General features: G+C 34.2%; 3 protein-coding genes across 4 annotated transcripts; all 3 read left to right on the top strand.

Annotated features, from left to right (window-relative positions):
• Positions 1–6,901: 6,901 nt before the first annotated feature.
• LOC128551688 (M-phase inducer phosphatase 1-like) lies at positions 6,902–13,477 on the top strand. Its single transcript, XM_053532596.1, has 5 exons — positions 6,902–7,518; positions 7,731–7,855; positions 8,152–8,259; positions 9,141–9,165; positions 12,946–13,477. The coding sequence occupies exons 1-5, from the start codon at positions 7,048–7,050 to the stop codon at positions 13,096–13,098; spliced, it is 882 nt and encodes a 293-aa protein (XP_053388571.1). The 5' UTR covers positions 6,902–7,047; the 3' UTR covers positions 13,099–13,477.
• A 12,224-nt stretch (positions 13,478–25,701) lies between these two features.
• Positions 25,702–34,457, top strand: LOC128551687 (E3 ubiquitin-protein ligase TRIM9-like). Its single transcript, XM_053532595.1, has 5 exons — positions 25,702–25,800; positions 28,295–28,611; positions 29,040–29,988; positions 31,254–31,344; positions 34,280–34,457. The coding sequence occupies exons 2-4, from the start codon at positions 28,301–28,303 to the stop codon at positions 31,332–31,334; spliced, it is 1,341 nt and encodes a 446-aa protein (XP_053388570.1). The 5' UTR covers positions 25,702–25,800; positions 28,295–28,300; the 3' UTR covers positions 31,335–31,344; positions 34,280–34,457.
• A 12,066-nt stretch (positions 34,458–46,523) lies between these two features.
• LOC128551686 (M-phase inducer phosphatase 1-like) lies at positions 46,524–49,440 on the top strand. 2 transcript variants are annotated; one of them, XM_053532594.1, is made up of 4 exons: positions 46,524–47,721; positions 47,956–48,080; positions 48,390–48,492; positions 49,037–49,440. In XM_053532594.1, exons 1-4 carry the CDS (start codon positions 47,401–47,403, stop codon positions 49,187–49,189), a joined length of 702 nt encoding a protein of 233 aa, XP_053388569.1. In that variant the 5' UTR covers positions 46,524–47,400; the 3' UTR covers positions 49,190–49,440. The 2 variants fall into 2 exon arrangements, with proteins under 2 accessions (XP_053388569.1, XP_053388568.1); XM_053532593.1 differs by having other exon boundaries at positions 48,375–48,492; positions 49,037–49,436.
• The last annotated feature ends 2,793 nt before the right edge of the window (positions 49,441–52,233 follow it).

The raw sequence follows: 52,233 nt of genomic DNA, 5'->3' as shown, positions 1-52,233 counted from the left end.
AATTTCACCAACGGTGGTGTAGTAAGAAATAATCCCTATCACCGGGCGACAAAGCGACAATGCGACAATGCGAGATTTTACTAATTCTCGCAACTATGTCTATTGGATTTCAATTTCACGATGCGAGAATTAAGAAAGACAAGCGACAATTAAGACGATAATTGTCGCCCTCTTAACCTCGCGAGGATTGTTAAATCTCGCATGTAAGTATGTTTTCGGACAAGGCGACAACGCGATAATTATCACGTTGTCGCGTGTTGGCGAGGCGACAATTTAAGTGGCACGAACAGGATTCCGTAATTTTGCGTAAAAAATCTACCAATCCACTTTCTTACTCCTCTGTACGTGACTTGTTTAAAGACAGGATTGCAAAGTTAGGTCTTGATCCTTCTCGGTATAGTTTACATAGCTTTCGTTCTAGTGCTGCTAGTGTTTCAGCTAACAACAATACCTCAGAGAGATTGTGGCAGAGACATGAGAGATGGAAATCTGTTTCATCTAGGGATGGATATGTAAAAGACACTCTTAAAGACCGTCTCTCAGTCTCTTTGAACTTAGACTTATAAACATGTACTTATCTTGTGTGTGATAAGTGATTGCTATGTAGAATTAACATTGTATTTGTATTAGAGAGAATGTGTTTTTAAAATACAGATCAGCTCACGCGGAAAACCCATTCTACTCGATCCTCGGAGGATGGCCAAAACGAGTACCAAGGCTCCGACTCGAAGTTTCTTCGAGTTAGCCATTTTCCGTCAAGGAATTTCGCTATCTGACTCCGAGGATTTATGCGAAGTCACTCGAAGGAAATCCTCGAAGTGACTCGAGATAAAATCCAATTAGCGGAATACACACTTATATTGCTTTCTTTTGTTTCCGAGTCACCTGACGGAATTCCTTCGAGTGACTCAGAGACGAATAAATAATTACCTATACAAATTTAAATGGGCCTTCGAGTAACTTCGAGGACAGATTTCAGATTACTCGGAGCAGGGTGATTATATTTTACATAGTGATACGCGAAATAACACAGTATTTGTAAATAAAAATAATACTGTAGTATTTTTATCTTACTTTAAAATAAACCAAATTTTTCTGTTAACTTATGATATTTTATCACTTTTTGAGTGGATACGACAGTAGTATTTCTTATCCTATTTATAATTCCTTCAAAATGATTAAAATGAATCATTTCTCCTATATTTTTTATTAATTTATAAAAGTCATTTTTCTTCAACGGCCATTATCTTAACGTTTATCTAGTTTTATATAGTTTCTAATTTTGTCCATTTTACATCAGTTTATTTCTAAATTTAATTTGCACTGTCAGAAACTATTTCAACATAATATTTAACAAATCACTATTCTTTAACGGCAGTTATTTGAAAGTTTGTTTAGTTTTATATAATTCATAATACTTTACAATTTACTTTTCTAACTGGTGTATTTTTAAAGTTTTTCTAGTTATAAAATATTCATAATTAAGTAATTTAGTGCATTTTTCATGACTTTATTTCTAAATTAAATTCGCAAAATCAGAAATTATTCCTACATCAAAATTTAACAAAACAGTTTCCTTTAACGGCGGTCATTTGGAAGTTTGTTTAATTATATATGATTAATAATTAGTCCGTTCTACATACATTTACTTCTAAATCTAATTCGCATGTATTTCAATACTATACTAAACAATTTACTTTTAGCGGGTGTTATTTCAAAGTTTATCTAGTTATAAATTATTCTTAATTTAGTGCATAAATTATTACACGACTTTTTTCCTAAATTTATTTCGCAAAGTCAGAAATTATTTAAATATCAAAATTTAACAAATCACTTTCCTTTAACGGCGGTGATATGAAAGTTTGTTTAATTTCGTATGATTTATAATTTAGTTTATTATACATAAATATACTTCTTAATCTAATTTGCATGGTCAGAAACTATTTCAATATCAAAATTCACACCAATTTCATACAATTAAAAGAACAAGCTAAATATATAAAAAAAATCCGTCCAAGTAAGGAAATACTGCCTCGAAGTTTCGTCAAATCATCTCGCGGCACTCGAAATGACCGATTTATTGTTTATTACAGACTAGGAGTCGCGCGGAGTGGCCATAAAATACCGGAAATCATTATAGTGTTACCTGTATAATTTGGACTCGGAGTTCCGTCAAGTAATTTCTCGGAGTTACTCGACGAAATTCCGCTAAAGTAATAAAACTATAACAGTCGGTCCTCCGAGTCAGAATTAGGCAGTACTCGGAGGAATTCCTCGCTATACAAGATTTTTCCTTCGAGGAAAAACGGAAAGTGGGTTTTCCGCGTGAGCTGATCTGTAGATCAATGATATTTTCAAATAATTAATATTTTCATTATTTCTATTAGAATATAAAGAACTAAAAGCTATTTCTTGTTTCATGATTCATTTGATTCGACGTAATAGATTCAGTTTCATAGTTTTTTTGTGCGTGTTTGCAAGAGGCAGTTGTTACATGACGACTAAATGTTGTCATTACTTATGCTCTGCAAGTAACGGAAAAACACTTTGTATGTGCTCTGGCGGAATGTCACCTATTTATTTTTCTTTTTAGTGCTGTGCTAATGGCGGAATGCCACATGGCGGCGAATGTTACCACTTTGTGTTCTGTATGTGTCTGAATGCTACCTTTAATTTATGTGCTCTGCGAGTGGCAGTATGCCACGTGGTGATGGATTGTCACCATTTTTTGTGCCCTGCAAGTGGCGGAATGCTACTCATTTTTTATGTGCTCTGCAGTGGCGGAATGCCACGTGGTGATGGAATGTCACCAATTTGTGCTCTGCAAGTGGCGGAATGCTACTTATTTTTTATGTGCTCTGCAAGTGGCGGAATGCCACGTGGTGACGGAATGTCACCAAATTGTGCTCTGCAAGTGGTGGATGGTCGCAGCTGCTTTGTGCCCAGCAATTAGTGGTATGCTTAAATATTCACTTTTTACGTTTTTCAGTATACATAACAATTTTCATCATATGCATTGAAAAATATTTAACCAACAGTACAATTTAGTGTACAATATTAAAGAGGTGCCTTTTTAAATCATGTAATTATTCATATTCTGCAAAGAGAATGATTCTTTATCTGTTACAGATAAAATTAAAAGCATTTAAAATGATTCTTTGATCAAGTTTTGACAATTGATTTTTTGAACTTGTATACGGCATCATTTCATTGTCAATGTATTAAAATGCTTAGTCGATCATTTTGTTTCAATGGTGTTTCACAGTCTATTTCAGACGAAACTAATTTCATAAACAGTAAAGATACAGCGTTTGTGCTGGAAGTCTTCATTTTCTGTCGATTGAAGTCTATATGGGAACAAAATTATCATCTAGACGAAAGTTGATACTTAAAGGAGACAACATGGAATGGTTATGGTAATTGTATCCGTATAAGTATATTTTAAATATAAATTTTATTACTCTCTTTGTTTGCTCGATATTTGCTGCCAAATATATACCTTAAACCTATTCATGTTTTGGTTTTATGTTATTAGTTAACTGAGATAAGAGAATAATTAATTTACTCACAGCTTTAGCGTGAGTAAAGTTCTTTTTACTGTCTATGTGGTGCATTCAATCGTATATGTGGTGCTTTCAACTGCATATGCTGTGCTTATAACTTTGTATCGGAATTACTTTATGTGTGGTGTTTTCAACTTTCATCTGTATATGAGGTACCTGCTTTTCATTTAACTTTACATGCGGTGATTTTAAATTTGTATGTGGCGCATTGTATTGTATATGTAGTGCTTTCAACTGTATATACGGTTCGTTTAATTGTATATGCTGTACCTTTATATCTATATCCAGTGCGTTCAACTTTATACGCGGTGCAAATAACATTATGTGCAAACTACATTAGGAGATCCGAATATTACGAAAGTTAACGAATATTGCCGAAAACATCCGACATTGGATATTATTCGAGGGCATTCTGCCTCTTCTACATCGGTTCACGGGGTATGACTAGATACCGGAAAGGGCCCTTTCCGTGGTATTTGATCGGAAAGGGCCTAACTTCTTCCTGGTAACTTCATCCCTCATATTGAGTATTGTCGAAGATTTAAGTGAGTATTTACAACTTGATCGGAAAGGGCCTGCCATATGTTTATTATTAGAAATTAAGGAATTATTTTTTCATATGTCATTTTGGCATTAATTTAAAAGAAAGTAAATTGTGAAAAAAATATCAATTTTCGATTTTTTTTTTAAATGAATTGTGGACAAAAATACGAGTCAGTGCATAAACCGCGCTGGTTGGAAAGGGCCTAACATGATCGAAAAGGGCCTGTCATATGTTTATTATTGGAAATTATTGAATTATTTCTTCATATTTCATTTAACAAATAAAAAAGAAAATAATTTTGAAGAATATTGTTCTAAAACATTTTTCTCCAAGATACAAATAATGTCCATTTCTGATATGTATCGGTGTAACGTTAAGAAAAGCACCCTTATATGAAATCCTATGTCAGATGTTTTCGGCGATGCTCTTTGTTTTTTAAGTTTCATGTTTATTTTTCACATCAGGGCATATAATATGCATGTGATGACAACACTGATACACATATTGAACCAGTATAAAGACAATGCTAGGTGTACAAATCAACAATGCAGCATACTGTATATCTAAAAATAGAACTATATATTATGTTACTGTTTCTAGAAGTTACACATGTGCATCCAACTATGAGATCGATCAGTGTATTTTATGGAGAATGAAATTATTTAAACTGAGACAAAATGATCTTACAAAATAATAACTTGATAAGTTTTGCCTTAATTTTGCAATTCATAAGAGCATCTAGTTTGAATGAACTAGGATGGTTAAAATACTATTTTAGAATGAACTTTTTTCTACTGACACTAAAATAGTCACATAAAAATAGATAGTGAAATTCTCTCCTATTAATTTTTTGTCACAACGTGTACATTTTCTTTTACAACGTTCAATGTTATAATGTCTCCCTTTCTCAATAGGTAAAGAATGCTTCATAGTTCTTGCAAAGAGTTTGGTAATGAACTGGATCTCATAATGTTGTTTAACCATAAAGAAGTTTGCACCGCATATACACTTGAAATCACTGCAAATAGAGGTGAAAGTATCGAAATTCAATATGAAAATCGAACCACTACACATGATAAAAAGAGGACCAACGAAAGGTGAAACAACCGCGTATACCGTTAAAAGCACCGCATACACATTAGAAAGCACAAAATATAAAAGCTGAAATCACTGCATGTGCAGCTGAAACCACCGCATGAAAATGTAAAACCAATCCATATACAGTTGCAAGTACCACGTATACAGTAGAAAGCATATCATAGAAAGTTAAAAGCACAACATATATAGTTTAAAGCATCGCATATAAAGTCAAAAGCACAACATAATAATTATAAAGTGAAAATCATTGTATATACAGATAAGTGCACCCCGTATACAGTTAAATCCGCATATAGTTTAAAGTACAATGTACATAGTTTAATGCACAGCATATACAGATAAAGGCGACACATATAAAGTTGAAAGCACCACATAAACAGTTGAAACGATCGCGTACAAAGTTAAATATACTGCACAATCAGATGAAAGCATTGCATATACATCTGAAAGGACCGCATATAAAGTTAAAAACACCGTACGTACTGATGAAAGCACCCCATATACAGTGTTAAGCGCATCATATACATGTATAGGCACTGCACATACATGTAGAGGCACTTTATATACTGATATATGTGCAGCATAAAGTGCTATATCAACATCAGAAGACAGCTATGGCTTTCCATATCCATGGAAGCCTACAACATTCATAATTACTCCTAAAACTCCTCAAATGATAACACTATCTGTTGCACTAAAATACATAAAATAAATTGAAAAGACCACCTGTATGCAGACACCATCCTGCATTATAACCCAGAACATTTTTTAATTAAAGTTTTATATTGTATTTTGAAACGCGAATGAATGTCACCTGCACTAAAAGACCATATTTTTGCGCTTAAAAGTAATGGGCTTAATATATAGATTGATTGAAATTTTCCACAATTATTCCAGATAAAGTAACCACTAAAAGTTACATACTATTTCTAAATAATGTGAGAAAGGCGAGACAACGCAATAATAAATGAGGCATATTTGCAATAAAAACCCTAATTTCCCAACAATGATTCAGTGTAGAACTGATAATTTTTATGCATCTCTTTTCTCAATTACATCATATAAATATTTTAGCTATCTTACTGAACGAAAGATCAGATTCTTTTCATAAAAATGCCGATTATTTGTTTAATTGTCTGAACTATCGATCCGTGATACAAACAAACAATATTGATCTGTAATCATCGATCATAACAATAGATACTAATAATGATTTGATGACGAGTTAATTATGCCGCTCTGATGTTTTTAACGCGGGTCAAGGGGATGGCTGCGGAGACTTTATTAGCTCATTGTTATCATCATCTATCAAACAATCTCGTCATATTTCATTGACTTCCTGAGCTGTTTTCAAAACTGTTTGAAGTTTGATTTCTGTATTGGTATAAATAATGAAATTCTGCAGCTTCACGCCATTCTATTTTCATCTCTGTTTCAATATCTTACTTCGATAAAAAATATCATTAAAATGCCTCCTTTGCCTTCGGATTTTACTGACTTGCCAGTGACAAGAAAATCTAGGTAAGAAGACCATCATCATCTCATTGTAATGTTTAATTCTAAATTAAATTTAAATAGAATTTATCTTTTTAATACTTGTTTCTTTATCAGTAAAACAGCCATGCACTAGATAGGCCTTTAGGAACATTGTGGATTCAGCTTAGATTTATCAAAGAGCTATAAAAATAAAACTTCTTTGGATTTATATATCTGGAATATTGACCTTAAAGAATTATTCAGCAATTATAAATACTATGGATACCTAATTTAATAGTGCTCTTTTTTTATACAAACTTATCCATATAGATCTACATCTGTATTTATACTTTCTTGTGTTTCAGAATGAGGTTGAATTTTGGACAGCCTGCAACATGTGAAACTAGCCACACGGCACCCTTGAAATCATATGATCTTAATATTTTTCAAAACGAGGCGAATAAAGTCGGAAATGATGTAAAGAAATCATTGAAGCGACGTACGGAACCTCTCGACTTGATACCTACGATGAAGAAGAGACGATTCCAGCACTTCACCACTAAACTGAAATCAAACTCAAACTCAGTAGCGGCAACTTTAAGTCCACTGTCCAGCATCATTCAAGCTGTTGAAAAACTGTCTACGGGATCTGACCTCGTCGCAGACGGATCACGTGTCAATATTCTACCAACGATTTCAGGAAAGCACAGCGATCTAAGCACCATCTCACCGGAAACCACGTCTGATGTCTTGAACGGGGTTTATAACAACCGTTTAGACAGAGCGACCATAATAGATTGCAGATATCCATACGAATTTGAAGGCGGACATACTAAGGTAATTCTGACTTGTTTACCAGTCTTTTTTTTGTGTACATAATAGACTAAATAACAAATGAATAAGAAAAAAAATATATGTAAGTATATACCTACTTACTCTGTCTTTGTGTCCTAGAATGCGTCTTATTATAAAAATAGCACGATTTTCTTTAATATAATTTGCTTCTTGTTTTCTTTTATTAATAATATACTTTTTAATTTTTATAACAGGGAGCCATCAACCTTTACACCAAGGATGCAGTCCAGAAATTTCTTCAAGAAACTGTTACATCATCAACGACAAATCACGTGCTTATCTTCCATTGTGAATTCTCGACTGAAAGGGGGCCGAAAATGTAAGGGTTATTTCTTTTTCTTTGAAAAGATAAGACTCTTTCTAAAAACATTGTAAATGGTTAAATAGATTATCATTGAACTTTAACTGGCTAATTTAATTCTCTTCAACTTTAAATTACTATTTCTTTTGTTAAAACTACATTGTATACTAGTAAAGCTATGGACTTAGTTAAACAAATTAATTTTCTTTAATAAACAGCTGTGGAATTATGAATTATTATGTTGAAGCTTCAGTAAATATACAAGTTTTTATGTTTTACTTGTTTTCATCTCTTAATGAATTCTAAATTTGTAGGTATCGCTTCCTAAGATCTTTGGATCGTGAAATTAACAAAGATAATTACCCCCGCCTCAATTTCCCCGAGATCTATCTCCTAGAAGGAGGATACATAGAGAATATTAGGTTACTGTCTTATAAATTTAAATTTATTAAGTGAGTCGGAGAAAATATAAAAGTCGAGGCTCTGCCGAGACTTTTATTTTTTCGTAGACGAACTTAATAAATTTAAATTTATAAGACAGTAACCTAATGTTCTATTTATCCTACCTTCTGATCTAAAATCATTCTTTAATTAAAATTCAAAATTTACCACCAACTAGATCTGAGTCTGTCTTGCACAGAAATTAATACGCCCCACCATTACATAAACAGGTCTTTAAAATAAAAATATTATAAAATTAGAGCCGAAAAAAACAAAGGCTAACCTTGTTCTGCTTTGTGTCTGACTTCTCTGTTCTGCTGAACATTAAAGAATAATTTTAATTTGCTGCCAAGTGAAGTTTTGTCCGAAGATCAGTTGAATGTCGGATTGCCCATCCTCACCAAGCAAACGATTGACGAGACTTATATACACGCCATATCGCCGCTTGACAAAACGAATAGGCAAACCGTTTCCTCGATGATTTTATTCAATAACACTCCATTACAGATGCAATATATTCCTAGATTGACGAGTAGAAAGCTAAAATTCTGAACAAACGCTATACATGAGTCACTTTCTGTTTCTCCGAGCGTTTCCGTTATAAAAACTTTTTGTAGTAATTGCAAGTACGGTATGCATACACTATACATTTGTGATGGTCTCACATACCTAATAAAAGCGCGTTTATGAAAATAATTGCATAAATATGTCTTTTAGCAGTTATTCTCAAAAACAAGATGGCGTCGTTTTAAAAAAAAAATCCAAAAAGTAGTCCGCCAAGCTTTATTTAGTCACTGACCAGATAAAGCAAAATTTATCTGACCCCTTGATTTTTGCCTTTACTTTGCATGAAGGTAGGATAAAAAGCGTTCTTCTACACGTGCAAAGTAAGTACAGTTCTATATTAGATATCATTAGAAATATATTTTATGTCTTCATCTTATTTCATGAAAATAACAAAATTTTGACGTGAAACTTATCTTCAAAGAAAGTGCAGTTTTTTTTTTTAAAGAGACTCATTTCCAACTTTTAGTAACATCGCTAAACCGATAAAGCGGGACAGCTTTACCTATCATAAAAGTCAATAAAACCAATAATCCGATATCACTGCTATCGGACGCTTTCGTGGATTTCCGTGCTAATTGTTGTTGTTGTTGTATGATTACATATCTATTGTATCAGTATTTTCTTTTTTCTGTTCATTAGCCAAAGGCAAGTTCTTGTCGATGTTTGCTAATAAAATGTTGTTGTTGTTGTTGTTGTTGTTGTTGTAGTAAAACCGGCGATCGATAATTAACAGCTGCATTTACAGAAAAAAGTTTTAATTGATATTAAAGTAAAATGCGGAACAAGTCGAAAATGTACATAATACTTTATCAATTGTCAAATAAAAGTAATATCTAAGAATATGAATACGTTATCTATATACGTTACATATTATACATCAAACCAAAGAGCCATAAAAATAAATGTATTTTATAGTTCTTTATTCAAACACAAAAAAAATACTTTCTTGTTAATACATGAAACATAATGCTAAACATATATCTATGTACTCACAACAAATAACTGTCTGTAAATAAACATTAATCACAGGAATTACATATACTTTGTATTATACTAAATCACTATCTTTTATACAGTACTACTGTCTTCTACATCTGAACGATGACATTTATCAAGGTTTTAAGTTTCTCTTTCTTACTTAGTACAGTTTTAAAATAATAGACTTAAATAAGTAATTACTTAAGTTCTTTTCGTGAAGTTTGGGCAAGGATCTTCACTCAGTGCATTGTACATATTTACGGAAAAACTCTTATGACATTTAATGGTACAATCTAAATTCGTAGATTGACAAGTCAATAACGATAATTTATTACTTTTAACTCTAAAGGTGGGTAATAGTTTGTACTGATTCTTTCTGTTGTCATAAGATTAATAAAATAATTGTAAAAAATACAAAAAATCTCAATCCCCGAAAGAAAGTAAAAAGAAGATATATAGACAGAAGAAAGTGATACATATTACAACACACTAAAACCATAAAACCATAAAAATACCTGTTGGGTAACATATTTTTTATGACCTAGCTTGAAACAACACTGACCGGATATTGCTTACCCCTAGGCAATATTGTAATACACAATGAAATTTAAAGGGTTATTAAACATTTGACACAATTAAATTATTTTATGTTTAATGTAATTGTGTGCAATCTCGGGACTAAATTACATAAGTTAATTTTCAAACGAATGATTAAAAATGTACCAAAAACAGGCATTAAAGGCACCGGCCTCCAGATCGTTCGACACCAAAAAAAAAAATAAATAAATAAATAAAATAAAAAAAAAATAAAAAAATGATAATTATATTTTTTTTTTTAAACTTCTGGAAATTAATGCTATATTTCTTAAGAATCCTTTGAAACTTAATTACTGAGAATCTTAAACGTTACGGAAACAGACGAGAATTACTTGTTTTAACTACTTTTAACGATTAAAATTAAAAAGCGTTTTGCATATTCAAGCTCATTGAACATTAAGCCAACCAGAGCGTTATTGGTAACGACAGCGGAAAACTATTTTAGCCGCGGCGGTCCAGGTTCGAGTTCCAGCGCGGTCATCTTATTTCTTTATCTGGCATTTTTAAATAGTTTAGAAACAAAACTTTATATTCTAATGTTCATAATATGAACAAACTTCAATTTAAAAAATAGCCTTGATGAACTGATAATTCTGTTGTTGTTGTTGTTGTTATACCCCCACCAAACATGTTTGAGGGGGGTATATAGGAGTCAGTTTTGTCGCGTCCCGTCCCGTCGCGTCCCGAAATCTATTATCTCAGTTATTACCAAATGGATTTGATTCAAACTTAAAATACATGTTCCACCTTATCACCCACATCATGTGACACAAGGTGCATAACTCTTGACACCAAGTTTTCATGAATTATGTCCCCTTTTACTTAGAATTTAAGGTTAATTTTGTTGTATTTTCACTATATCTCAGTTATTACTAAATGGATTTGATTCAAACTTAAAATAGATGTTCCACCTCATCACCCACATGTGACATAAGGTGCATAACTCTGACACCATTTTTTTATGAATTATGCCCTTTTTACTTAGAATTTAAGGTTGATTTTGATGTATTTTCACTTTATCTCAGTTACTACTGAATGGATTTGATTCAAACTTAAAATAGATGTTCCTCCTCATCACCCACATCATGTGCCCACATCATGTGACACAAGGTGCATAACTCTGACACCAAGTTTTCATGAATTATGTCCCCTTTTACTTAGAATTTAAGGTCAATTTTGTTGTATTTTCACTATATCTCAGTTATTACTAAATGGATTTGATTCAAACTTAAAATAGTTGTTCCACTCATCACCAGATGATGTGACATAAGGTGCTTAACTCTGACATAAATTTTTTATGAATTATGTCCCTTTTACTTTAAATTTAAGGTTGATTTTGATGTATTTTCACTATATCTCAATTATTACAAAATGGATTTGATTCAAACTTAAAATAGATGTTCCACCTCATCACCCACATCATGTGACACAAGGTGCATAACTCTGACACCAATTTTCATGAATTATGCCCCTTTTTACTTAGAATTTAAGGTTAATTTTGATGTATTTTCACTATATCTCAATTACTACTGAATGGATTTGATTCAGACTTAAAATAGATGTTCCACCTCATCACCCACATCATGTGACACAAGGTGCATAACTCTGACACTATTTTTCTTGAATTGTGTCCCCTTTTACCTAGAATTTAAGGTTAATTTTGATGTATTTTCACTATATCTCATTCTGATTGGCTTAGAGCCAAAGGGAAGTAACCTTTTTTTAACCTTTGTACTGAGTTTCTTCCCTTAAATTCCAGGAATTAGTCTATTTTTTAGAAATCCTATTTTTAGATTTTCAATATTTTAGGTATTTTTCTAACTTTTGTATTATAAGTCCTATGTAAAAAGTAAAAACATTTTTCCGTGGTAACATGGGTCGGTAAGACACTTTTTTGTATTCATTTTTAGTGTATCTCTAATATTAGAGATTTAAAATATTTACTAGTATTACTATACTAGTATTATACTAGTATTACTTATATGTGGAAGCCCAGGATGAAGTACTCCAAAGTATTTTTAAGATTCCTTATGGTTGCCATTCTTCTGTGACAAGACCGTATTGTGGGGGTATGAGTCACTCCTGTGACAGTTCTAGTTTCTTTAACCTCCTTTAATATTTTATTCTGTATTTTTAAATTAAAGCAGCCATTTGTCGATTTTTATTAAAGATATAAGTATTTCCTGTGTACTTATTTGTTTCTGAATACAACAAAAAATTCATTGAATTGGTCTAATTACAATCTCATTTTTTTGCATTATAATCCATAAGCAATTTGTATCGACAAAGCCCCTGCGAAGCCCCAGGGTTATCCGGAATAAATTAAACTTTAATTTGTGGGGTATCGAATTTTTGATTTCCAAATAGAACTTTTTCTATTTAAGTTTAAGTAAATTTTTCCTTCTTTGTTTATATAGGGAAATTTATCGATTTTCCGATAGATCGATGTTACTAAAAGTTGGTAATGATTCAATTTTTCTGCTTTTTTCTTCGTCTTAATTTATTTATTGTCTCCTTGATTTCAGGAACAATGTTTTCCGCAGACGTACAAACCAATGCTACACAAGGAACACAAAGACGAATTACGTCACTTCCGTGTAAAATCAAAGTCATGGTCAGCAGGCGACATACCTCGTCAAAGTGTAATTACTGGCACCGGAATGAGACTGCGATTTTGATTGGATAAATGGACATGGGAAGGGAGATGAACAAAATTACGACTGACTGTGTCGGTAGTGCTTGTAAAGATCTAATATTGAAAGAAAATTTGCTGTTGAATGTCATTTATAAAAAAAATTGCCTCTCTTTGGCAGTTAATGACGAATATCCAGCGAATGTTTTTCAAGACTTAATAAACCTGTCCTATGGAGGCTTTCTCTCTTTCCTGTAATATTTCTTGCTTTACTTTCTGTCTTTAATTTACCACGGGTTTCTCGTGCTATTGAGGGCTGAACCTGTTATGCATTATCTGTTCTGAATCCTTACTTGTTATATTTATATTTTCGATGTTACAAACTTTTATGTACATATTGTTAATGATGATTATGCTTTTGACAAATAAACAAGAAACTGAATATTGCTCTGGGTTTTTTTTCTCATTACGAAAGGCATATTGATATGTAGTATTGTAATCATTACTGGGGTATCAGTGATTGCATTACATGTAGCGCTTTGATTTAAAGGACACAATACTAAAATTATTACTTGGAATTAAGTATTGGTTGTATGACTTTTATAGCCCTAACGGGAGAGTAGACACACTGCAACATGTACTGACTCCAAGAAATCTTCAATACAATGCAATAAACTTCTTACAGCAACAAGTACAATACAATAATTTTGGGATAACGCATGTTTTTCGTGTTATATCATCTGCAGAATCCCGAGGGATTAATTGGTACCCGAGCCCGGTAGGGCGAGGGTACTAACGTATCCCGAGGGATTTAGAAGATGCTATAACACGAGATAAACATGCGCTAACGCTATTCTAGCATAAAATTTAATAAATGAATAAATTGTCCCTCGACGTCATAAAATTTCCATGAAATGCACGGGAATGTCTGAGTTTTTTTCCACATTGCCGTCATTTCCTTTTATATCATCCGTTTTGGGGCCGTAATACGTTTATGCTTTGCAACGGAACAAACATATATAAAAAAGGTGATTTAACAGCATGTGAGCGCAAGAATCTCTCCGTGAACATACGTTTTCTCGCCTGTTAAAATACCCGCAAAATGTGACAAGAACAGAAGTTTTATGCTAGAATGATGTGTGATGGAGACTTCAGTCACAAACAATAAGATAAAATTTTATACTGCCAGGAGTATTTTAAATATTATTTTTATTATACAATAAAATATTTTCTTTATTTCCTTTAAGTATACAAATGTTTACAATAATTTGATTTTTCATAGGCCGCGTTGCAGATATGTTCTCTAATCAGAAATAATTGAACTATCGAACGGTGATTGAACTAAATTGAACTACAATCATCGCTAATCGTCATAACAAAGGATGCCAATGATGACTTGACGAGGATTCATCATGTTGCGCTGATTTATTGAAGATAGAAATCATATCGCTAAATGCTGCTGTTGTTGTCGATGATGATGATAATGATGTTCGTGTTGTTGTTGGTGATGATGATGTTGTTGATTATGATGATTAATATGATGATGACACAGAACGAAAGATGCGTGCAACCGGACAGGAACTCCAAGACTACTGCACACATGGGCGAGTCCTCCAAAAGAATGATCATTTCAGGTTTTCGAGGGTTCATTTCAGAAGTCACATCCAAAAAATGTTAGTGTTTCTATATGACCGTAGACCTTCCGCATTTAAACAGTTGCACTTTTTTTTAAAGTCAGACCTGTAATCGAATCCATTCCTATTGTTAAAAGTATGGTGGCTGATTTCTGCCATTTCGCGTTTTCGCCCCGCGACCCCGTCGAGCGAAAACACGAGAATTAACAAGTGAAAATGGCGGGGGCACGGGGCGAAAACTCGCTATTTAGCGTGGGCGCGGAGCGAAAACTCGCTGTTTAGCGGGGTCGCGGGGCGAGATTTAGTAACTGGTATGTCGGGGGCGCGAGACGAAAACACGATAATAAGCGCTGCTTAAACGTCGAGTTTTCGCACCGCGCCCCGACATCCAGTTACTAAATCTCGCCCCGCGCCCCCGCTAATTATCGTGTTTTCGCTTCGCGCCCCCGCTAAATAGCGACTTTTCGCCTGGCGCCCCCGCCATTTTATCTTGTTAATTTTCGTGTTTTCGCTCGGCGGGGTCGCGGGGCGAAAACTCGCTATTTAGTAGGGGCGCGAAGCGAAAACACGATAATTAGCGGTGTCGAGAGGCGAGATTTAGGAACTGGAATGTCGGGGATGCGGTGCGAAAACTCGGCGTTTAAGCAGCGCTAATTATCGTGTTTTCGCCACGCGCCCCCGACATACCAGTAACTAACTCTCGCTCCGCGACCCCGCTAATTATCGTGTTTTCACTCCGCGTTCCCCGCTAAATAGCGAGTTTTCGCCCCGCGCCCCCGCCATTTTAACTTGTAAATTCTCGTGTTTTCGCTTGGCGGGGTCGCGGGGCGAAAACGCGAAATGGCAGAAATCAGTCACCATAGTGTCGAGAGGCGAGATTTAGGAACTGGAATGTCGGGGATGCGGTGCGAAAACTCGGCGTTTAAGCAGCGCTAATTATCGTGTTTTCGCCACGCGCCCCCGACATACCAGTTACTAACTCTCGCTCCGCGACCCCGCTAATTATCGTGTTTTCACTCCGCGTTCCCGCTAAATAGCGAGTTTTCGCCCCGCGCCCCCGCCATTTTAACTTGTAAATTCTCGTGTTTTCGCTTGGCGGGGTCGCAGGGCGAAAACGCGAAATGGCAGAAATCAGCCACCATATAAAAGCCTTTGAAACCATGGACCTACCATATTGTATATTGTATAGAGGACTTTCACCTTATAACGTGTATGCATTATTTTTTTATTACATAACCTTTTGTACCATATTTTTCATTATCTTCGTATTTTCGTTACTTCTAATTAGCACACGTAGTCAAACCGAGTCTGCTGCTTATGTGCATTTTTGTATTATAGTCTTCAAAAAGAACTTATATATTTGATTTGTTCTTGCAGAACTAGATTGAACTTTGGACAGCCTACAACATGTGAATCGTTGGAACCGAAAACCTTAAAATCACGTGATTCCAACAGTTTCGAAATTGTGGAAAATGACGTGAAAAAAGCTTTATCTGTAAGTCAACCTTCGGCATCTTAAATAAAGATCTGTCAAACACCAGCCAATCATACCTGGTCTCTATAAACTCGTATTCAAATCAACAGCTTCATTACATTTTAAAGAAATTGTTAACTGGCTGTCTGTGTTTTCTTTGCTCTTGAATCTTACCATAGTAACTCTGTTATTTGTGTTGAGATTGTGCTGAAAATTGGATATAATGTATATGAATGTACTTTGCATCTGTGTGTGCTTCTATGTTGCAGTAGCTTTAGTGATTCTGTGGATTGCATCCAGTGAAATTTTTGATAATTTTCTTCATGAATTTACATCAGACATTACCTGTCGTTCACCTGTAAAGTATGCCTATACTAGAGATCAATTATTGGATACTGGATCTACGGTTTCGAACATTAGCGGATTAGGAAAACTATATATATAGACACTGCGGCATATAGGATTATAAATTTACACAATTTATCCTGTAAAAAGAAAACGCATAGAAGTAAACGAGGTAGTAAAAGTAAAATAATTCCTAAGCAAAATGGTGTCAACTTTAAAAATTTGATATACCCTAAGAAATACAATCAGTATAAAAATATACGCGAACATGTATCTTGCCGTTACGCTGAACTGTAGATCTGTTGTGAACAAAGATGATATTGTGGGCCAAAACCTCAGAGATGAGAGAATAGATTTCGTTCTTTTGACTGAAACTTGGTACTCAGACGAGAAACAGCATCAGTTTGAAACTTCAGACTTGAACCAGAATGGATATAAATTAAGCATAACTAATAGAAAAAATCAAAAAGGCGGTGGTGTTGCCATCACATGTAGAAACACGATCAATATGCGAAGGGTAACGCACGGCACTGATCGAAGCTTTGAATATGGTATTTGGAAGCTCGTTTTCAAAAATTTAAACGTACACGTAGTGGGTGTGTATAAACCCTCGGCTCTATCGACTGGTTCGTTGTTGAATGTTTTGATTTCATCGAAAATATTTTATCGCATTACGACAATTTACTTATAATGGGAGATTTCAACTTGCATATAAATGATGACAACAGAACTATTACAAACTTCAAGGACTCCCTAGTAGCGATGGGCCTGGAGCAACACGTTGATTTCAGTACACATACAGGAGGACCTAGCTTGGATCTAGTCATAACTGAGTCACTTAATGGTGTTCATGTAGAGAAATTCGAGCCTGGACCATTTTTATCCGATCACTGTGTTGTTAAGGTTCTCTTAGATGTTAAAAAGAGACAATTACTAGTAGGAGCGTGACATTTAGAAACTTTAAAAATTTGAACGAATTAGAATTTTCCAACGACCTAAGTGCAATAAACGTTGATTCACAGAATATAGACAAGTTTGTGAAAGAGTTTGAATCGGAAATAGAGAATGTCCTGAATAAGCACGCTCTCCTAAAAGAAAATAACTATAATTCAGAGAGCACCCAAACCTTGGTTCAATAAAAAATTGCAATATCTAAAGCAACAAGTTAGAAAGTCTGAGCGTACATGGAGGCGTTATGGTAGAGACAGATCAGTTTGAGTCGTATAAACAAGTAAAAAATAAATACAATTTTGAAATCAAACGTCAAAAGAGAAACACACTCGGCGAAAAGATAGAGGACGCTAAAGGTGATCCCAAGACTCTGCATGGATTGGTATCTGAGCTAACTGGTACCAATTCTGAAAACCCACTGCCTCAAGGAGAGTCTAATAATTCATTAGCCGAAAAATTTGCTGATGTTTTCATGGCAAAAATCTCAAAAATACGTCAATCCCTAAGTGAATACCAAAACTTTGAGCCTCAAGTAAAAGATATACAAAATTTAAACAAATTTACTGAATTGACTCAAGATGAAGTGAAAAATCTCCTCAATGAATTGAATACTACGTCTTCAGAGTTAGATATTTTGCCAACAGGTATTCTAAAATCACTTGTAGATGAACTTCTCTCTAGTATCACTAAATTGGTGATTCTCTCATTACAACAAGGTGTTTTCCCTTTGAAATACAAACAAGGAGTTGTTAGACCTCTGCTAAAAAAGCTGGTCTTAAACTAGAGCTTTCCAATTATTGTCCTGTGAGTAATTTATCATTTCTATCAAAACTTATTGAGAAAGCTGTTCTTTACAGATTAAACAAACATGTAAATCAAAACAGTCTTTTGCCTAAGAACCAGTCTGCATACAGGAAATACCATTCCTGTGAATCTGCGCTACTTCGGTTAGTCAATGATCTTCTAAGTGGTATGAAGGAAAAGGAAGTTACGGCCCTTATTGCGATTAACTTAAGTGCGGCATTTGACACTGTCGACCACTTGAACTTTAAAGATCATGTAAATCGAAAATGTCGTACAGCCATGTTGAATTACCTACGAATTAAGAACATCCGAAAATACTTAACAAAAGCAGCCACTGAAATTTTAGTTATGTCTCTAGTTATTTCACATCTGGATTATTGCAGTGTCATACTGTATGGTGTAGCTAACTGTGAGGTGCGTAAGATGCAACGTATTCAAAACATGTGCGCAAAACTTGCCCTTAACAGGAGGAAATTTGACAGTTCTAAACAAGCATTGTACCACTTACATTGGTTGCCGGTGAAAACAATAATTGATCTCAAGATACTTTCTTTCATGTATAGCTGTCACACTGGTAGAGCACCTCTGTACTTAACAGAATTGCTTACAGAGTATATTCCTAGTAGACAAGGTTTGAGGTCGTCTGAAAATTCTGAATGTCTTTATGTTGTTCCGTACAACAAGTGCAAAACATTCAATGATAGAAGTTTCTGTACTATTGGTCCAAAACTTTGGAATGAACTGCCGTTAGAACTACGCAAAAGTAAATCACATGACAAATTCAAAAAATAATCTTAAGACACTGTATTTCAGAGATTTCGCGGCATTGTTTTTAATTTTTGATAACTGTTTATCATGCGAAAATAGCAGGTAATAGTTCTTAATTTTTTGTGAAAGGTTTTACGTTTCAACATTTATATCTCCAAGGTTTGTTTAATAAACGCACTTGTTGGTAAGGCTTTATGGGTAGGGTAGTGTGTAGTATTTCTTTCTTAAATAGTACATGATGGCACCATTAACCGGGGGGTGGGGGTTGGGGAGGGGGGGGGGGGGTGGGGGTGAACCTCTATATGCAGCTCGTCTGGGCGTACCAGATGCTTTAAGCACTGGTATTGGCAATAGGGGTAAAATGTCCTCAAGGGGTGGGGTGCGGTCATGACTGTTTATTACAATAAGGCTGTTATTATTATTATTATTATTATTATTATTTATTATTATTATTATTATGTACAACGCCATTGAATATACCATTGTATAAAAATAGGCGTTTAATCAAATTTTTCAGTTTCAGTTTCAGTTTTTCAGTAAACATTTTTTTCTTATCAACAATCTATATGAGATATTAACCACACCGCTCTTTTTAAATGTAGTCATAAAATAAATTTTAAATAATACACTTATTGTATGATAATACCGGTGAATATCACCTTGGTCAGGCTCATAAAGTTGGATATTCACCTATCATCATATAATAACTATTTACCATTTTTTGAAGTCCAAAAGTCAATAGACAAAACTATTGCTCGAGGTCCGAAGGGCCGAGGGCTTAAGGTTTTGTTTATTGACCGGCAAGCTACTCAATAAATTGGAATGTTTCTTAAAGTTTTGACTTAAGCCCGGCAAAATTGAATTGACCAGTGACCAGTCAATAAAGCAAACTATAGACCTGCGATTTATAAAAGGAGTACGGTAATAATGTCAGATACTGAGCAGGCTCGAAAATATATACCGATTTAATATTTTAACATTGGTTATGACTTTGATCTAAGTTCGATTTAACCGGAAGGTATTGTCTGCAACTGGCTGTTGAAAACTCAACTGTTCTGTAAAGGTATCCGTCTGTACCTTAAATTACGCACGAAAGTCCATTATGTGGTATGAATGACTGTGACGTTAAACCATAAACAATCTTTATCAAAAATACACCCAACAAAATTCCTAATCGGTCAGTTTATATTTGTATTACTATTTTGTTAATAAAGCATGTATTTACACGAAATTTCACGTGCTGACATTTGAATCGGTACTGCAGCTAATTATTAATTTATTTTTGGCGACTCACGGCCAAAGTAACCGCATTAGGCGTTCTGACTAATTTTGCATATTTGGCACGTGCAGGGCATGACCACCAACAGGCACGTGTTCGTTTACATTTTTGACATTACTGACGAAAGTCCTACTAGAAAAACACATATCATGTTGAAATTGACACAAGAGCAACGCGATCGAGCTGTCGGAATGTTGCTAGCCGAGACAGATTTACGACACGTTTGTAATTATTTTTGCAATTTCAAAAGACTTTTGATATAATTTGTGTGTAGCTGTTACTTTGATGGTTATTTCTATTTTTAACCTTATTTTCGTTTAGAAGAACCTTCAGTCGTTGGTTATATACCATCCGCGCTCTTTTGTCGAAATTTAACCAAAGTACAATTCATTCAAGTGACCGATTTTGAATTTTGTTGTAATATTCTAACAGCCCAGGCGCGTTGCTCTTGTGTCAATTTCACGATAATATGTGTTTTTCTAGTAGGACTTCCGTCAATAATGCCAAATATGTTCATTTATACGTGCATATTGGTGCACATGCCCTGCACGTGCAAAATATGCTTTACTGGTCAAAACGCCTAATGCGGTTACTTTGGCCGTAAGTCGGTAAAAAATAAATCAATAATTAGCTGCAGTACCTATTCAAATGTCGGTATGTGAAATTTCGTGTAAATACATGCATTATTAACAGAATAGTAATACAATATAAACTGACCGATTAGGAATTTTGTTTAGTGTAGTTTAGGTTGATTCAGATATGGAGTACACATAATGTGGAGAATTGTGAGCAAATAGATAATAACCTAGGTAATTTTTTGTCACTTAAGGGCGAAGTATGTGACCCATTATTTAGACAAGAGATTAAATCTGCCCCATCTCAAAATGTATCTGGTTTTAACAATGCTAACAAATGGTTCGATGAAGAATGTATGTTAAAGAGGAATATTTTTTACCATTGCTTAAATGAATATCGATTAAATAAGTCGAATGAATACAGGCAGAATATGTGTAATGCACGATCTGTGTATAAACGCACTATTAGAAATAAGCGTTACAAGATAATGCAAGGGCTTATTGGAAAATGTTAAAAGATGCAGCTTATGTTAAAACACATACATTGTCGGCTAATGAATTTACCAGGTACTTTAAAGCTATTAATAATCCTGAAGATGCTTTTTATCAACCAGACGAAGATATTTTATATTTTACTGATAGATTTCTGAATGGTGAAATGCAGGTTATGTTTGAAGAGCTAGATGTAAGAATAGAGGATAAGGAGATAATTTTTGCTGTTAAACAATTAAAAAATAATTTTAGTGCAGGTGTAGATTATTTGATAAATGAATTTTTCAAACATGGTATTTCTTCTTTATTACCTTAATTATCATGTCTATATAATAGTTGTATCGAACACGGGCATTTCCCGGAGTCTTGGAGTGAAGGGCTTATAGTACCTATTTTTAAGAATGGAAGTCCTAATGACCCAAACAATTATCGAGGTATTACTATTATTAGATTTGGACGGGGTAAAACTATGAGTATTACTTTACGCCGATGACATAATCCTGTTTTCTAAAACTGAAGAGGGACTCCATCAGTCTCTAGATATTTTACATAATTATTGCAGCAAATGGAAACAACTAACGGTAAATATACAAAATACAAAAGTTGTTGTTTTTAGAAGAGGTGGTAGACTTCCAGAAAATATAAATTTTTATTATTATATAACGGTCTGCGTTTGGAAATAGTCAGCAAGTTTAAATACTTAGGGGTTATTTTTACTCCTGGTGGAGCATATAATAAAACAGATAAAATGTTATCTGGTCAAGCACTGAAAGCTATTTTTATGTTGAATAAGTATATGTATAAGTTTACTAAAATACCGTTAATTCATATTTTTGACTTATTTGATAAACTAATTATGCTAATACTTAATTATTCGTTTGAGATATGGGGTTTTAACAAAGGTACTGCTGTTGAGAGAATTCATTTAAATTTTTGCAAACGACAACTTGGTGTTAAAATTAGCACTCAAAACAGTTTTGTGTATGGTGACTAAGGTAGATTACCCTTATCTGTTAAAAGACAAATAGATATAGTAAAATATTGGATAACGATATGCAACACTTCTCATAACAAATATGTAAAGGTTATTTATAAATTATTGAAAAGAGAGTCAGATTTAGGAAAAGTAAACTGGGTTTCCAATGTTAAGACACTATTGTCTACTTCTGGGTTTTATGATATATGGCTAAGCCAAGGTGATTGTAATCAAAAACTGTTTTTTATATAATTTCGAGCAAAGAATAAAGGACATATACATACAGAATTGGAATACAAAATTAGAAGAGTCCTCAAGGGCATTGTTTTATCGCAATATTGCTAGTTTTGAGTTCAAATCTTACCTAAATATTGTTAATGTTTATAAACACAGAGTTGCTTTAACCAAACTTCGATTATCTTCACATAGGTTAGAAGTGGAACGACTGGACGTTGGAAAAGACCTAGTACAGTTTTCAATGAACGTAAATGCAATATATGTAATACTCTTGAAGATGAATATCATTTCGTATGTGAATGTGAACTTTACAAAGATCTTAGAAAACAATACATTAAACCTTATTTTAGAATTCGTCCAAATTTTGTTAAATTCATAGAACTTATAACAAGTGAAAACACAGCATATCTAAGATCGCTAGCAGCTTATGTTTATAAAGCATTTGAAAGAAGAAGACAACTATTGAATACTTTTATATAATGTTAAATAGCTCATTATTGTCTCTCCCTGTAAATGTTGTATATAATGTTCTGATGCTTAGCAGCATTTTGTATGTGTTTCTGTTCGCCATCTGACTTGCATGTCATACTAGTATTTATTGTACATGTTAACATGTTTTGTAAATGTTCATAGGCCAGAAATGGCTTATTACGGAAATAAAATGTTCAATGTTCAATGTTCACAATAATTTGCCAATTTAGTCTACTATATAATTTTGGTCATGACCTTGACACGCAGCCATGTTAGCCGCCATTGTGGGGCATTCGCAGTTGACTTTTTAATAGCTGATACTATATTTTCACTGTTTACATATGATATATAAAACATTTTAACTACTGCTGTGCACGGTTTTCAGAAAAAGACACAATTAACTCGTACTTGTACATGCCAAGTAGACACCATCGTTTATCTTTTGCTGCATAACGTTATGAAATTCGCATTAAATAAAATAATTTGAATCGAGAAATATGTTATAATAAACAAAGTGCGACTACAATTTTCATCCTGTTTTGGGCAAATAATTTAGAATTTATACATGATGTACAAGTAGATCGGCATTTACAGTGAGTGATATGTAGTGAGTGATATAGATTATATCTCACTGATAAAACACAGTATTTCATCAGTTAGCATAAGATAAAATCCATTATCTGTAATATGTAAATATAGACTTTAATATTCAATGATAAATATGAATGTATAATTTATGTTTTACAGTTCTCAGATGTAATGGCGATTGTCTATTATCAATAGCCAATCGGCGTAAACCAAAGACCTGTAACTAATTTACATAATAATAGAGGACAGGTAAAGAGCGTAAACAGGGGATGTATTAGTAAATAATTATGCTACGGCTTACGTCTGACTAGTGTTTACTGGTATTTAAATCTGCAATCATTTGCAAATACTCATTTATAGGAAATGCTTTATATATAGGACTTTCTGTGAGTATATATATATAGGGATTTTATAAGGCAACAACAATATTGGAATCTTTTCTTTTATAAAATGTAACACATGTTACATGTGCGCGGAGGAAAGATGGACTAATCCATTTTTTTTTAATTTTACGTTTTCGGATGGTTTCACTTCATGAAATAGAAACAGATTAATCCATCTTTTATCAATATTAGCACTTACATGTACCAGTTTTGAAAACATGTACAATTAACGGATGGATTAATCCATGTCTTACATTTAAGACAGTCTTTTGAATTATTCCTTACCCAATATCTTTTGTAATGCTTGTTTCACTGCATAAAATAGGAATGGATTAATCAATCGTTTTCTATAATCAATATTAGCAATATTTTGTAAGTTTCGAAAACTTGCAAAATGAATGCATGGATAAATCCATTTTTTTTGTTTTTACATATTATAATATACCAAATCTATATTATTATTTACGTTTTAAGTAGAATATGTATTAACTAAATCCACCGCCGGCCTGGACAGTGTGAAAGCATCGACAATCCTTCAAAAATCCAAATTATTCTAATGAAATAGAATTGCTGGAAGCCGCTCGACCAACGTCAATGTACACCTTCGTCTGTCGTTAATTTCAACATATTGCGATGATCACATGTAACAATAGTGTAAAGCGCACTAAATGATTTAGCTTCTGTACTCTGAAATAATGATATCATTACGGTTCCTTTGATGTTTACGAAATTTAAAACAAATCCGTATGGCGTCTATTTTTGACTAAAACGGATCTTAATATTGGCCGATTGAGCTTAATAAGTCAGAAGTTATTTCGGTTGACTTGATAAACCAGTCATATTAAAGGAATCTTATTTTGCCTGAAAACTCCTGTATTAGCCGACAGGAAGCAAACTATTGTTAGCTATTACCTCGTATACCTTCGGCAGTTAGTGTTGTTATCCGGCACTATATTGTTTGGTGGGGTGTATGTGTGTGAGGGGTGAGGGGGTGGGTGGAGCTCAACGTCACAACGACACAGGTATAGGTCATATGGTGACGTTCCAACTTTCCATGGTGGAAAAAGACCCCGGTTGCCCCCCACCCCCCTCCCCGCCCCCTTCCTACGACACCGAACATTTTTTCAGACTTGGTGACAAATGTCATCAATTATCATATAGTTAATCAAAATAATATAATATATTTTATATGCCAATATTAGTCGGGCAGGATATCCGAAAAGTTTTCATTTTAATGTAATTTTATAGAATAGATTTGGAATCTACGAATTTGAATATTTCTGATAATGTACTTTTAACTCCTATTGAATTGTAGTGTGATATTTTTAATTCAAAAGTAGTCAGTGAACAACTGGTCGCCTGTTTGAACTGTTGATAAAATTCCATTACCGAGTTTCCTTTAAGGTCAATTCAATATACCGCTTAATTTGACGTTGGAATCCTTGTTATCTGTTATTTCTATTTCTATAGAAAACAACCCTGAATTATTTCAACCTTTCTTCTTCGAAAAGAATATACATGTACATGTACTAGCAAGCTCTAATATAGAAAGTAATGTTTTAATGATTTTTTTCTCGTATCTGAACTTTACCTAAAAGCACGGATATATCTAATCAATGTAACACTCAGTGTGGTTAATGCATGTATAGCGAAAGTATATCATATTGTAACATGTGACACATGCCTATCAGTTTTAATATAATTATACAATTGATTTATATCTAAATAGACAGCAAAGTCCAGTGATTAGTACAGTGATCCATATACGAAGGTAAGGATATCGTATTCTTTTATTTAGTTTTTAAATTATGTAAATTTGTTGACATCAATTCTTATGTCTGGAAATGTTTTATGCGTAAATGTGGGTGGAAACGATTTCACTAGTATTTACCTTTTTCGTATGCAGTAAAATGAATGAAGATGTTGACTATTTAATAATGTCCTTATGTATACGGAGTCCCGCTCTATCACATAAAACTAATTTTCATGGGCGTGGTTCATATTAATTCAAGGTTTTAGAATTAACCTTGTTTTCAAGAAGTGAAAGAAAGCTTTTCAGAATTCCATCTCTACCTGTTAGTTACAAGTGATAAACTGATCTTCTTATGCGATTTCGTGGTAACGGATCGAGCAAAGTGAGCGCCGTAATTTTATTCATTGGAAAGTCAACAAAGGATCTATATAGATCTACTATTTGTAGTTTAGATATGACCAGTATAAATCAGTAACCCCTGTATTGGCCAACTATGTGATCTACTTAATGAATTCACTTACCAGGTATAGTGCGACCTGGTAAAATATACAAATAAATGGGTTGGTACTTTGAAAATCTCTGGATGTTGATTGGATGTTTAGACTAGTTAAAACTATAAACAGCTTTTCTAAATCGACACTGTGTTTTATTCTGTTATCTCAGAGGAAATACTGGTATATTTCAATGACGACTGGAATTTTGCGGCCAGCCTTACACTCGTTGGCAAGAGCCAGAGTGCGCCCTTATTCAGACATGAGATTCTATTCCGCATGTGTACATTAGGAGATTACCGGATTTGTATCGCCAAATTTGCACGAGTTTCTTAGGGGAAAAATAGCACGACTATAGAAAGAACAAGTGCATACATGTATTTCACGATAAGAGACCACAATTTCCAGTCGATTTTAATACTTATATTGGAATAATATCTCCGCCAGATCCCATCATAGGTTCTAAGTTATGGCCTCTTAAAGGTCCAAAATTTGCTATTTATGGTTTTATTTGATACAAACTTGCAAATTATCTTTAACAACAATTGATCTTGGATTCCATAATGAATCGGTCAGATCCAATAATTGACCCCTGAAAGAGTTAAAATTTGTTAATTATTTTTACTTTGTGAAAACGATAGAAGTGACATTTTACATTTGATTTTAATCACGCTTTCACACAACTTAAGTCACAATAAGATCTCAGTTCCTTTTGAAAACCAGCTAGATTCCATAATGGGTTCTAGAGATACTGCTCCTGAAAGGGACAAATGTTTCTATTTTGCCCCTTTAAGCCATATAGAGGTTTTATTTATGCATTGATTTGATTTACAAACTTGCACATAATGTTTATCTTGATGATATCTAGGCCAAGTTAGAAACTTGGTCATATGGGGGTAAAAACCTAGGTCAACCGGTCAAATCAAAGGAAAAGCTTGTTAACACTCTTGAGGCCAAATTTATGATCTTATCTTCATGAAACTTTGTCAGAATGCTTATCTTGAACTGGATCTTGTGGGGCCGAAAACTAGGTCACCCGCTCGAATCAAAGAAAAGCTTGTCAACACTCTAGAGGCCAGATTTATGACTCTATCTTCATGAAACGTGGTAAAAATGTTTATCTTGGTAATTCTTATGCCAAGTTTTAAACTGGGTCATGTAGGGTTAAAAACTAGGTCACCCGCTCATATCAAAGGAAAATCTTGTTTACACTGTAGAGGCCACATTTATGACCTTATCTTCATGAAACTTCGTCAGAATGTTTACCTTGATGATTTCAAGGCCAAGATTAACAGGTGAATGATATAGGGTCATCATGGCCCGCTTGTATAGGATACATAAAAATGTAGGGATACTACAATTTTTTTGTTTATTAACGTCTTCAGAAGCCCACTGGCATGTTCGGTCTCGGTCACAAACATACCCCGATGGCATCTGCAGACGTTAATACACATAACGAACGTGTATTGTATTTCTAGTACGTACATTGTTTGGAGTGGTGCGTTTGGGGATGGTAACTGACATAGCAAAACATACTGTGGATTAGATTACAACTACAAAAAGAGGTTATTATGAAAGAAACAGATACCAGATGATAGTTTGCGCAGCAATACATATACGTCGCTGGCAAAGCATTTAAAAATAAACATCATGTTTTACCAGCACGTGAATCGCCTTGTTTGTACACGATTTTTTACCCGTTAATACATGGGCTGGTCCAGTGAAAAAAAAAGAAGCTTTTATGCAAAAGTGTAATGCAATACGAATTGCAATTTGTCAAATAAAAAACCCTATGCAGCTGGCATTATTTTTGTGGTGAAAGATATTACAATTCTTAAAGTTAAAACAGGAAAACACATGTTCTTTTAGCTTTAAGTACCATTACAGTTAGTTTTTCCCCTTTAATTGACGGGGATAGTGTACATATTAACAATACCAATTTAGTTCTAGTCGTAGTTAAACGCAGCTTGTCATTCATCTTTTCTAACAGAACCCTTTAAATCGTGTAAGTTTATTTTCAGAATAAAATGGCATCTGCGAGTAAAGCTTTGAACATTATTGTGGAAGACAGTAAACACTGTACTCCCTGTAAGACGAAGGATAAGAAGATAGAATCCAAGTATTACTGCACAGACTGTGAGGCATACTACTGTGAAGAATGTTTCGAGCTGCATCCACGAGTGCCTTATTTGGCAAAACATATTGTTCTGAAACATGATGATATTGCAGTCTGGTCAAATCTTCAATACAAATGTACTACACATGACAAGAATCTGGAATTCTTCTGTGGGATGCATAAGGTGTTGTGTTGTCATGTATGTGTGTCGTTAGAGCACAGGTAATACTATCTTTTCAGTTGTTATTGGCTTTTACTGGTGGCATTATCTGCATGTAAAACAAACGATACAATCTGCCTGTTCATGTTAACTTAACGCAAACGTTTATTAATTAACGCAGCTTTTTAAACACAGATTGTTCAGATGTATTAATAACAGATCTCAGCCACAACTCACACTTAACAATTTTATAACTATAATTGCCAGCTTTAATATTGTTTCATTTATTGCCAACCTAAAAGAATGATTTGTTGAAAAGATTTAGACCAGAAAAGATTCAGATAAAACGCGTGAGGACTTTTTTGATATGGTAGGGTCTTCAGGCTGTAATCGAATAATCGCTTAAGCGATGGCTCTAGCATAGCGAAACAGACAGAACTGATATGCCATGTGAATTATTTGAGAGTTTGTTTTCATAACTTTTTTCCAGGTCATGCGCCGACATGGAATACATTTTAGAATCAGCGAAGAACATTTGTAAAAGTGATGAAATAAAAACGATGATTCAGGGTACACAAGAAAAATTGGACAAGATAGAGTCATACGCTAATAAAATTAAACAAAAAACCGAAGTTAATGAACAATCAAAGGAAGAATACATAAAGGAATTGGAGGAGTATAGAACTAAACTGAACAAAATGTTTGACGATTTAATGAAAAATGCATTAGTAGAGATGAATGAAAGAGTCGATAGAAATGCAAAATACTCCGAGGAAATGACACAAGAACTGAAAAACTTTGAACAAGAGCTACAGGAGCTTAAGCACCAGCTAACAACAGCGACTGCCGGAAAGGAAGTTCTTATCTACATCAGTCTGAAAAGAGGAGAAAATATTATCGAGGAAATTACAAGGAAGTTATCTGAAATCGATATTACTACTGACAAGGACAACTTCAAACCCGTTCTGGATAATACAATTCAAGAGTACATCGGCAATATAAAGCAAATAGTGTACCTGGAAGATGAACAAATGAGAAAAGAAGCAGTATCCAGGGAAAAATGTCTAGTACAATCAGCAGTTTCAAGTGAAGAATATCAAGAACTAACATCCGTATCATATGAAGGAGATAAAATGACAAATTCAGTACAATGTGAACATTATGAAGGGCAAATGTCATGTGAAGAAATTTATGACATCGTACAAATAAATGTACCATGTAAAGATACCGTAGCCTTCGCACCAGAAAATAGTGCTACAGATATAGAAGTGGAAGAAATCGTACTGCTTACTACTGAAAAGGGACGAGAGCCTAAATTCGTACCGATTGGAAAACATAAAGCGCATGCATCATTATGTAAAAATTATCAATATAAACATAATAAACCAATCGCTAATAAATGCTTCGACACATGCCTAGATAAATGGGACCTATACAGAGTAAGTCAAATAAAAATGTTTTATAGGAATAAAGCCATTCTTACACATGTTAAACTGTAAATGTAAACCGTAAAGAGAAACAAAATTTATTATTAAAACCAATTGTCAAAACCAGTCTTATCGGCTTTGCAATGTTTCCTTTCACAAACATAAAACACTGTTAGGGCTCTTTACTGTCGTATTGTTCTAAGTGTGTTGTTTCCATCGTAGCCATTATATTACGCCATCTACTCTTAACAAAACGGCCGATCAATGTTCTTGAATATTTGATAGAATTTACATCTGTAAGAGAAAGATGCAATTACCGCCATTTTTTTTAATTCTCAGATTTGTAAAAAATGCATGTGTTATTTTGAAATACCCAATACATGCTCAGTTTACCTGTACTTTTCCTCAGTAACACTCTTATTATGTTACTGTCCCAGTGATCATCATTTGTTCATTCTGTTTACATCGAATTTCAAATGATGTATATTCCCGCTAACTAGACCTTATTCTAATTTTATATATTTCTATACATGCAAACATACGACAATAAAATCTAGTATGAAACCATATGTGTATACCCATAGCAAACGAGTATTACATTTCATTTAAGAGCAAAATATGCTTAGATAGATAACAAGACTAGACCATCGTTCACCGCCCACTAATCCGTCCTCATTTGTACATGTTGTGAATAAAATGTACACACAAGTTCATGAATAATGATTACTTTGGGCAAAGTGGGGTGTTTCTATACAAAAATATTTCTGTTTTTCTTATACACACATCGGATTTGTCAGTGTACCGTATTTATTTATGTAAAGTGAGTTTGTGTTTCATTACCAAAATATCTGTTCGTTTACATTATGTATGTATGTACCACCGCGTGGGCTTATAACCCAGTGGAATGTATTTGAAAAAGATACTCTTAACTGTAAAACCCTAAACTCCTTACCAAACATAAAACAGAAATTCTTATTGTTTTGATATTAAGAGTCACATCTTAATGATTGATTTTGTTTTCAAAAAATGGTCTTTGTGGTCTCAATAAAACTAGCTTCAATAATAGAATATATATTTTTTCCAGATTATGCATTTTGGGATAAATTCTTATTGTCAGAGATCATTTTGCGTTGCATGTTATTAATAAAATGACTAAAACGCTGTCCGCAAACCTGTTTTGATTATCAAGCCTAATTTTTGCCATTTTTATTTTAAAAGGGTATATTTCTATAGAAAGAACACATTCGCTAAGAGAGTAATTACATTAACGTTTTTAGAATACAGATTGCTGTTCGAATTGTGGTGAGCGCTTTAAATCCAAACTCCGCTGTCAAGAATGTGGTCAAAAGCGGAAGTAACCATTATTAGGTAAGTGTAGTTAATACTCTATTATTTTGAAAAAGAGGAAACATCAAAACATTCTTGAGTAGATATTTTTCTTTTTATAAAACAACGTACATGTAACACATCGTATAACATAACGTTTAAGGAGGAACCATACTATAACTTTTTTCAGAGCTCACGTTATTGACTGGTACCAACAAAAACTGGAAGATATTTCTGATTTAGTTCTGTGTATATTTTTACTTTTAATGCATCAGTGACGTTTCCATGACGTCGCAAACATGACCACTTCGCACACTTTTGACGTTAGATATACGCGGACAAAATCTGCCTTGAAATTATTGCACCGGCAATATTTTTTAACGTAAATCCATAAATTATACATGAAATGAAAGGTGACATGAATCATCAGACGATGATTTAATCGGGATTGCTCTACGTTTTCGCTTAATAAAATGAGAGCCAAGAAACGAGTTTTCCTTTTAATTTTTCCACAAAAAATATCCATCCGTAATTTTTTTACCAAAATTGAATATGTTTTACACTAATACGTCTCGTAAATATATAGTAAAAAGGAGAAAGTTTTACTGTGCCGTTTTGTGGCTATAAGAACTTATTGAGCATCACAACAGTAGCATTTTTCGACGCTGGTGTGAATATATGGCCCTTAATTAAGGTGGAATGCGCCTAATTTGAAGTTATTGTGTTTCTTTTCGAAATTTTGATTAATATATAATTCAGCATATTCCTCATAGACTGTTTATGTTACTTTTTTATTTTTCTGTAACTTTTTTCTCTGCAAACCTTTACAAACGGCCATTGACGTCCATTTTTGATGAACCGCGATTTCACGTCCATCAGACATATTTTGTAAATCGTTCTGTTCAGTCTACAAAAATCGATTTACTTGCTATTCATATTTTCATTTAAAAATGTCTTTAAAATGGTGTATAATTTATGGAGATCATTTTAACGTAAAAGTCGATATTTACGTTAAAGTGACATCAGAGCGACATATATGACGTTGAGTTTCGAAGAAAAAGTTTGCTTTAATCTTGTCTCGTGTAAAATCCAAAGGATAAAATTTGAGAAAAAACTAACATGATGATGAAAACTTTATTTTCTATCGATTTGTGGAATAAAATTATGGGGTCACCGAATTCATTTTCGCGTAAAATTACATTACGCTACCCCTACCCCCACATTACAACATAGCTATATTTACGTGTTTTTCTGATATATCTCTTTTCAAATCTTAGTATTTTACACTCTCATTTATCACAGGTTCGCTACAGACGTGAAACGAATCTTGGTTCGTGAGAAAGAGGGTTTTCTTTCCAAAAGAGGTATTTATTACTTTAAAACTGGCGACCGGTGCGAATTGGTTTAATGCAGATTTTTTTTACATACGCCAATGCAACTAACTTTGCGTATACTGATCATGTTTTTCTAAAATCGCTCATGCGCGGATCCAGCCAATTTTGTCAGAGGGGGACCTACCGCCCTCTTGCTATGACCAAGATTCACAGATCTATACACAGATCTAAATCAGAAATATTTTCCACTGTTTGTTGGTACCAGTCAATAACATGGGCTCTGAAAAAAGTTATAGTATGGTTCCTCCTTAAATGGTCAAACAATGAAAAATTAACTCAGACCTGTAAAACCAAATTCAGCTGTCACTGTGTGGAGGGGGTAATTAACCGTGTAAGCCCATGGTAACTAATCTTATGGTCAGATGTTACTAGGCTGGGGAAGTAAGAAACGAAATAATAAATTATATATGGCCTTGGGATGCGTGTGCGTCCGTCCGTCCGTTTTAGTATCACTCCCGACACCCCCTTTGTTCAAAACTTAACTTTTTTATCTTTCTAAATACAAAATGAAGCATTTCTAAATTGTCTATAGGCCTATTTATTCTTACTCACTTTGTCTTCAGTCTCCATTTTTTTATTCTCGTAACGAAACGTCAGTGACATCATTTCCGACAGCATATGTTTTCCCAAACAGCAGATTTTCTTGAGAGCATACTATAAGATTCTTTCACTAGTTGTAGGTGCAGATGGGAATATCTGTCGAGGGTAACTGTTTAAGCGGTAACGAGGCTCCTGCCGTGTTACCACGTTAGCAGCTACCCGAGAGCCAGATATTCCCATCTGCACCTACAGCTAGTGACTGAATCGTTTTCTTGCATGCCATGTTCAACAAATAATAGTAAAAATAAATTCGAACAAATGATTTTATTGTAGTACTTTTTCTTACAGAAGTGTACTAACAAAGCGCGGGAACTTTATGTCCGTAAACAGGAAGTACGTCATGACGTTACAAAGTCGAAAACAACGTAATAGTTCCGGTTTTGTTTTATCATCAAACTTTAAATTTTGACAAAGTACCATTCCCCCTTAAGATATAACTGGCATGTCGTAACCATTTAAAAGTGTAGTGTTCATTTCATAGTACACTTCATTATACGTAATATTTTCTTGATTTATCTTATATTTCATGTTTTCAAGTTTTTACGTTTTATTTTCATTTAACTAAAAGGTCATAGACCCATGAGATACATTTTCATCATATACACATGGCAACAGTGAACATGTAATTGTAACAATATGAAACAAATGATCATATTCGTATAATATATTAACATGAATGTAACTATACTTGGTTGTCATATTTAAGTTCGCCAACGGTATGCATATTATTTATATTTTTTAAGCCTATTGTGCATATTAAGTTTTATTGCTGAAGATCTATACTCAGACAATTGATGTATGATGCAATCGAAATATTAACGACATAAATTTAATGTATCTATAATCGACTGTTTTACATATATCGCACATAATGATATTGCATAAAACGAAAACAAAATATCAAGATCATTCCACTTCATACAATATGCCATTGATATACTAAGAATATGTACAATACAACTAAAGCTGCATTTGTATTCCAGGAATGGACAGTCTTGTAAGAAAACAAAAGAACCTTACAAAATTAAGCCTGTGGAATCTTCGCCGATATTGTCAAGAGCATTGTGCCAACATTTTTGTAAATAACCTGACTCAAATAATGGTATAATATAATGTAGTGAAAATAGTGCCAAACTGTAGATAATAAACAATTGTATCATCCTCTTTTCACTGATCTGTTTATTCTTATTATATATCAAATATACACCACAACCACAGTACACCAGATTAGTTACTGCAATGCGCCTAGCGCGTGCATACTCCACAACAATTCCATTAACCCAATAAGATTAGTTCCGATGCTGCTTTACACTCTCATATTGTACTGTATATTGGTAATAGTTCAACAATTGCATATAAACTTACATCTCTGTTATCATGTCTCACAATTCAGCGAAAATTTTAGTCTTTTTAACTGACGGGATCAGAGTAATATATATTCTCTTTCTGAAAGTCAGCTGGATCACGAAGATACTATGATTTAATAGAGATAGTGTGCCTTCACGTATATAATTGAATTCTGAACAGTTCACGGCCCCATAGTTGAGATCCGCGAAAATGCAAGTTCGCATTATAATTTACGATAGGTAGAGAGAATATAAACGAGCCAATCACATACCAGTTACGGCAAAACACCTAATAGTACAAACGGGCGTGCATATTCCACAACAAATATATTAAGTTTATTGTTAATCCAAATCAGTTTTTAGGTTTCTTTTACTCTGTTTTACATGCTGTTTTATCGAAACATGCGCCAATGAAAGAGAAACGCGTAAAACGTAAGCATCAATCAGACTGGTTCACGGAAGAAGTAAAAACAACGATAAATTCACGTGTCTCCTGTCATGCTTAAGGAGACATTGATCAATACAAGTTCTTGAGAAATAAAGTAAATTCCATGATAAAAAAAGCCAAGAAAAATTTCTTTAATAAAGCCGTTGAAAACAATAATATTAGTTACACTGCTTGTTGGTGACAGGATACGGGATATACGCTGTCTCGAAAATCCATATCAGGCGAGAGCTCTTCGCTCATTTTATAAATTAACAAAGCTACTTACAGCGCAGACTGAAATCCTACAATCATTTGTTTGGTCATCCTGTTATGTTTATAGTTGATTTACCAGAGCCGTAAAGTGCACAATGACCTGTGTTTTCGTTAAATCACAAAACACAAAAGCTCATTTACACAGGTTATGAACTGGTTTAGATCAGAAACACTAAAAAACTTCTTGTTTCTCCCTTCGAAAGTCACCAGATTTCACGATGTCACAAATGTCATGGTACTTCGGCTTTCATCCCGTTTCCTGTTAAATCATTTATCTTGCACGTAGATTAAATGATCCTACAACAAACTGCTGAGTAACAAATATGTCAATTCCTTTATTTTACGATGATTTAATTTGAAAAAGGATTTCAACGTCCGTGTATCCCACAAGAGTTATTCCGCTTTTACGGCTAACTTTTGTCAAACTTCATGAGCCTCAACTTATTAAATAGAATGAAATCAGCAAGAAAACACTAAATTTACTCTCGGAAACGACTCTATCGCTGGAGCTGATAAATAATCTGACTTGACTCGATTACGCCAGCAGTGTGGCAGCCATTTTGTTTTAATCAAAATTCATATCTGAAATATACTAGCAGGATATGGAATATATCTTGTCTCCACTTGACGTCTATTGACCAATAGAAATGCAAGAAACTTGTAGGAGGCAAGATAAAGATACATGCTACGTTTAGAGAAACTTAAAAGATGTTTCTGACTTAAATCAAAGGAAAAATGTCACCATTCCGTCTAAACTTGAAACTACTGATAAAGTGCTTGAAAGTGATTTAAACATTATAAATGAGTTAAATAAGCATTTCGTAAATATTTCAAATATTATAAAAAGAAGTTCATTTTCTGAAAGTAATTTCTCTGATCTGAAAGTGACACTTGATTCACACTTGGGAGAACATGCCTTTAGTATTCCCTATATAACAACACTTGAAGTAAAAGATATTATTTCTAAACTAAATACACATAAATCTACAGGTCTCGATGGATTAGGGCCTAAAATTTTGAAACACTATGGGGATGGTATTATTCCGTACATTACATCAATTATAAATAACAGTATATACTCTGGGATTTTCCCTGATAGACTTAAAGAGGCTTGTGTCTTGTCTATTTTTAAATCAGGAAGTAAAGAACTTGCAGAAAATCGCCCAATTTCAATTGTACCTACCAATTTCAAAATATATGAACGCAATATAGCCTCACATCTTCAATTATTTTTTCAAAATACAAGTATCATACACGACAAACAGTCTGGATTCAGGAAAGTCATTCTTGCAATACAGCATTAATTAGATTAACTGATGCTTGGATTAAAGATATTGGTAGTGGAAAAATAATTGGAACAATTTTTCTTGTTTAATCTTGTCGACCATGAAATATTACTTTACAAGTTGAAATTATACCATTTTTCTGGAAATACACTAAGTCTTTTCAAGTCTTATCTATCAAATAGGAAACAGTAAGTCCAGGTGTTTAACTTACAATCAGACATACTTACCGCCAAATCGGGCGTTCCTCAAGGTTCTATTCTAGGACCTTTACTTCTTTTATTGAATTTAACGTCGCACCAACACATGATAGGTCATATTGCGACATTCCAGCTTTAATGGTGGAGGAAGACCCCATGTGCCTCTCCGTGCATTATTTCATTACGAGCGGGCACCTGGGTAGAACCACTGACCTTCCGTAAGCCAGCTGGATGGAACTTTACTGTTTTAATATATATCAATGACATATCAATGATAAATCATGACCTTAATATAGACTTATATGCTGATGACTCTACACTGCATAACTCCGGATATCAAAAACACTTTACAACAAAACCTCGACTACGTCAATGAATGGTGTATTTTAAACAACATGTCCTTACACACAAAGAAAACGAAATGTATGATAATCGGTTCTTCTATGAAAGTAAAGAAATGTAATGCCCTAAAATTAAAAGTAAATGACACGGAGCTAGAAAATGTTACAGTGCAAAAAATGTTAGGTATTTATCTAGATAATACACTAAATTAGCATGCTCAGATAGACAATGTATGTAAAGAACTGAATGCAAAAATTGCACTTCTGAAAAATATCATATATTATCTTATCGAAGAAGCAAAATTGATGTGCTATAATGCATATATTTCCCATTCTCGATTATTGTTGTACTATTAGGGGAAAAGATACAAAATGTTATATAAATAAAGTGCAAGTAATACAAAAAAGAGCGGCCAAGATTATACCTAACAGACCGGTAAGGTCACCTACATTAGAACTTTATAATGATCTAAAAAGGCTTAAATTTAGTAACAGACACAGCTGTGATGGTGTACAAATCTATGCATAACATGGTACCGAATCTATATGACTGAAATACCAAGTGTCTCAAATAATAAATTGCATAATCTACGATCAACAGCTCACAAAGATCTTGTTTTGCGTATAACACCTCGTACAAATTATCTCTAAGATTCGTTCTCGTAATTCAGCGTTAATATTTGGAATAAAATACCTGCTGAAATTATGGAATCAAGTACATTACAAACATTCAAAAATAATATCAAATGACATTTGTTCATGTTACAGTCCAGTGCTTAAGATAATTATATTACTACAGTTTTTACATATAGTGATGTCAGTTATTTTCTTATTATTATTTTGTTTTGCTGTTGTTTGTTTATTCTATTTAATAGTCTTATAATTATGTGAGTGTCTGTCGGGTGGATAAATGGGAAGCTTTTACTCGTATTTAATAAATTGATCATTGATACATTTTTTTTTAAATATGATTTTGTGAAATTTATCGTAAATGTTTGTATACATGTGTATTTTACTGAAATCAATACTGAAAATAAGTTTACGTTTCATTTTCATGTTATGTACACTTTGTATGTTACCTTCATTAAATAAAAATTTTATTACTATTATTATTATTATTATCATTATTATTAGTATGACAATTTGATATTTGTCCTTTAACAGGTTATAAACATTACTTCACGTTCAGTCATAAGTGGCGTCTACAGACTAGTTCCACTTACCAGTTTCGATGTACAAAAACGATGAGATGAAATGCATTGTAAACGTTTCATTTAATTGATTCATTTCAGTCTGTTTTTTTGAAGAACATTTACAAAGAGCGATTGCTTGATGGAAAAAAAATAGTCGTATGTTTAAAAAAAATGGAAAGAATTGTGTTTTTCATGGTATAATAAAACAAAACTAACCCAAAGCTAATTTCTTCTAATCATTTTGAATAATCTTAAATAACTGCTTTAAATCAAATAAAATGCCGACGTACATCTCAACTATAAAATAATATAAACTTCGTTTCTATCTACTCTAAATTCTGAAACCGTATGCTTAACTTTTTGCTTAACGTAATATTAATGCCACCGCCTGATGAGACTCACAGAGGGGTCGAAATAGTTGTTTTCTTTTGTATTGGCTGACACTCAGAAGTGAAATACATCAGCATGTATTATAACTGTACAATATAGCTCGAAGAGTAATTCTGATTTTCGCTCACCTAGTTAATTGGTCAAATCGCGCGTAACATATTCTTGAATCGTGTTTTAGGTAATCAAATAGGCCAAAGATCAGGATGCATTGCGACACAACGTCGAAAATATCACAAACAATTATTCGGCGAAGTGTTGTATGTTAAAATATGTTTCGACCATTTGTCGACAATTCTTCCATTATTTAGTTTGTCCATTCGACTAATTGTCTTATTCTTTCATTTATCTTTCGACGGATGGTCGTAAACCCTATTCATTGGGCAAATGTCGGATGGTTATCCTTGAAAACTGTTATAAAAATGACTGAAAATCTTAATGAAAAATGCTTTCAAGATGCAAGGAAAACGCACTTACGGGCATCCCAAATCTTAAAATTTTCTCGGGGGAGACCCCCATACCCACCCCGCTACAAGAGGGGGAAATCCCCCTCTTTTGCCCCCCCCCCCCCTCTCCTGCCTTCGGTACTCGCGGGATGCCTTCGACGTCCTATGGTCGGACCACATTTTTGAAGCCGGCGACGGATGCGCAGGCTGGTCTGGATCCATGCTGGTCGCAAAGCCACTATGTTGGTATGGCGCGGCTCATATATGAGAGGTACGAGTTTGCTCTATCGTCTTTTGAGCTTGTGTTTCAAGTACAGCGTCAACTGTGTATACATAGTGGAAGAACTGGCAGTCATTATCAAAAACATTGCAATTATAATCTTGGTAGTATATCCACTGTCACCAGGTCGGAAATAAAACACCATCAATGTACCTGTTATACCCTAGTACTAGGTGGATATCTATGGTACCTAATTGGAAAATTTACCAGTCCATTTAATTCGCGCAAACGCGCAGCACGGTACCATGCATATTAAACAATCGATACTCTGTCTTTGCAGTCCCATTTTCTCAGAAGATTATGACGTCCTGAGTTTCTAAGTTTACAGTAGATCTAGATATGAAACAAATCCCACTAACGGACATATTTCTGTATTAATCAAAAAGTGTTAACAGTCAAATGTTCCAGTTACACATTGCCAAGGTATATAAAGAAAATGAGCCATGTTCATGGCGATTATGCTTTTATATACATCAATATTACATCAGTAACAAATTTCATCTAAAAGAGTTTATAAAGTGAACAAATAAAGTAAAGAGGAAAAATAAGCTCTCCCATGATGGAGACGACACTTTTGGGACAAAGGCATTAAAGAGACATTCTACAGAATAACTTAATTTAAAATTGCTGGTTCGATGTTAAAAGAAGTTACACACATTCGGCATGTGTGTGTCACTCTACCAAACCTGTTAATTGTATGTTGATATGTTTCAAAGCATGGTCGCCCATACCGAGACTTATTTTCTCTATATCTAATGTCTAAACAATGTGCAGCACATTATTCTTTATGGAACTTCTTTTGCTTACACTGTTCACACTATTTGATTTGTGAAAACACATGACTGCTTCAACACGTGTATCTATATCAGTCATGCGATCGATCTAGATCCTGTTCATTAAAACGTTTTGTTTTAAGAAAACATTATCTCAAGCGCCCGACTTATTATCTTGAACGCACGACATCTCATCTCGAGCCTACGATATCTTATCTCGAGCATATAACATTATACAATTATTGACTCTTGAGCCATTGGATATGATGTGATATTCCCCAGAAAAGGACAATACTGATCGCCTCGGTCAATATTGCACTCTTCCGGTGAATATCGTCAATATTGCCCTTTTCCGGTGAATATCACACCATATCCAATGGCCCAAGAGTCAATAACGGTTCAGGTTAAGGAATAAGTAACAAATATTTGATGCAACATATCTAATGTTTGAAAGTAACAATCACTGTGTGAAACTTCAGTTCTATTTTTAGAAATTCATGTTTAATGGGGATAACCCACTAAGCATTTTACATGAAATATATTTCGAAAGATGATGAGCGGTTTCGGCCACTGAAATATAGGTTGTTTTTATACGCCCGAAGGGACGTATTATGTTATGGTCCCGGTGTCCGTCCGTCCGTCCGTCAGTTAGCAATTTCTGTCCGCTCTGTAACTCTTGAACTCCTTAAAGGATTTCAAAGAAACTTAACACAAATGTTCACCACACCAAGACGACGTGCAGAGCGCATGTTTTGGATGTCTCATTTCAAGGTCAAGGTCACACTTAGGGGTCAAAGGTCATATGAGTGTGTTTCGTGTCCGCTCTGTAACTGTTGAACTGCTTGAAGGATTTCAAAGAAAATTGGCACAAATGTTCACCACACTGAGACGATGTGCAGAGCGCATGTTCTGGATGTCTCATTTCAAGGTCAAGGTCACACTTAGGGGTCAAATGTTATATGAGTGTGTTTCGTGTCCGCTCTGTAACTCTTAAACTACTTGAAAGATTTCAAAGAAACTTGGCACAAATATTTACCACACTGAGGCGACGTGCAGAGCGCTTGTTTCGGATGACTAACTTCAAGGTCAAGGTCACACTTAGGAGTTTAAGGTCATATATGACTTTGCTGTGTCCGCTCTGTAACTCTTGAACTGCTTGAAAGATTTCAAAGCAACGTGGCACAAATGTTTACCACACTGAGGCAACGTGCAGAGCGCAACATGCCGTGAATTCCCGGTCAAAATTACCACTTTAGATTTTCGCAGTAGAGAACTGTGGCAAGTCTATATCTGCATGTAGTTTTCGTGTGGCTATCGGTGTGTAACATTAACGTATTCGCATTGACCGTTAATTATAGGCTATAGCATTTATTTTTATCCATCGGTATTTAACAAGTTAGAAGAGTTAAAGACCCACCAATACCTAGTGGTCTACCTTTTCCTCCCACATGAACTTTGTGCAAATAATTCTGGTAATACTGGTATCATACAACTATTCTACAAGATGACAGGTGGACAAGCTCAGTCTGGTTTTCATAACTTCATCTGCAAACTTACTCAGTCATTCTCTTCTCAGTATAGTTTTATAAAAAAAATAGAATAATAACTATCTTACACTGTACATAGAAACAAAGTGTGATCTAAACTCACCTTAATACATGAAGTACCGCGCATACTACTACATTAATTGAATAATATATTTAGTAATACATTGTCTTAGCCTTATATCTGTTACTGTCAAACTGTAATTAGACACTTGTTATTTCTCATTTCTCCATACAAAAATGTATAATTACAATTATGGAACAATCTGACTGAAGTAATTGATCTTCTAAACGAAGATCCGAGAATGACCCATTCTTAATCGTGTTCTGTACATTTTGATTTCCAGAATTGCTATTTTTATTTTACGCAATTCTATTTTTGTTTATTTTAACCAATGAGACGATTTGTTTGAATGTCAATGATTAAGAAAAATGTGTAGGCTGTCAGGGACTCGAATCCGAGACCAGTCGCTTACAGAGCAAGTGCTCTACCGACAGAGCTAACGCTTTACCGACAGAGCTAACCGGCTGACACTTTACGTCATAAAAAATGTAACTATCAAAAACCCAGTCTAAATATAGATTTTTTATTCTTACAAAATGTTGTAAGTAAGCCTTCTGTCTGGCTAACGGAATGGTCGTCAGAACGAGGCTATCAATAGCACGTTTTCAGATCCTAAGTATAGCGTAATAGGAGATGTACTTTAGTCAGACAGCATTATGGAAATACAAATGGTTACAGTTAGTTAGTGGTGTGTCTTTAAGGTAACTTGACAATAGCCACTACTGACCTTGACATTTTAAAGGGATAAGTACAAATATATATAACTCTCAAAGTTAGAATTGAAGCTCAAACAAGAGATGGCACTATTAGTGACAAACGCCCCCGAGGTTTGTCCAAGAATGCTACAGTTTGATGCGCAAAATATGCCAGAATAGTTAAGGTATGACTAATTTTTCGACAAGAGAAAAAATTTCTCCGAAGGTAACCTTGACCTAAGAGCTAGGGCCTGGGTCTTGAACATGACACACTAACTCATCATAGGGAAAATTGTGACAAATAATGTTTGATGATGGCAGAGTTATTGACTGGACAAGAAACATAAATGTTAGCTTTTTAATCTAAGTTTGACTTTGACTTTGAAACTAGAGATTTTGGACTTGCGTCTGACACGTCAACGTTTATGCCATGTAATTTTAAAATGTCTTCATCGACGGAATAGGTATGGAACTGACAAGAAACACACCATGAAAAACCGTTAACCTCTAAATGTGACATCGATCGTGGAGCTAGTGGTCTGGTTGTTATGCACGAGACGTTTTCTCGTTATCGGGTAATATTTCTGCTAATTAATTTCGAAATTTCTTGATTAATGACAGAGTTACGAACCGGATATGAAACAGACCCTTTTAACCTTTCACTTGACTTCTAAGTGTAAACTTGGTCTTGGAACTAGGGGTCTGGGTCTTGCGCGTAATCATTTTGTGGGGTTGAATCTACGTGAGTTTGTTTCATGTTTTGTCTTTGTGTGTGTGTGTGTGTGTGTGTGTGTGTGTGTGTTTTCTTTTCGTTTTCTTTTTTTCATTCCCATATTTTTGTTTCATTCTTCGATGGTTTGTATTTGTATGTATGCCTTTATATAAAACAACAGTATGTTTATTATTTGCATGGCTTAAATGCATGCATTTAGTCAATATCATCTTTGATATAATGGTAAACTTTTCTGACCTGCCATATCGGCTTATGATAGTGTTGTCACATAGTTCATGGAGGAATATAAATGTTTACGAGAAAAAAATAATGTCGATGGTGAGTTTCGAACACACACGGTAAAATATTTGTTTAACATGGACTGTATGCTTTACCACTGAGCTAATTTGCAATTGGTACAAAATCTTAGAATATTTAGATTGTAACATGATTAATGACAGAGTTACGAATCGGATCTTAACCTTTCACTCGACTTCTAAGTGTAAACTTGATCTTGGAGCTAGGGGTCTGGGTCTTGCGCGTAACACATTGCCTCCTTATGGTAAACATTTATGCCAAGTTGTTTCAAAACCCCCTCATAGATAACAGAGTTATATATCGGACACGTAAAGATCTATTATGATATGACTTCTAAATATGACACTAACTTTGGAGCAAGGGATCTGGGTCTTGCGCGTGACACATTGTCTGATTATAGTTACCATTTATGCCAAGATATTTCAAAATCCCTCCATGGTTAGCAGAAATATGGACCGGACACAAAAATAACACTGTTAACACCTTGACCTTGGAGCTAGGGTTCTCATTTTGATAAACATTTATGCTAAGTACTTTTAAAACCTCTTGATGAATGGCAAAGTTACGATCCGGACACAAAAGAGACTGTTTGACTTTTAAGTGTGACCTTGACCTTGTAGAAAGGGGTCTGGGTGTTACACATGAAACGTCGTCTCATTAAGATTAATATATTTATGCCAAACTATCCTCATGGATGACAGAATTACAGCACGGACAAGAATTTACAAAGTTACGGTCGGCATTAAAATCAAAGAACATACTGTAGTGTAAATAAAAAGTTATTTGCTGAAACATATTTAAATGATGTAAGGATGTTATCATTAAATAAAATCCTAAAATTATCTAATACAGTACATGCGTGAAAAAGATGCGCAGAAATTACTACCGCGAACGTTTTTAATAACAACATAATATATTAGGCCCTAACAAAATCTGAAAAATAGATTCCTCAGAAGCAACGAGGACAAAAGAAATAGTAAATATTGCAGACTCGATTTGTTGTTGGTTTAATTTGTACGCTAGTCAGCAGTGTACATGTATTTAGATAATTTACAACCATGCTTTGCACGGAATGAATTTGCAACCATGCTTTGCTCGGAGTGTCATGGATCAGAGGGATAGACTGGCTATATTCATCACTAAAACCCGGCAAACTGTATGAAATCTAAAGTGGTAGGATATTCATGGCATGGTTTTGGATGACTCACTTCAAGGTCAAGGTCACACTTAGGAGGTCAAAGGTCATATATGACTTTGCTTTGTATATATTGCTATGCATTGCAGTGCTCTTGTTGTTTTTTTTTTTGGCAGATCCCTTTTTGTTCTCTTACAATATTTTTTTTAATTACTTGCCTTTTTGTTACTATATATAGCTTATTTTGAAACTTTTTTATTATTGGCTGTAGGGAAAAACCGAGACCACTTTTCTGTGGTACAACATGGATGGTACATCCAATTTTTAGATGTATTTTGACATAACTTTATCTGGTAAGAATTTTTTCTGGACTTAGAATTTTTTTTTGGAATTTCTTCTTTTTGTTGTTCCTTTCATTTGGGCTTCAACAGTCATGTTCTTTAAATTTTGCTCCCATCCTGTGATGTAACCCTTCGGGCGTATATTGCCCCGCTTGGCGGCGCTCTTGTTCTAATATATTACAACTTGTTTTGAGCGCGCGACATCTATGTTCAGGCGCGCGATATTTTATTTTTAAACGCACGACATTTTATCTCGAGCGTACGATATATTACTTTGAGTGCTCGGGATAAATTAATGTAAAGATATAAATGTATGTCCTAAACATATCATTACAAGCTTGAAACTCTGAATGATTAATTATTTTGGTACTAGATTCCAATATACCTACACAAGAGCATTAAAACTGTCTTAACTTGAAAAAATAGCAGTTAAAGTTAATGATATAAACACGTAATTGTATTTGTAACTATGTTTTCATGATATACCTATGGTGTAAGTCAAATAAAATATCTGTTCAGTTCTGTTCTGTTCTATTATTTTTCTTTCGCCTCTGCCAAACTAAGTCCTAGGTCCGTTATATTTAAAATCAGCTCTAAGCAAAAGCCCGACTGCAGAAAATGGTCTGCTTGAAGATCTTAGTTAATACTGCCCATATCTTTTCGATCACCATTTGACGGGGATGTCCGGTTGGTTCTTGTACTAGTTCCAAGAGTTATAGGAACTTTCATTTCTTTGAATAGCGGCATTAAACCGACTATCTTGTGCCTAATGTGTAAAAAAAACAACATGCGGATATGTTGCCTTTTGTATACGGACTTGTTCCATGTAAATGACGAACAAACCTACTCAAAGAAGTTGTCTTACGAAATTTGAACAGTCTTTCTTTTCCGGCATCAAATTGCTTGTGAGTATGTGGGGTTTATGTTTGTGTGTGTTTGGTTGGTGGGAGGTGGGGGGGGGGGGGGGGGGGGGGGGGGGGTCGGAGAAATAATACGATGTGGACGTGTCTTATAGAGAACCATAAGGTTGATCTTAATGAAAACTCCCCAATGATATCACTATCTGTAGCATTAAAATGTATAAATACAATCTTAAAAGTCAAACTCTCAAGGAGAGTGTTTCAAATAAGCTTTCAGCTTCTTACTCAATCCTGTATGCTTTTATGATATATATACATGTTGTAAATGAATTGTGATTAATAAAATAATGTTTAAACCAATCTGAAAAGCCCATCTGTGTACAGATACCATCAGGCATTACAAACATCAACCTTGTTGATTAAAGTTTTATATTGTACTTTGAAACGCGAATGAATATCACATGCACTAAAAGATAAGACAAAGTAATAATGAATATGCATATCTGCAATAAAAATACCCTAATTTCCCAACAATACTTATATGTAAAACTGATAATTTAAAAGTATATTCATCTTTATATCTGAGGTATATGTTTTTTTCCGATTACATCATATAAATATTTTAGCTATCTTTTTAAACGAAAGATCAGATATTTTCATAAAAAATGCCGACTATTTGTTTGTCACTGAACTATCGATCCATGATACAAACAAACAATATTGATCTGTAATCATCGCTAATGATCATAACAATAGATACTAATAATGAGTTGATGAAGAGTTAATTATGCCGCTCTGATGTTTTTAACGCAAGTCAAGGTGATGACTGCGGCGACTTTATTAGCTCAATGTTATCATCATCTATCAAACAATCTCGTCATATTTCACTGGTTTGCTAGCTGAGCTGTTTTTAAAAATGTTTGAAGTTTGATTTCTGTATAGGTATAAATAGTAAAAATCTGCAGGTTCACATCATTCTATTTCCATCACTGATTCAATAGCTTTCATCGATAAAAAAATATTAAAATGCCTCCTGTGCCTTCGGATTTTACTGATTTACCAATGACAAGAAAATCTAGGTAAGGAGTTCATCATGTCATTGTCATGTTTTATTCTAAATTTAATTTAAATAGAATTTATCTTTTTAGTACTTGTTTCTTTATCAATAAAACAGCCATGCACTAGATATCGGAAAATCGTGGATTCAGCTTAAATGTATCTAGAATATTGAACTTAAAGTTATTCAGCCATTATAAATACCGTAGATACCTTATTTATTAGTGTTCCTTTATTTCACTCTAATTTACCCGTATATCAATACCTTTTTGTATTTCAGAATGAGGTTAATTTTGGACAGCCTACAACCTGTGAATCTAAGAAACCGGCGCCCTTGAAATCATATGATTTCAATATTTTTCAAAACGAGGCGATTGAAGTCGGAAATGATGGAAAGAAATCAGTGCAGCGACCTTCGGATGCTCTCGACATGACACCTTCAAGGAAGAAGAGACGATTTCAGCACTGCACCACTAACCCGGAACCAAATTCGAACTCCGTTACGGCATCTTTAAGTCCACTCTCCAGCGTCATTCAAGCTGTTGAAAAACTGACGACGGGATCTGACCTCGCCGCAGATGGATCACGTGCCAACAGTCTACCCACAATCCCAGGAAAGCACAGCGATCTAAGCGCCATCTCACCGGAAACCATGTCTGATGTCTTGAACGGGGTCTATGACAACCGTGTAGACAGAGCGACCATAATAGATTGCAGATATCCGTACGAATATGAAGGCGGACATATTAAGGTAATTTTAACTCTTTTGTTTACCAGTCTTTTTTGTACATAATAGACTAACTAAGAAAAACAAATAGATCTAGATAAGAAAATAAAAGTATGTAAGTAGGCCTAAATACCTACTTACTCTGCCTTTGTCTCCTAAATTGGTCTTATTATAAAAATAGCACCATTTTCTTTCAAATAATTTGCTTCTTTTTTGTTTTATTAATAGATCTAACATACTTTTTCATTTTTATAACAGGGAGCCATCAACCTTTACACCAAGGATGCAGTCCAGAAATTCCTTCAAGAAACTGTGACGTCATCAACGACAAATCACGTGCTTATCTTCCATTGTGAATTCTCGTCTGAAAGAGGACCGAAAATGTAAGTTTTCTTTAAAAAAAAACATAGACTCTTCCTATAAACTTTGTAAATGGTTAAATAGGTTATCATTGAACTTTAACTGGCTAATTTAATTCTCTTGACCTTTAAGTTAGTAAGTATCTTGTTAAAACTACACAGTAGGCTATACTAGTAAAGCTGTAGAATTAGTTAAACAAATCATTTTTTTAATTAACAACTGTGAAATTATGAAATATTCTATGGAAACGCCAATAAAAATACCTGTTTTATATACTACTTGTTTCCATCTCTTAATGAGTTCTAAATTATTTGTAGGTATCGCTTCCTTAGATCTTTGGATCGGGAAATGAACAAAGATAACTACCCCCGCCTCAACTTCCCCGAGATCTATCTCCTAGAAGGAGGATATAAAGCGTTCTTCTACAAGTGCAAAGTAAGTACTGTTTTATATATGATATCGTTTAAGAAATAATTAATAGCAAAAGAGTTTCTTAACACTAATGTTCATGCGCGATGAGTGGTTATACGTCGAGCGTAATAATTTATTTGTACCACGTATTACCGCCCCCGAGTGCATGAATTAGTGTTAAAACACTCTTTTGCTACAAATCATTTCGATTCTAATATGCCTTTCATCTAAAACAGAAGATAGAATACATTAGCGCTCTTTCTTGGTCGCAACAAAAAACATTGACGTCACCGCACGTTAACGTGATGTCATTCGAGCGTAAGAATATTTTAACAGAGAAAAGCATATTAGAATAAAATATATTTAAAGTATATACATTTAATCTGGATTTTATTTCATGAAAATTACAAAATTTTGACGTGAAACTTATGTTTAAAGAAAGTGTAATTTTATTTCTGGATATAAAATACATGCATTCGTGTTGTTTTTAAAAATGTTAAAAGGGTATTCAAATTTTCTGTGTTTTTTTTCTTCAGTGTAAACTTATTTATTGTCTCCTTGATTTCAGGAACAATGTTTTCCGCAGACGTACAAACCAATGCTTCACAAGGAACACAAAGACGAATTACGTCACTTCCGTGTAAAATCAAAGTCATGGTCAGCAGGCGACAGATCTCGTCAAAGTGTAATTAAAGGCACCGGAATGAGACTACGATTTTGATTGGATAAATGAACATTGGACTTACATATAGAAAGAAAGATGAACAAAATGACGATGGACTCTGTCGTTAATGCTTGTACAGATCTAATACTGAAAGAAAACTTTGCTGTTGAATGTCATTTCTAAAAATGGCATCTGACAGTTAATGACGGATATACAGCGAAAGTTTCAAAGACTCTAATGTCATTTAAGACTGTGATAGACCTGTTATATGAATTATGAAGACTTTTTCTCTTTCCTGTGATATTTCTTGCTGTACTTTCTGTCTTTTATCTATCCCTGGTTTCTCGTGCTATTGAGGGCTGAACCTATTATATTTATATTTTTTATGTTACAAATTAAGTTTTACATTCATGTTGTTAATGATTATTATGCTTTTGACAAATAAACAAGAACCTGAAAGTTGCTCTCTTTTTTTTCATTATGATAATAGAAATATTGTTACGCAGTAAGAATATGGGGTATCGATGATTAAATTTCACACATGCACACTACAACATTACTCCAAGAAATCTACAATTTAATGCAAGAAACCAGTACAATATAAGAACTTTCGGATAACACATGTTTTTTTGTGTTATAACATCTGCAGAATCCCGAGGGATTGTTTGGTGCCCGAGCCCGGTAGGGCGAGGTAACCGACGTATTCTGAGGGATTTTAAAGATGCTATGACAAGAAATGAACAGCGCCAACGCTATTCTAGCAAAAAAAAATGAATAAACGATTAAATTGTTCCTCAGCGTCATTAAATTTCCATCAAATGCAAGGGAATGGCTTGAGTTTTTGGGGGTTTTTTGCACGTTGACGTCATTTCATTTTGAATCATCCGTTTTGGGGCCGTATGTATACGTTTACGTTTTGCAACGGAACAAGCATATATAAAAGGTGATTTAACAGCATGTGAGCGCAAGAACCTCTCTGTAAGCATACGTTTTCTAGCCTGTTAAAACACCCCGAAAAGTGACAAGAACAGCAGTTTTATTCTAGAATGATAATTCTGACGGAGATTTCAGTCACGAGCAATAAGATAATTTTTTGTACTGCCAGAAGAGTTTTAAATAGTACTTTTTTTATAAAATATTTTCTTTATATCTTTTAAGTATACACATATTTACTTTGATTTTTCATGGGGTGCAGATACGTACTCTAATCAGATATAATTGAACTATCGAACAGTGATTGAACTAAATTGAACTAAATGGCTAATTATCATAACATTGGATGCCAATAGTGACTTGACGAGGATTTCATTATGTTGCGCTGATTTATCATTTCACTAAATGCTGTTGTTGTCGATGATGATGATAATGATGTTCGTGGTGTTGTTAATTATGATGGTGTTGTTGATGATGATGGTGTTGATGATAATGATGCTGAATATGATGATGGCACAGAACAAACGATGTATGCAGCGGGACAGGAACTCGAAACTTACTGCACACATAGGCGAGGGGTCAATTTCAGAAGTCACATCCGAACAAAGTCAGTGTTTCCGTATGGAAAGTTTAAGCTTATGTCGGATTTGACCCGTACACCTTCCGATGTTAAACAGTAGCAATAACCATATACAGGACTTTTACCTTGGAAATCGACTGATAAAAATGTAAAGTCAGACCAGAAATCTAACCCGAAGCCTTGGAAATCCATTCCAATTGTTATAAGCCTTAGAACCATGGACCTTCCACGTGTAGAATCGTTGCATTAGCCATATAGAGGAAATGTGAAGTCACGCCAGGAATCGAACCATTATTTTTGCCATGTTTGTTATACTTAGTCTTGCTATTTGATTCACTTCAGTTATGCAAATCGCCAAGAGATGCGTTTTGGATACTAGTATGTATATATGTCTATGTCAAATAATATTTTAACTTTGACTATCAATCAAATTGATGTACATATAAATTGTAAAATAAACCGGGAGTTACGAGTACATACACTTTTATTTCCACAATCATCTCAGAAACTATATATATATATCTACAAATGTACAGTGGAATCAATCCAAACAGCACCCCCACCCCTTCTAAACCAGTCTTCTATATAATTGAGCTTTGTAAACTGGATAGCCCATTATTCCGGGTAGAAGACCACTTTTCTAAGAAACGCTTTAAATACGTTCTGCAAACAGGCCATGGCATTTTGTATCCTTAAAAATCGGACACGAAAAAATTGTAGACTACATGCCGTTGTCGATTTGAAAAGAAAATGGCGTTGAAAATAAGTGATTGTCAAACCAAGCACAAACCACACAGTGTTACCTTAAATAAACCTTGCATTTAAAGTTGTGATAGTATTTCTATTTATTACTTTTATTGCGCATGTTTTGTTTGCAAGCAGCTACTAAAAAAACGGGCAACTAGTGAAAATGTTTTGTTTTATCAGTACTGTTTATCTGTATAGTGCATTTTCATAGATTTTTTTTCAACATGGTTTTACCAAATTCATTAAGTTTTAAACAATAAGTAATATAAATTGAAAAGAAAAGGTACCAGAACATTACTTGTACTAAATGGTCTGGACAGAATAGTGACACTTTTGACAAGACGCTAAACCTGGATATTCCACTAACGCAGACTAAAAGCATGATCCCGCAGATAATAGTGAGCCGATTGTGTTGATCTGGTACGGACTGTTAAATAATTCAAATAAAAAGATTAAAATTGGTATTGACAGCTGTATTTAAGTTATGCAATAAAAATATTTTCTTTACGAGCTTTGATCAGACAAGAATTACAGTTTCATTTTTGTATAAAAATATTCATAATATATTGATCTTTGATACGATTAGATCTAACTGAACTATCGATCAATGATACAAACAAACAATATTGATCTGTAATCATCGCTAATGATCATAACAATAGATACTAATAATGATTTGATGACGAGTTAATTATACCGCTCTGATGTTTTTAACGTGGGGCAAGGCGATGACTGCGGCGACTTTATTAGCTCAATGTTATCATCATCTATCAAACAATCTCGCCATATTTCACTGATTTCCGAGACTGACCGCTTTATGGGTATAAATAGCAAAATCGAA

Source organism: Mercenaria mercenaria, unplaced genomic scaffold (assembly GCF_021730395.1).
Source record: "Mercenaria mercenaria strain notata unplaced genomic scaffold, MADL_Memer_1 contig_1556, whole genome shotgun sequence".
Taxonomy (NCBI): Eukaryota; Metazoa; Mollusca; class Bivalvia; order Venerida; family Veneridae; genus Mercenaria; species Mercenaria mercenaria.
This window is presented reverse-complemented; position numbering and strand designations above follow the sequence as displayed.

Coding starts and splice junctions, on each gene's coding strand:
- LOC128551686 (XM_053532593.1), top strand. CDS start 47,401: ATGACACCTTCAAGGAAGAAGAGACGATTTCAGCACTGCACCACTAAC. Junction 48,081..48,374: donor TCTGAAAGAGGACCGAAAAT/GTAAGTTTTCTT, acceptor AATTATTTGTAG/GTATCGCTTCCTTAGATCTT. Junction 48,493..49,036: donor CGTTCTTCTACAAGTGCAAA/GTAAGTACTGTT, acceptor CCTTGATTTCAG/GAACAATGTTTTCCGCAGAC.
- LOC128551687 (XM_053532595.1), top strand. CDS start 28,301: ATGGCATCTGCGAGTAAAGCTTTGAACATTATTGTGGAAGACAGTAAA. Junction 28,612..29,039: donor TGTGTGTCGTTAGAGCACAG/GTAATACTATCT, acceptor ACTTTTTTCCAG/GTCATGCGCCGACATGGAAT. Junction 29,989..31,253: donor ATAAATGGGACCTATACAGA/GTAAGTCAAATA, acceptor TAACGTTTTTAG/AATACAGATTGCTGTTCGAA.
- LOC128551688 (XM_053532596.1), top strand. CDS start 7,048: ATGAGGTTGAATTTTGGACAGCCTGCAACATGTGAAACTAGCCACACG. Junction 7,519..7,730: donor TTGAAGGCGGACATACTAAG/GTAATTCTGACT, acceptor TTTTTATAACAG/GGAGCCATCAACCTTTACAC. Junction 7,856..8,151: donor ACTGAAAGGGGGCCGAAAAT/GTAAGGGTTATT, acceptor CTAAATTTGTAG/GTATCGCTTCCTAAGATCTT.